Genomic DNA, 72,089 nt, shown 5'->3' on the forward strand with positions numbered 1-72,089 from the left:
TGCACCTTGTCTTCCAGATGTTCCTACATGTGATACAAATCCAGCTGAAAAAGGTCCCTGTGTGTATTGTCCATCCCCTCATCCAGAATCCATGATTGAGACATATTCTACTTTGAAGTCTAACCCGATGCCCCGTAGGAGCGACCACACCTCCCGGGCTCATAGCGGTCCACGAGGAGGTGCTGTGAAGTCTCGTCCTCCTCACAGTTCATCGTGGGGCCTGTTCTAGTTCTCTCACAGCAGCTCCACGAGGAGGTGCTGTGAAGTCTCGTCCTCCTCACAGTTCATCGTGGGGCATGTTCTAGTTCTCTCACAGCAGCTCCATGAAACCACAGCTCTGACCGCAAGTCTGATGTCAGCCACCTCACGTCTCTCGTGCTCTCCGATAACCGTTTACTTTTGACTCAGTTCAAGACTTCGCTACCTTCGTCAGGTGTGTTGCTATAACACCTCCATATTTGAAATCGTTTATCATTTTAAAAGTTACTCCATTCGGTAGTCCGATCCAATCGATCTCTAAATGCTGAACTTCAGTTGTGAAGTCACCGTAAAGTAACTTGTGGTCCATTTCTAGCTCCGCCTCTTCCTCCATCCCAGTCCTCCATCCTCAACCCGAGTGCTTTCCTATCGATTGCAGCCGAGATGTTTTTACAAAGGTAATGTTTAGTTTAATGCCCAGGTCTATGGCTCCCAGCCTCCATATTCCCTACTCTTAAATAACAAATAGCAACCTCCCTTGTTGTACCCCAGATGTTTGATCTTGCTGAGGATGAATGATTTTATGTTTATTCTTGATTTATAATTTGTATTTTTATTCTCCCAGTGTTTAACTTGTTCTTTGACTTCCCTTAGTCTGTTCTCTCAATTGAGTTCAGCACAGTTGTCGTTACAAATAGTTATTCCAAGTATTTTAATTTCTTTTTTCACTTGATGAAATGTCACATTTGGCATCGTCGGTGCCGATCCAAACACCTTCAGGTTTGCTGTGGTTTAATTTAGCTCTGATGCCAATTCATATAGGTTTGTTGGAACATCCATTTCCTGTTGGTCTTTTATTATAACAGTGACATCGTCTGCATCGGCGATGGCAGTTATTTTGGGCGGGGTGTGTGTGTGTGTGTGTGTGTGTGTGTGTGTGTGTGTGTGTGTGTGTGTGTGTGTGTGTGTGTGTGTGTGTGTGTGTGTGTGTGTGTGTGTGTGTGTGTGTGTGTGTGTGTGTGTGTGTGTGTGTGTGTGTGTGTGTGTGTGTGTGTGTGTGTGTGTGTGTGTGTGTGTGTGTGTGCACCTCTCTGGTCATACCTGGTGGATATATGCATGTCAGTAGGGCCCTATCTATTATGTTTTTGTGGTGTGTAGCTTGGATGAGTTTAAAGTAGTCTTTACTGCTATGTCTGGTTGCTGGGTCTGGTGGGTGAAAGAGAAGACGTTGTGGTGTGCTGGTGGGGGGTGTGCGTACTGCTAAAAGTGGTTGGGGAGTCTGTCTGCTTCTGTCTGCATCAGTGAAGGGAAGGTGTGTCTGTGCTCCTCTTCCGCTCCACCGCACAGTCTGATTCCGGTTACAGGACATGTTTAGTCACCGATGAAGGCCCTTACCTGTCCGCAGGGTGGTGTGACTGTCTGGCTCCGATGGTTTAGGTCCTGGTGTTGGAGCTGTAGGGTACTGTGAGGACTATCAAGCAGCTCCTCCAACCAGGAGACCCTACGGCCAACTGGGCATATGGTGTGTGCTTGTCCAGTTAGCTGTGGGCCAGTTGGAACAGAGCCACCAGAAGGGCAGAACCCCCACAAGTGAAGAAAATAGTCCTTCAATGTTTACAATCACGAATCTAAAAACATAGATAAAAGATAAATAGTTTAAAATGGTTTCGATAAATACCAGGGTAGGCCTGTACAGCGGAGGGACATACAATCCTGACGTTTCGCAAACAGTGCTGCTTCTTCAGAGGATTAAAGTAGGATGGTTGTGGGCGTCTCCTTGTTAGAGTTCCAGGCGGTGGTTTCGGGAAGGTGCAAGGTCCCAACACTTTAAAGGACAGAGTGCTTCCATATGGGGCAGAGCCCAGCACAACAGATACAAGTTCAACACTTTAATTAACACAAATTGAAAGAGGTTTAAAAAGGCTTGCATTTAAAGGGTTGGATGTATGTAGGAAGGGAGGGAGGTGTGACGAAGGGAGGAAAGGATCGCATTTCAAAAGGATGTAGGGAAGGAGGGATGAGTGGTCGAAGGGATGAAAAAAGGGAAGGATGAAGGGATCTAGGGAGGAGGATGAAATATACAAAGGTAAGTTGGGAGGGACGAACGGAGATACAGATGTCGGGAGGAGGAATAAATCGGACAAAGAGATGAAATGGACAAAGTTATGTAGGAAGGTATCAAGGGATTGAAGTTATGAAGGGATGAAGTAAGGGGATAATGAAGGGGTATAGGGAGTGAGTGACACGAAGGACTCACAAAGACTCAGATGCACGATTCTTTCTTGATTTAAAAAAAATACCTTTTAATATACAAAAAGGTATTGGGATCAACAAGGACACTCAAAAGTTCGCTAGGTTCAACTAATAGTACGAAAAGACTTTACAAAGAAAAAGGTTTCTAGGATCCTCAATAGTTCACTCGGTTCGACTAGTATGCTCAATGTTTACACGACGGAGTACAGACATGGACTTGGTGTAGAGACGGACCGACAAAAGACAACAGGAGAACAGGGCGACATATACACAACAGTTAATGAGGCACAGGTGCAAACAATCCAGAACAGGAGATCACAATGAAGCGGGCAGGCGACGCACCACGACAGGAAGTGAAGACACCTGAAACGAGAGGACAGAGCCAACATCAAAATAAACTGCAAGGCCACCAGAATAAACGCAAAACAATAAGCTCACAGACTCTAACGCTGAAACCTTCCAGTGAGGGACGAAGAGAAGAAAGGATCACATTTCAAAGGGATGAGTGGTGGAAGGGATGAAAAAAGGCGGGATGAAATATACCAAGGTATGTCCATTAATCGTATTTTAATCGTATTTTAATCGCGATTATGGCTTGCAACGATTACGAAAACAACGTAATTGAAATAAAACTATTATTGTCTTATTTATTTTGTGTGGTTTTTCAGTTGAATTATACTTGAAGTTCGGGGTAATCAACTGTTAAAAACATACTGTTCAAAAAAAAAATCTCCAATAAATGGACGTTTTCAAAGTCAATGAATATTCGCATTTAATAATTATTGACCCAAATAATCGAGATTATGATTTTTGCCATAATCGAGCAGCCCTAATATGGAGGTAGGGATGGAAGGTTTAAAGGATAAATGGATGGGAGGGGGTGTAGGGAGGGAAGGATCTAATATATTGAAGGGAATGAGGGATGAAGGGAAGTGGGTAAAGAAGCGGTTGGTTGGTTGAGATCGACTACCTTTTACTAAAAGTAGTCGATCTCAACCTTAATTCAAAGTGAGGTTTCTGTAAGTCCCTCTCTATCTTGGCCTGACACCAGACGCCTCTCAATCGTTCTTCCTCTCATCGCAGCCGCCATCATCCATTTATCTCTCTGCCGGCTCTCCTTTACAAGGCCAGGTCGATTTAATATGATGGACAGCGGAGACGGAGAGAGCGTTCCTCTGACAGCCGTAACACCCTGCCTCCAATTGACCTGGGCCTCTGCAACCACAGTTAGCTGCTTTATATACAGCTGAGCTCGTAAATCTGCTGCACCAGGGAGCGGACAAACACGGGGAGGGGATGCAGGACATATCGTTTTCTCACACTTGGACGAGCTCCATGTCGGTGCAAATGAATAGATGTAGATGCACAGTGTATACGAAAGGCTCTCCAAGGCAATGAGGATACAGTGAGGAAAAGTGCAAGAGGAATATTATGGCGGGTTCATTATATGTTGTCAAAGTTGATGTATAGTAGGGCTGTCTGTCGATTAAAATATTTATCTGTTCTAAATGTTCCTTAGAGGAATATTTATCAAGTTTTTTAATACTCTTATCAACGTGTGTGTGTGTGTGTGTGTGTGTGTGTGTGTGTGTGTGTGTGTGTGTGTGTGTGTGTGTGTGTGTGTGTGTGTGTGTGTGTGTGTGTGTGTGTGTGTGTGTGTGTGTGTGTGTGTGTGTGTGTGTGTGTGTGTGTGTGTGTGTGTGTGTGTGTGTGTGTGTGTGTGTGTGTGTGTGTGTGTGTGTGTGTGTGTGCTCGGGAGCTGCCTGCACGCTGCAATCATGTTGCGCGCACTATCCGAGCTGAGTGTGCTGACTTTTCGTAAATGTCGAGGACGCTTGCTTGGTAGCACATGTCTTCCGAGTCAGGTCCTTCAGAAGCGAGGCAAGAATCCTTCCTAGCCTCTGAAAACAAAGAATGGTGGAACAGGCTAACGGGCCCTGCCTTAGATGGAGCGCGATTTCCGCCAAAGATTTGCAAATCGGTCCGTGCGCAAAGCATTGTGGGGATTTTAAGACCGCGGAGTCTACACATGTGCAGCCTCGAAATGTCCCGCTATGAAGTACGCCGGCCTCGGTAGAATTCCAAGTATGCTGGACATTGGAGCAGTCCTTCGGCGGGACTCGTAGTATGCTTGAAATAGTAGCTCTGGAGCATCCTTCCTCGACATGGAGAAACACCCACAGTTTAGTGAGAGCGTATTAAATCTGGAACTTGGTCATTACTGGGAGTTGTAATTGAATTAAGACTCAACTATTCCCATTTAACTGAATCAACTAAAGTGATTGTAATCGGCTAAATTTAAAAACAGGACCTCACAAAAAGATACATTACGGAAATACGTTTTATATTAAATGGGTATAATACAATATCAAAAATACATGTTTGTACAGTTCCACACATGAGTAGCATATTGAGGGTCAGTACACCTGGAGGCTGTGATATAGTTTCAGTCAGAAATGCTCTGACGCTATCGATACGATACGATACGATAATACTTTATTCGTCAGATCAAGTCTGAAATCTGACTTGCGTCACAGCAGTCTAATCTGCCTAGAAGAAATACAGCAACTATGAGGAGAGAAAGTGCGATATGTAGCAGAATTGTTGATATCGGGGGCTGGTGGAGACCAAAACAAAGCTAAAAGAAGTATTATGAACGTACTTCGACAGAATCAGAAGACGTAACAACATGTCTGCCAGATGTGTAAGCAGGGATAACAGAGATCTTAGCAGTCAGAAAATAATTAGTTAAAATGTTGATGTTACGGCTGCTGTTTGTCTGCTCCTTAATCTGTCTGGGATTGCAGCTGTGTGCGTGTGATTATGCAAATGAGCTGTGTGGTAGCCCCAACATCATTGGCTGCCCATCCCCTGGTCCGCCTCTGAAGATGGTGATTGGATCGACATCGTCCAATCGCAGCGCACAGCCGGCGCACACCTGCTGGGGAGGAGTACAAAGGCTGCGGATTATCCTTACTCTGGAGGCTCTGACATGTGGACAGACGCCTCTCGCTACTATAGAATTCTGTTAACTGGTTAAACCGGATTAAATCAATCAGCTTGTGTGATTAGTAGTGTCGAGAGTAGCTTAGTTAGTGTTTAGAGTAGTTTAGGATTTTGTGACGGTTGCCTTTTAGTCTAGCTGCGTGTGTTGTATATATTGCCTGTGTTAGTCTGCAACACTCGTTCTTTATTTAGTATATTAGTATTTATTTTCCCTGTATGCCTTTAGTCTCCTTTTGAGTCCTCCCTTAGTTTGGTTATCTGTCAACCTGTGCCCTTTTGTTTGTTTCAGGCTGCACGCCTTCCACTTTGTTTACCGCTGCTATTTAAAATAAATCACCTATAAGTATACCAATCTGGTCGTGTCGTTTCCCTTTTGTTCCCCCTAGCCAATTGGGAACGTAACAGTTGAGATGATAACTATGATCTGCAGTTCCAGATTCAGGCTGAAAGCACCACGGCAACTGGCTTTGGTTTTTCTAAATGCACATTTCATGCTTTTAAAACAACACGTTTTCGTTGGGTTGAAGACTCAAATGACCCGTTGGGCCACAAACTAAAGAAAATGAAAAGTCTAACCGCTGCCGTTTGTAATGGGTTTATCAAAAGGAGTAAGATGCAACCGAACCGTTATACCTTTTCTAATTATGTATTTTTTTAAATTGTACAGCTACGGCTAAAAATGGCAAGATAAACAACGATGTTTGCCAAGTTCCCATATCTGCGACATCAAATGAACGGCCAGCTGTCTCCCTGTAAGTCGGGGGTTCTCAAAGTGTTGATGAGTGAGGGTGAATGTAGGTCCCCAATATGGGATTGAGGGCCGCCCGAGAAAAACGGAACACAAAATAATTCCAAAACAAATCCTTTCTTTATTGTACGAACCAATTACCGCAACTCGCGAGATGCCTAGTTGCCATGCAACCAGTAGTCTAGCAAACTTTCCACAAGCTGTCATTCATAATTTAGGAATGACAACCCAGGGGGCGCAGTTTTACCATTCTTACATTCCATTCTAATTCTTACCAGATACGACCATGGAGGATTAAAATACAACGCATGCATTTCACGTTAACTATCGCGGGCCGCCAGAAACATTTCCGAGGGCCGCCATTGGCCCGCGGGCCGCACTTTGAGAACCCCTGCTGTAAGTGATTGTTGTTGGTGCAATATTACAGACACACAGTCTATCAATGCGCCGATGGTCGTGCGAATCACCCTCTAATGTTCCGTACAGCATGTCCAACACTAGTGCAACACATGTTCCTTGCTCACACACTGCTCCTCGCCTTCCTCTCCCCTTTGAGACGTGTGAATGTGAAAAGCTTTGCGTCTGTAACCACTGCAGGGGGATTGATTTTCGAGCTGTCGCCTCGCATTCAGCCCTCGTGTTATTCACTCCAAATGCGGGGCTCAGTATTCTGGTGGCGATGGAGGGATGCGTCGGGGCCACCCAGTCATTCCTTCACACTCTCAAACACTCTCCATCCACTTCACAAGGTCGCCCGCAGCCGCGTATTTGTATTCATCACATCTCAGTCCGCAGCAAACAAGCTAAGCCCGGGGGCGTCTGGAGGAGTGTCGCGTTCGGTGTGCGAGCGTGTCACTGTGAGATTTGTATTCCTGCCCTGGACCGTCTGGCCTGTGCGAGGCTCTGCCTGCAGACGTGTGTGTGTGGCGTGCTTTTGAATTTACCGGTTTGTACTTCAATCATTCTGACTCTGCTCGTGTTCTTATGGAACTCGGTGCGAGTCAAGACCTACCTACGTTATTAATTGTCTCTCTCATTTCCCAAGCTGCATTCAAAAGGCGGGCGTGACTCTTTAGGTTACTACGACATCTTCGACAGCCAATCACCAATCGTGCTGCCGTCAGACTTTTAAACTGTTCTCCTTGTTTTGTCTGTCTCAGTTTACTCTCGTTATATTCAGGTAGTAATCAAAGAGCGAGATCAGTCCGGTTTAATTATCCTCAAAGCTCACCTTTAGCCTTCAGCTTTCGTTTCCCCGTCAGGTGGTCAAACCCGTCGTTTCTGTTTCTCATTAGAAATACAATTCATTTGATGAACCTGACCTTCATTAATTTTGTTCTTATGAAGTTATAGTTCGGTTCAGACCTTGCAGTCCATTTCTATTTTACATATGAACAACTACGGGTCCATTTCACATCATCATGGCTTTTTTCGAAAAATCTCGGAATTCTGACTTTTGTTTTATTATTTTGACGTCTGATTTTATGGATCTATTTGACGTCATCTGATCAAGTTGTCCTTGTTGGAATAGTGGGGATCAGGTTTTAATGGTTGATCTTCTTTGTGCTTTCAGTAGTTGTTGTTTTTAATCGAGGTTAAAAATGAGTGGAAGTTCATTTCACTTTCAGCAGTGGCTTTGAAGGAGACAGCAGCCAATATGGACATGACTGAGTAAACGGAGAGACACACACACACACACACACACACACACACCTGGCCTAAGTCACATCTCTTGTAATTAAGTTGTTATCTCCCTGAGGTTTCTCCATGTCCCCTTTAAACTGTGGGTTTTCTCCGGAAGTTTTTCCTTGTCCGATGTGAGGGTCTAAGGACAGAGGGTCTGAGGACAGAGGGTCTGAGGACAGAGGGTCTGAGGACAGAGGGTCTGAGGACAGAGGGTCTAAGGACAGAGGGTCTGAGGACAGAGGGTCTGAGGACAGAGGGTCTGAGGACAGAGGGTCTGAGGACAGAGGGTCTAAGGACAGAGGGTCTGAGGACAGAGGGTCTGAGGACAGAGGGTCTGAGGACAGAGGGTGTCGTATTGTCATACTGATATTCTGTACACACTGTGAAGTCCACTGAGATAAATAAACATTGATGGATTGATCCTGATAGAAAATGCCTATGACAGCTAGTAGCTTAGCTGCACTGAATGTAAATATACACCTGTAATATAGAAATGTGAGTACTTTTTTAAAAATATGTACATTTTTGTAAACAAAACAAAACGGGATGGAGTTCCAGAACAAATCCGAAGTGCTGCTTTGTCTCAAGTGCTTCTCTTAATCACAGATCAAATGTTCCAGACAAACAGACACAAATAATCGCCATAAACCTGCGTGTTTGAAACTCACAGATGATATTATCAAGATCCTTTCTTGCAAGTCCACAAGTGTCCATCTGATCTTTTCTAAGCATGTCCAGAGAAACCAGATGTTCCGTCCGAAGAGTCTTGAATTCTGGTTTCTGCTTTTAAAATTGTTCCATCAAATCAAATCCTTCAGACCAATCCCAGTTAAAGTGCTTCACTCAGCTGGATGAGCGATGGTTTCCCCTGTGTGAAGTTGGAGTTCTCTCAAGGACACCAGCTGGTGAAAGGATACAGCTTGCAATGGACGGTCTTAAACCTGCAGAGGACAGAAGGGATTACAAATAACTCAGAGGGATCTTTAAAAGCTTTCTTTAAATATCCCTGACACGTCCATTTTGTTTTAAACGGCTGGTTGGTTAGACGGATGTAAATGTCATTGTGCAATAGTCACTGAACTGTCCGAAAGAGAGAGAGGTTTTTGAGGGGTTTCGAATTCTTTTTTTGGTACGGGAAGAGAAGTAACAAACGAACCTGATCAGTCTTGAATCAATGAAATTGTGTTTATGTTTTTTAAGTAGTAAGTATTCTTTTTGTACACAACAGTATGTGTTAAATGGATATATGTATATAGTGTTTCCCCGTCTTTGCACATATGATTTGTACCACATGTACCTACTTTGGACTTCCACGCAGACATGTATTTTCATATCCAAAATTACTTATTTATGTAAACTATTGTTGATATGTAATTGCATGAACTCTTGGCTGTGCGATCCAGTGTTTCAATCGTATTCCTGTTTCTGCTTAAAGCCCCCGTCACACTGTCCCGAAATTGACACCCGATGGACACGCGATAAAGGTAATGTTCAAATTCGGCTGTGATCGTAGCAACATCGGGCCTTTCGTGAGGGCATCGAAGCCATCGTGTGACCGCCGGTGGAGTTTCTCAGGCTCCGGCAGCAACTTCGTGAGCGGCAACTTCGTAAGCACTCGTGAGGGCATCTTGTCAAGTCGTGTCATCTTCGTGTTATCTTCGGTGCATTCGCCCTCACTCTGATCGGGGCGAATGCCCGATGGCACCGAGGATAACACGATGCCCTCACGATGGCCTTACGAAGGGCACCATGGACACACGAATTCAACACGAAAATGAACCTTCTCAAGGTCCTTCGGCAATTTGTTGGCATGCCAAAGATTTTTCCACCGCTCACGAAGTTGCTGCCGGAGCCTGAGAAACTCAACCGGCGGTCATACAAAGGCTTACGATGCCCTCACGAATGGCCCGATGTTGCTACGAATTTGAACATTTCCTTTATCGTGTGTCCATCGGGTATCAATTTCGGGACAGTGTGACGGGGGCTTTAAGCAGAATCTCATGTAAATAACCCAATTTGTGTTCTGTGAAACTAAAAAGGATATAATATATTATTTTGAAGGAGAGTTGACAGGAAGTTGTTGTTGCTATGGAAACAACATTACGGAGAACACGTAATATTTTCTACATATAAAGACGGATAAAGTAAAGAACAAAGTCTGAAAATATCAGTACAGTATCATAGTACTGTAACATAATTGTTTTTGGTACTTTCGTTGCAGTTGTATTTCTTAAATGTAATTTAAATGTTGCCTTCGTGTGGTTCGGGGCCATCTTCGTGCGAAATTCACAATTCCATATTCGTGTGTCCATCGGGTGTCAACTTCAGGACAGTGTGAGAGGGGCTTAAACGCCTGCATTTCCTTACGGGGATCAATAAAGATTTATTTCATCGTATCTTTGTGACTCCTCAAAGCACTTTTACACATACACACATTCAGAGGCTGCCGTACATTCAAGGTGCCATTTCGTCTCAGGTGAGACATTCACACACCGTTGTGAAATGCCATCGGGAGCGATTTGGGGTTTAGTATTTTGCCAAGGACACGTTGACATTAGTCAGGGGACTGAGTGGAACACGACCGCCAGTATAACTCTATTTTAAGTCAGTCTGCATTGACCCTAAAAAGGTGGTTTTCCGTTCCAATGTAGAACACGTTTTGGAGATAAGAAAAAGCTAATAACGGCTTGTTCCCAACTGCAGAAGAATACGGCTCAATAAGGGCGATAAACTATAATGACTGGATGGAAATATGATGTTGAGTAGCATGCCTTTTATCTGACGTTATTTTCCGTCTCTTCAACAAAGCAGAAGTTACAGTGGATGGAAGTCACACGCTTTTTCTACGTCAAATAAACACCAACTTTTCCACCTGAGCCAAAAAAAAAAAAACTGCTTTTCTACTCGAGTTTTCTTATAAGCATTTTGAAAATTGGTAGTAATAGTTGAATCAGATCCGAGCAGTGTTGGGACGCGTTACAAAGTAAAGTACTTAAGTAAATGTACTTAGATACTTCCTGTGTCACATGCGGAGACGGGCTGTGGGCGTGTTTGTGTTGTTTTCTAACAAGACTGTCATGGCGGCGGCGGAGCTCAAGTCAAGTTTCTCCACCTGGAGATATTCTCACTATTTCACTTTTGTCGAGCACAAAGAAAAGAACGTTTTAGTTAAATGTAAGTTGTGTCCTGGCGGGTCAAAGAGCCTATCTACTGCCCAAACCAGTCATTCACATCTCTTAAAACATCTGCAGAAACAACATGCTGGGACGAAGCTAGTAGCTAAGACCACAGAGACTCAGCGACGCCACTCCACTCCACCTCCATCTGCACCTCAGCAACAGCGGCTGCATTTTAACCGAGGGACTGCTAGCCAGGGAAACGTCGATAAAGCCATTGCACGGTATGTTGTAGAACACATGCAGGCTGTTGCTACAGTGGAGTCACCCGCTTCCAGGGAGCTAGTTAGCATGATAGCATGTCCGGGCGGCATATGGGACGGAAAACTTTTTCCAACTACCTGGAGAAAGAATATACAAAAATGTAAAGCCAGCTAATATCGATGCTATCCAGATTGCATATAATGCATGTGAAGTTGATCAACAGATTGTATTATTCTCCAATGCAATAACAGTACTGAAATGAAGGCTATCAGGGCATTAATATAATGGGAGCCCTTTTTTAAAGTAACTAAAACGTTACTTTTCACAGTAACGCATTACTTTCTGGTGTAAGTAATCAGTAAAGTAACTGAGTTACTTTTGGAATGAAGTAACTAGTTACTGGTTTTCAGTAACTAGCACAACACTGGATCCGAGTAGCCTTTTAAATGAATGCTGATGTTCAGGTGTATATCAGTATGTAGTGTCTCTACTTTAAAGAGTCCTCTCCTGCTGATGTTCAGGTGTATATCAGCATGTCGTGTCTCTACTTTAAAGAGTCCTCTCCTGCTGATGTCCAGGTGTATATCAGCATGTCGTGTCTCTACTTTAAAGAGTCCTCTCATGCTGATGTTCAGGTGTATATCAGTATGTAGTGTCTCTACTTTAAAGAGTCCTCTCCTGCTGATGTTCAGGTGTATATCAGTATGTAGTGTCTCTACTTTAAAGAGTCCTCTCCTGCTGATGTTCAGGTGTATATCAGTATGTAGTGTCTCTACTTTAAAGAGTCCTCTCCTGCTGATGTTCAGGTGTATATCAGCATGTCGTGTCTCTACTTTAAAGAGTCCTCTCCTGCTGATGTTCAGGTGTATATCAGTATGTAGTGTTTCTACTTTAAAGAGTCCTCTCCTGCTGATGTTCAGGTGTATATCAGCATGTCGTGTCTCTACTTTAAAGAGTCCTCTCCTGCTGATGTCCAGGTGTATATCAGCATGTCGTGTCTCTACTTTAAAGAGTCCTCTCCTGCTGATGTCCAGGTGTATATCAGCATGTCGTGTCTCTACTTTAAAGAGTCCTCTCATGCTGATGTTCAGGTGTATATCAGTATGTAGTGTCTCTACTTTAAAGAGTCCTCTCCTGCTGATGTTCAGGTGTATATCAGCATGTCGTGTCTCTACTTTAAAGAGTCCTCTCCTGCTGATGTCCAGGTGTATATCAGCATGTCGTGTCTCTACTTTAAAGAGTCCTCTCATGCTGATGTTCAGGTGTATATCAGTATGTAGTGTCTCTACTTTAAAGAGTCCTCTCCTGCTGATGTTCAGGTGTATATCAGTATGTAGTGTCTCTACTTTAAAGAGTCCTCTCCTGCTGATGTTCAGGTGTATATCAGTATGTAGTGTCTCTACTTTAAAGAGTCCTCTCCTGCTGATGTTCAGGTGTATATCAGCATGTCGTGTCTCTACTTTAAAGAGTCCTCTCCTGCTGATGTTCAGGTGTATATCAGTATGTAGTGTTTCTACTTTAAAGAGTCCTCTCCTGCTGATGTCCAGGTGTATATCAGCATGTCGTGTCTCTACTTTAAAGAGTCCTCTCATGCTGATGTTCAGGTGTATATCAGTATGTAGTGTCTCTACTTTAAAGAGTCCTCTCCTGCTGATGTTCAGGTGTATATCAGTATATAGTGTCTCTACTTTAAAGAGTCCTCTCCTGCTGATGTTCAGGTGTATATCAGTATGTAGTGTCTCTACTTTAAAGAGTCCTCTCCTGCTGATGTTCAGGTGTATATCAGTATGTAGTGTCTCTACTTTAAAGAGTCCTCTCCTGCTGATGTTCAGGTGTATATCAGTATGTAGAGTCTCTACTTTAAAGAGTGCTCTCCTGCTGATGTTCAGGTGTATATCAGTATGTAGTGTCTCTACTTTAAAGAGTCCTCTTCTGCTGATGTTCAGGTGTATATCAGTATGTAGTGTCTCTACTTTAAAGAGTCCTCTCCTGCTGATGTTCAGGTGTATATCAGTGTGTAGTGTCTCTACTTTAAAGAGTCCTCTCCTGCTGATGTTCAGGTGTATATCAGTATGTAGTGTCTCTACTTTAAAGAGTCCTCTCCTGCTGATGTTCAGGTGTATATCAGTATGTAGTGTCTCTACTTTAAAGAGTCCTCTCCTGCTGATGTTCAGGTGTATATCAGTATGTAGTGTCTCTACTTTAAAGAGTCCTCTCCTGCTGATGTTCAGGTGTATATCAGTATGTAGTGTCTCTACTTTAAAGAGTCCTCTCCTGCTGATGTTCAGGTGTATATCAGTATGTAGTGTCTCTACTTTAAAGAGTCCTCTCCTGCTGATGTTCAGGTGTATATAAGTATGTAGTGTCTCTACTTTAAAGAGTCCTCTCCTGCTGATGTTCAGGTGTATATCAGTATGTAGAGTCTCTACTTGTCTCCATGCTCTAATGTTCAAAAAGCTCTTTATTCTTCTCATACTGCCTGTGCTGCAGCACCTCTTTTCACCCTCTGTCTGAAACCAGAGCCCAGTCTGTTGTGATTGGTCAACCGCTTAGAGATGTCCCGCCCCTTTGCCTATCACATACAATGTCTTGGAACTCTAGCCAATAGAAGTGCGAGTGTTCCACAGTGATGGCACTATAATCCTGAGTAAACAGAGGAGTCCAATGGAGGCGAACACGGGGGTGTTAGGCTTAATAGGGCCTTTTGTAACGTTATAGGAAATAGCTCTGTAGTTAATTCCCAATCCAGATATAATGTATCGTCCACAGTGTGGGATCTGGGGACAATAAGTTACTGTGACTTTGTGTCGTCCTCTCAGCAGCCGGTGATACAGATGATCCACCAAAGGAGAGAAAGCTCAAGCAGCTAAAAATAGCCCGGCAGAGCGTCTAATGAATATGTCAGACAGTAATATCATCACACTGGAATATTTAGGCTTCTTTATGGTTTTTACCCCCGGCAAGGAGACCATTGTTCTGTTATTAGTTTCTCTAATCTTAAAAAAAGTGTTTTGATTAGAATTGGTGGAGAGTAATTTGTGGACGGAAGAATAAATGATTAGCTTGTTGTTTGGATCCTGGAACATTTTAAAGGTCCCGTGTCACGGCCATTTCTACTGATCATAGTTCCATTGTTGAGGTCGACTAGAATAGATTTACATTGTTCAATGTTCAAAACTCTCATTGGTTTCTCACAGCATCTCTGTATAGCATGTGTAATCTCTCTCTGTCCGACACGGCTTGTTGGAACTCCTGCCCCCCCCCTCCCTCTGATTGGTCAGCTCGCCCACTCTGTTCTGATGAGTCCACCACCATTACAGCTGAACACCAGTGATTCTGATTGGAAAAGAGATCAATGATCTCAATGGGATTTTATCTGTATAAATAAAGGTTTGAAATTAAATGAAATGATGTGTTACCATGGCGTTAAGAAAAGGACACCAGTAAAGACAAACGGATGAGAATGCTGCGTGGGGTCTGGGTGCCGTGTTGGCGGGACGGGCGCGGCTCGCTGCTGTGAGGAGGGGACAGTGTGAGCTGGGTTCATTTCCTGGTTGCTGCGTGGGGTCTGTGAGACATCGCGAATGGACGTGGGAAGGGGGGGGTGCTGAGGGGGCTGCAGCACCCCCATCTGTGAGGCTCCACAACACACAAAGGGACGGGTAACAACCGGAGAGCATGACATGGACCTTTAAAGACTAGAATATATGCTGCATTTCTGACCTAGTCTTTTACATCTGCTTTTATTATCATTACTTAGTTAAGGAAATAGTTTCAGCCCAGTTCTGCTTTGGTTTGAAATGATTTCTTAACATTTGGAGATGTCTACTTTTCTGATATTATTCTATATTTCATATTGAACGGGAACATGTGAAAAACCTGCCATCTTTGGGTATCCCTATCCTTATGTAAAAAAAATTGTTATCATTTATTTGACCCTCCTCAACAGTGACAGACAATCAGACTGTGACAACTTAGATTTTCTTATTTTCTTACAATATTCTTATCTTATCGTCATGACCGAAAGAACGAGATCGCGGATACAAGCGGCCGAGATGGGTTTTCTCCGCAGGGTGGCTGGCGTCTCCCTTAGAGATAAGGTGAGAAGTTCGGTCATCGGGGAGGGACTCGGAGTTGAGCCGCTCCTCCTTCGCGTCGAAAGGAGCCAGTTGAGGTGGTTCGGGCACCTAGTTAGGATGCCACCTGGGCGCCTCCCTAGGGAGGTGTTCCAGGCACGTCCAGCTGGGAGGAGACCGAGGGGTAGACCTAGGACCAGGTGGAGGGATTATATCTCTTCGCTGGCCTGGGAGCGCCTTGGGACCCCCCAGTCAGAGCTGGTTGATGAGGGGAAAGGAACGTTTGGGGCTCTCTGCTGGAACTGCTACCCCCGAGACCCGACCACGGAGAAGCGGGAGAAGATGGATGGATTCTTATCTGAATGGGTTTAGTAATGCTATTTTCAAATCATAGTTTATATTCTGTAACATTCTTGACCTGATTTCTGGAAAGATCTAAATGAATTTCAATAGATATCCCCGGGGTAACGGGATGAGATGTCAAGAAGAAAAATGCTCCGTTTAGAAACCAACTGTTTGTGTTTCGGTGTGTGGCGTTAAATCACCACGTGTTGCTTTGACAGCGCTTTAAAAGTGTGTTTGCATGATATGTTAGGAGCTGACGAGAGAAGAAACTGTTCTCCACGGTTTCCAAACTCGTATATAAAGAATAGAGATATTCAGGGGAAAGGGAAACGGGACTCCTCGGGTTGATTGTATTGAAGTCTGAGAAAATGAGACGTACTTCTCACTTAGCTTATTAGTTCAGGAAGTAGTAGTCCCTAATGACTTTATAGTGTCAATCTCTACGTTCGAGACTTCTTCGATACAGAATGAAGTTTATTTAGTAAACGATCATCCCGTTTTTAAATTAAACGATAAGTTCATGGAGAGTCAGACGAACCTGGAGGGGTCTTTGTCTTTAGAGAAACTTCCTTTCACCTCAATGCTGATCATCTTGTTCTCAAACATCCCATAGCTCAGAGTCACCTGCGGAGGAACACACACACACACACACACACACACGGTAAGATTCTTATGTGCTAGTCCTGGGTAAGTCAAGGGAAAAGTCAAGTCCTTTAAATATGTTTGGGAAGTCTTGAAATGTTGTGTTTCATAAAATAGTCTTCCGTGCATTACCTCCGTTGTTAGGTAAAACAAACTCGCCACATGCAATCTCTGTAGCCGATTCAAACGTGTATTGCTGCAGCTAGCCATTGGAGTGTGTCCCCGATGTGTTTGAATAATGCCGGACTGGATTACCTTTCCAATGACCGATACAAATTGTATTCGAAGAGTATTTGATGACCAACGATTGCTGTTTTCTAGTAATATACATTTGTATTAAATTATACTGTGTGTGTGTGCGTGTGCGTGTGCGTGTGCGTGTGTGTGTGTGTGTGTGTGTGTGTGTGTGTGTGTGTGTACCTGGTGCTGTATGCTCCTGTGGCTGATGAGCAGCAGGTTCTCCAGGTGAGAGTGGAACAGCGGACAGTGGACCATGGAGACGCCGAGCATCTTCTCCACGATGAAGCCCACCGTGCAGTCGTCGGGGAGACGGATCCTCGCCGACGTCTGCTCGAACCGCGAGCCGCTGAAACACACACGGGGAAATGTCGGGGAAATTAGCCCAAATGAGTGCTGACTGCTGTGTGTGTTGTATTTTTGTATCTCTGGCACAACAATTTCCTTCGGGATGAATACAGTCTTATCTTATTGCCATGCTGCCGTGCAACTATTAGCATATTAGCATAGCAACTATTGGCATATTAGCATAGCAACTATTAGCATATTAGCATAGCAACTATTAGCATACTGGAGTGGCTGGCTTGAATTCTCCGGTCTTAAAAACATGTATTTTGATTATTCATTCGATAGAAACGTGACATGTGATTGCTTCATGTGCTTTCGTGAGTCAGGTTGAATCTGATCTGGGACGCCATGTTGCAATTGATTGCAGAATGATAGATGTAATGCTATCTTTAGAACTCGTCAGACCATATACCATCGTGGGGGTGCGCTCACGTGATTGGTTGAACATAAAGGAGACATCTGATTGGTTGAAGTTAGTTCCTTGTTGAAAGAAATGCATTTTTGACTATGGCGACGTCAAGGGCGTCTCAAAACAAAGGAATCAGGTGTAACGGTTTGTATCGTAACAACATCCAAATATATTTTATCTACTTTAAAGAGTCCTCTCCTGCTGATGTTCAGGTGTATATCAGTATGTAGTGTCTCTACTTTAAAGAGTCCTCTCCTGCTGATGTTCAGGTGTATATCAGTATGTAGTGTCTCTACTTTAAAGAGTCCTCTCCTGCTGATGTTCAGCTGTATATCAGTATGTAGTGTCTCTACTTTAAAGAGTCCTCTCCTGCTGATGTTCAGGTGTATATCAGTATGTAGTGTCTCTACTTTAAAGAGTCCTCTCCTGCTGATGTTCAGGTGTATATCAGTATGTAGTGTCTCTACTTTAAAGAGTCCTCTCCTGCTGATGTTCAGGTGTATATCAGTATGTAGTGTCTCTACTTTAAAGAGTCCTCTCCTGCTGATGTTCAGGTGTATATCAGTATGTAGTGTCTCTACTTTAAAGAGTCCTCTCCTGCTGATGTCCAGGTGTATATCAGTATGTAGTGTCTCTACTTTAAAGAGTCCTCTCCTGCTGATGTTCAGGTGTATATCAGTATGTTGTGTCTCTACTTTAAAGAGTCCTCTCCTGCTGATGTTCAGGTGTATATCAGTATGTAGTGTCTCTACTTTAAAGAGTCCTCTCCTGCTGATGTTCAGGTGTATATCAGTATGTAGTGTCTCTACTTTAAAGAGTCCTCTCCTGCTGATGTTCAGGTGTATATCAGTATGTAGTGTCTCTACATGTCTTCATGCTTTAATGTTCAAAAAGCTCTTTATTGCTGCAGCACCTCTTTTCACCCTCTGTCTGAAACCAGAGCCCAGTCTGCTCTGATTGGTTAGCTGGTCGACTCTGTTGTCACGTACAATGTGTTGGAGCGCTAGCCAATGGAAGTGCGAGTGTTACTTAGTGATGGAGGTAAACAGATGTGAAATTCCTTCTGGAGGAACACAGGGATTTTAGCCTTTGCAGACCATTGACATGCATCCAACCTACACACTACAGGGAAGGGAAACCCCCGAATGCATAGTTAAACCTCTTTATATTATTGCATGTACTTTAATACTTTGTTATAGCGTGTCTGACTGCCTCGTCTGGACATGGTGTCCTTCATAAAGACATTGTATGGAGCTTCAGTTATTACCCGGCCCACGGAGCCATCTTCTCCGCCAGCCTGCGACTCAGACAGAACCCGGCTCCTCCTGTAGCGAACCAGAACCTCACCTCTCTCTGAGGGACCACACACACACACACACACACACACACACACACACACACACACACACACACACACACACACACACACACACACACAAATAATTAAAGATGTGTAATTAATATGCATATTGAGGTTAACCAAAAGTACATATTGGTGTTTTTAAACAAAACCCCACTCCTTGTTGCTAAGAGCGATGAAAGGGAAGATGGGTCAAACGTATCTAATGGGTGTTAATTTGAGGCATTAAACCTGCAATGAAGCTGGAGACCAGGGGACACTAAAAAGTGACGCACACAGCTGGAGACCAGGGGACACTAAAGAGTGACGCACACAGCTGGGAGACCAGGGGACACTAAAGAGTGACGCACACAGCTGGAGACCAGGCGACACTAAAGAGTGATGCACACAGCTGGGAGACCAGGGGACACTAAAAAGGGGCGCACACAGCTGGAGACCAGGGGACACTAAAGAGTGACGCACACAGCTGGGAGACCAGGGGACACTAAAGAGTGACGCACACAGCTGGAGACCAGGCGACACTAAAGAGTGATGCACACAGCTGGGAGACCAGGGGACACTAAAAAGGGGCGCACACAGCTGGAGACCAGGGGACACTAAAGAGTGACGCACACAGCTGGGAGACCAGGGGACACTAAAGAGTGACGCACACAGCTGGAGACCAGGCGACACTAAAGAGTGATGCACACAGCTGGGAGACCAGGGGACACTAAAGAGTGACGCACACAGCTGGAGACCAGGCGACACTAAAAAGTGAAGCACACAGCTGGGAGACCAGGGGACACTAAAAGGTGACGCACACAGCTGGAGACCAGGGGACACTAAAAAGTGACACACACAGCTGGGAGACCAGGGGACACTAAAAGGTGACACACACAGCTGGGAGACCAGGGGACACTAAAAAGGGACGCACACAGCTGGGAGACCAGGGGACACTAAAAAGGGGCGCACACAGCTGGAGACCAGGGGACACTAAAAAGGGGCGCACACAGCTGGAGACCAGGGGACACTAAAAAGGGGCGCACACAGCTGGAGACCAGGGGACACTAAAAAGGGGCGCACACAGCTGGGAGACCAGGGGACACTAAAAAGGGGCGCACACAGCTGGGAGACCAGGGGACACTAAAAAGGGGCGCACACAGCTGGAGACCAGGGGACACTAAAGAGTGACGCACACAGCTGGAGACCAGGGGACACTAAAAAGGGGCGCACACAGCTGGGAGACCAGGGGACACTAAAAAGGGGCGCACACAGCTGGAGACCAGGGGACACTAAAAAGGGACGCACACAGCTGGAGACCAGGGGACACTAAAAAGGGGCGCACACAGCTGGGAGACCAGGGGACACTAAAAAGGGGCGCACACAGCTGGGAGACCAGGGGACACTAAAAAGGGGCGCACACAGCTGGGAGACCAGGGGACACTAAAAAGGGGCGCACACAGCTGGGAGACCAGGGGACACTAAAAAGGGGCGCACACAGCTGGGAGACAGTTGTCGAGCTTTATAATCCTGAACGTCACCAAGTATTTTTCCTTTCTCTTGAAAAGGGGCTGTGTGTGTCTGTTTATCTTCTCGTAAGTCTTGATACTTCTCACGTCAATCCAGAAACAAGTCATTATTCACGCGGGAATAGAAACAAATCCCCAGAATGCAATATGTTACACAGATCAGGGAATGGGAATATGTCCCTGACGAACACAATGTCTGTCCCAGATCACACACAGTCGGATGTTCTGCTCTCTCACATCTCTTCCCCTTCAGACGGTATTGATTGTGGTTCTTTTCCAAACCCCCTGATATGAGTTCATCAGTGACTCAGCCCTTCCTCCAGCAGCTGTTTGTGTGTCCTTTAAAGCAGTAGACTCTGCGTACCCAGCAGTCAGATGGAGTGTGTGGGGCAGGCAGTAAATACACAACTAATTAGTGACAATGGGTTTCCTTTCCTTTCTCCTTACTCCCTTAATTCTCCCCTTATTCTGTTCCCTTTAATTGTACACCCTTTTTCCTTTTCTCTCAATTTCCTTTCTTACTTTCCCATTTCCTGTGCTTTTGTTGCACCCGTGTCCTTCCCATTCATCCTCCACTATTCCTTATCATTTATTTTATTAGAGGACAATCCTTTCCTTCCTTTCCTTCCTTTCCCAACATGCAGTTCCTTCGCTTTGAATTCTTACTTTCTTGTTAAGTTATTTTCTCATCATTCCTTATCCTCCTTCCCGCTCTCATCCGAGGCGGCCGACAGGTGCTAAAGCGCTACAACAAAACACTTCCATTATCACAAACGATGCAGATATAAAACCCCAGTGTGCCAACGCCGTGAAGAAAGACCGTCACCAACTTGAGGACACATGCGGAAGAAGCTCAAAACACAACGCAGACCAGGGGACACTAAAGAGTGACGCACACAGCTGGGAGACCACGGGACACTAAAGAGTGACGCACACAGCTGGAAGACCAGGGGACACTAAAGAGTGACGCACACAGCTGGAGACCAGGGGACACTAAAGAGTGACACACACAGCTGGAAGACCAGGGGACACTAAAGAGTGACGCACACAGCTGGAGACCAGGGGACACTAAAGAGTGACACACACAGCTGGAAGACCAGGGGACACTAAAGAGTGACGCACACAGCTGGAGACCAGGGGACACTAAAGAGTGACACACACAGCTGGGAGACCAGGGGACACTAAAGAGAGACGCACACAGCTGGGAGACCAGGGGACACTAAAGAGAGACGCACACAGCTGGGAGACCAGGGGACACTAAAGAGTGACGCACACAGCTGGAGACCAGGGGACACTAAAAAGTGACGCACACAGCTGGGAGACCAGGGGACACTAAAGAGTGACGCACACAGCTGGGAGACCAGGGGACACTAAAGAGTGACGCACACAGCTGGGAGACCAGGGGACACTAAAGAGTGACTCACACAGCTGGGAGACCAGGGGACACTAAAGAGTGACGCACACAGCTGGGAGACCAGGGGACACTAAAGAGAGACGCACACAGCTGGAGACCAGGGGACACTAAAGAGTGACGCACACAGCTGGGAGACCAGGGGACACTAAAGAGTGGGCCGGAGCTCTTGGTGACGTTCAGGATTATAAAGCTTGACAACTGTCTCCCAGCGGTGTGCGTCACTCTTTCGTGTCCCCTGGTTTCCCAGCTGTGTGCGTCACACTTTAGTGTCGCCTGGTCTCCAGCTGTGTGCGTCACTCTTTCGTGTCCCCTGGTCTCCGTCAGGGCTGCACGATTTTGGGAAAAAATGTAATTGCGGTTTTTCTGACAAATATTGCGATTCCAATTGCGATATTTATTTTTAAGCGACCCAACGGAAGTTTATTGTAAAATGCGGCCAGAACTCCGGCTAGTAAGGTCGTATCAACGTGCTCCCGTCTCTAGCAGCCCGAGCTACGAGTGAAAGAACTAAACTTACATGAAGCTTCCGTTGGGTTGCTTTAAAGTCGAGCTTCAGTTTCAGAGTCACCCTGTGATAGAAACATGTGATGGAGCATTGCTAACCTGACTCAGATGGTTCACCAAACCATCTACAGCTCCATTGGAAGCCATTTGGAAAGGGCAGGCACTTTCAGAAGCACTTGGCAGGTGATTGGATCAATCTGTCTATCACCTTCTATCATGGGCCACTTCTGATTGGTTAACAATTGCTGGTACATGTGGAGCACAGCACATCTGATTGGTGTGGATGACTGACACACAAGAAAAAAAAAAATATAAAAAAAAAAATTGCAGGCTCTGCGATTAAAATCGATTAATTGTTCAGCCCTAGTCTCCGTTGTGTGGGTCACTTTTTAGTGTCCCTGGTTTCCGCTGTGTGTCACTTTTTGGTGTCCCCTGGTTTCCGCTGTGTGTCACTTTTTGGCGTCCCCTGGTTTCCGCTGTGTGTCACTTTTTGGCGTCCCCTGGTTTCCGCTGTGTGTCACTTTTTGGTGTCCCCTGGTTTCCGCTGTGTGTCACTTTTTGGCGTCCCCTGGTTTCCGCTTTGTGTCACTTTTTGGCGTCCCCTGGTTTCCGCTGTGTGTCACTTTTTGGCGTCCCCTGGTTTCCGCTGTGTATCACTTTTTGGCGTGCCCTGGTTTCCGCTGTGTGTCACTTTTTGGCGTCCCCTGGTTTCCGCTGTGTGTCACTTTTTGGCGTCCCCTGGTTTCCGCTGTGTGTCACTTTTTGGCGTCCCCTGGTTTCCGCTGTGTGTCACCTTTTAGCGTCCCCTGGTTTCCGCTGTGTGTCACTTTTTGGCGTCCCCTGGTTTCCGCTGTGTGTCACTTTTTGGTGTCCCCTGGTTTCCGCTGTGTGTCACTTTTTGGAGTCCCCTGGTTTCCGCTGTGTGTCACTTTTTGGCGTCCCCTGGTTTCCGCTGTGTGTCACTTTTTGGCGTCCCCTGGTTTCCGCTGTGTCACTTTTTGGCGTCCCCTAGTTTCCGCTGTGTGTCACTTTTTGGCGTCCCCTGGTTTCCGCTGTGTGTCACTTTTTGGCGTCCCCTGGTTTCCGCTTTGTGTCACTTTTTGGCGTCCCCTGGTTTCCGCTGTGTGTCACTTTTTGGCGTCCCCTGGTTTCCGCTGTGTGTCACTTTTTGGCGTCCCCTGGTTTCCGCTGTGTGTCACTTTTTGGCGTCCCCTGGTTTCCGCTGTGTATCACTTTTTGGTGTGCCCTGGTTTCCGCTGTGTGTCACTTTTTGGTGTCCCCTGGTTTCCGCTGTGTGTCACTTTTTGGTGTCCCCTGGTTTCCGCTGTGTGTCACCTTTTGGCGTCCCCTGGTTTCCGTTGGATTGTAGCTTCTTGCAGCGATTTACATTTGCAGCACGTTTCTCCTTATAGAAATGTTTTGGACCGTACCACCGTATTCATCGACCTCTCAGCCGAACAATAGTGACAGGAAATCAAAAAAAGATAGCCAGCGAGATGTAGGAAAACAAGAGGAGCATACTGAGAGTGAGTCTGACATTCGTTTTGTTTTCTTCATCACAAATCCAACCCTGGCGAAGCCTGAAGATTAGGAGGAGCAGAGCAAAGTGGATGAGAGTGATGGGAACAGAGGAAAAAGGAGTAAGGGAGGAGAGAGGGAGAGAGTTAAATTAAAGATGTATTTTTCGGTGCAAGCAGAGTGGATAATGTGACAGACAGTAAGGGAGGTGGAGAGAGTCATTCTGAGATATGGGGGAAGAGGGAGAAGGGCGGAGGGAAAACCAAAGAGAGAAAGCGACATGTTATTCGGAGAGACCTCTCAGCCCCGTATTTCTACTCAGAAGCATGTGAACTCAGTGACACACACACACACACACACACACACACACACCTGGGAATAGCTGCATGTGTAAAACTACCGACCGCCTGCAGTTTGACAACCTTCTTATCCACAGAGAGCCTTCGTTGTGTGTGTGTGTGTGTGTGTGTGTGTGTGTGTGTGTGTGTGTGTGTGTGTGTGTGTGTGTGTGTGTGTGTGTGTGTGTGTGTGTGTGTGTGTGTGTGTGTGTGTGTGTGTGTGTGTGTGTGTGTGTGTGTGTGTGTGTGTGTGTGTGTGTGTGTGTGTGTGTGTGTGTGTGTGTGTGTGTGCGCGCGCGCGCGCGCATGCGTATATGCGATCAATATCTCCAACGAGACACTAATCACTCATGGATCCACTTGGGTCCTGAAATCTTTCCCATGTGGACGAAGAAGACACCGAGCTAAACGTTCCCTATTCCTCATTCATGCATACATTCGGAGAGAGGAGATAGTGGGAGTATGGATTTGGATAGTATGGATTTGGTTTCACAGATCAAGAGTCCTGGGAGAGTATCAAAAGGGGAAGACATTTAAAAAAGGAAGACAGGAAAACAAATGTCCCTTTTTGTAGTTTTGTCCAGCGTTAGAGGTGGGGTGGGTAAGTTTGAGAAACCGGCTCGAGATACACTTTGTTATATTTCATGGAATGCTCTGAACATCCGATAGCAATGAATATCTGAAGTGCTTTGACAAAAAATATATAAAACATGTCATCAGTGGAAGCCGTGGCGCTGTAGAAAGCACGACCAATCATCTGAGCCGGCTAAAGTAACTGGACGGCCCACCTGCCTGTCAGCCTTCCATCGGGGCACAAACTGATCTCGTGCCCTCATTGGCACTCGAGCTGGTTTCTCCAAAATTACCTTTAATGTTAGTTATTGTAACGGCTAACTACAAAAATAAAATAGAGAACTTAACCTAAACTAAACTGCCGCTGGGGCACCGAAAAGTGAATCTTAGTCAGGAAAATAATGTCCAGGCAAGAACATCGTGTTTGTTCGTTTATTTTGTGGTATTCCAATAATACAACAATGAACAAAGTGTTACCGTTGGCCTCTCCTGCTGTGTTTCAAAAACATATGCTCATCTGGTGCAAATCCCACCTGTGTCCAATATATACAATTACACCAGGTGCCCAAAACATGCCTTCAAAATAAAAGGCATATATCTACTTTAATTAACTTAAATAATAACACTAAATAATAATACATTTACTATCAAATAATATTAATCAAGATATAGCTATGGCCCTATTTTGCTTTTTGGGGTTCCCCATTTCCTGTCTTTACACCTATACAGGTTTTAGTGCATGTAAATGGTCTGCAAAGGCTACAACCCCTGTTTCTCTCCACTCATCAGTCAGCTGGGTGTAGTCACATGGCCTGCTATCACCCTGAAGTGAAACGAGTCTTTGATTACGGGCAGTTTTTCATTTATTCGTATCTGAAAATACGATAAATACCGAGGTCCAAAACAAGCTAGGGGAGCTCGGGGGCAGGCCCCCCCAAAAAAATGTTGTGCACACAAACGTATTTTACTCTGGGCTCAGCTGGTGAGACACTAAAGAGGGGCTTCCACATGACCAGGTGTTGGTGCTGCCCCACTATAACTTTGTCCAGGGTGGTCGTCCACCAAAATGACTTAGCTGTTCACCTTCCAGCATTTCACTCTGGGCTCAGCATATATGCATTTTTTTTTTTTTTAATGACTCTTTGCCTTTCAAAAGCATTACATCATTATTTACACAACACGAAAATAACTTAATGTAAAGTATTTGTTTCACCTTCCCTTATTATACATCCATGGGTACAAGTCCGGACTGCGGCTGTTTTGTAGCGCCCCCACCGCCAGTAAATGGAAGTACTACAAAGAACCCTGTTAATTATGTGCAGTTATTTCAGCAGTTTTATTATATACACCTCAAGATAATTACCCTCAATGGTGGGCACGGCCATGCTTCCTTATGGCAGTTTCAAAAGGCCTTATTGTGCTTTTTCTGGTGTTTCTCTTTCCTGTATTGTGTTATATACATGCCTGAAACGCCTCCATTTGATTCCTTTGTTTACTCCTGGGACATAGTGACATCACTAAGTAACACATGGGACTAGTGGAAGGTGTTTAAGTCTGATATTAGTTGGTAGTGATGCTGCTTTGACCACAAACTTTATTCCTAGTTCTCCTTTACCACCACCTTCCTTGCTCAAATTGACAAGTGGAAGTCCTTTAAAGGATTTAATATGTATCTTGAACTGGTTTGATTGAGTTATGTTTCCATTTTGAATATCTGTAGGCTAACTCTGAGAAGATAAATATTAACGTCTAGTTTCTGAATGAAGTGATGACCACAGGCTGTATTCAGCATAGCACTGGCCTCCTGAATGCTACATTAAATAAACACTTTGGTGTCGTACCGTTGCGTTTCCCTCCAGCAATTCGTGAGCAGTGATGGGCTTGTCGAGGCTCGGTTTGCCCACGTAGATGTCTCCGTCCTGGGGGAAGACTGAGAGCAGAGAGAGGAGAGCCTCCGGGTTCACGTAGTTATCATCGTCCACGTGACAAAACCACCTGAGGAAGAGCAGAGGAACGTTTTGTTCTAAGAGTGTGGGTTTCTGTATTCTTCTGTATTCCTGCTGTCGATGTCAGAGCAGATGATTCCAATGCACATTTAAATCCCCGGTAGTTTCATTTTTGCACAGAAGAAATCCAATTACAACTCCGTACGACTTGCAGATTTGCTACAGGAGATCATCAAGCAGAAAGAAAAGAAAGTGTAATATCAAATTCTGCTTTATCTTTGCCGGAGTTGGGTTTTTTAATATGACTGCATGCATTATACTAAACTGAATCTCCTTGTGTAGGTAGAACATCTGAGTCTACCACGAGAAATATTTCCTCAAATCTATCTAATAAATGTTGCTTAGATTTGTGATCTAATGTGAAACTCCAAGATGACTTGCTACTAGAGCTGTGCAATAAGTCCAAAAGATAACATGTGTTTCATTTCCAGTGTGGACCATATACCAAAATGCAACTAGAATATTGAACTATATTGGCACTTAGTAGTTTTTCTAAATGCGGTGTGTTCACCAGCCTTAAAGCACCTTCAGAAACACTTGTTATATTCCATGGAATGCTCTTAACGTCCCGATAGCAATGAATACTGGCACACGCAAATACGAGCACATTTCCCCCATTTTATCTTCACTCCACTGGCTGCCCGTTCATTTGAGGATTCATTTTAAAACTCTTTTATTTACTTTGAAAGCCCTCAATTTTATTCTGGTTTGTTTTGTTTTTGTATCTTGTATTTGAAATGTATTTATATTATGTTGTGTGAGCTTATCTCTCTGTACAGCACTTTGGTCTGAAGGTTTTTAAAGTGCTATATAAATAAAGTTGGATTGGATTGGAATACATGAAATGCTTTGACAATAAATATATACAAATATTTCATATGTGGAAGCCGTGGCGCTGTAAAAAGCTCGACCAATCCTCTGAGCCGGCTAAAGTAACTGGATGGCCTACCTGCCTGTCAGCCTTCCATCTGGGCACAAACTTATCTCGTGCCCTCATTGGTCATGTGCGCGTGCGTTGGAGGAGGGGCTCTGTGACGAAGTCTGAAGGAAGTGGCAGATTTGTTCCGGCTGTGTATTTTCAAATTCTAGCGCACTCGAGCTGGTTTCTCCATTCTTAGCTACCCCACCTTTAAGTCACATAATAAAAGATGGTTGTATGTCGGGCGATTGTTACCCTTTGGTAGGTTTAAGAATGGTCAGATGTGAATGAAATCCATGCAGAGCAAAAAGACATCTGAAAAAGAACAGGAATGAGTCCTAAAACACCCAAAATGTGTCAGCACTGCCTGTTCCCTCGTCTGGAAGTCAATGGTTTACTGATAGTGTTTTTGGTTATTAGCCTGAAATAAAGCATAAACGTTTTGTTCCACAACATAAAATACGTCAGTAAATACCCTGGCGGATTAAAAATGGTGGTTGCTAACAAGTGTCTAAATGAGACGACTAAACGTCACCTCGCCCAACATTAGCCGCCTTTAGCTTAGCGGTGGTGACGTGAAGTCAGGTGACCGTGCTGTAGTTCCTTTATAGCCCAACATTAGCCGCCTTTAGCTTAGCGGTGGAGACGTGAAGTCATGTGACCGTGCTGTAGTTCCTTTATAGCCCAACATTAGCCTCCTTTAGCTTAGCGGCGGTCACGTGAAGTCATGTGACCGTGCTGTAGTTCCTTTATAGCCCAACATTAGCCTCCTTTAGCTTAGCGGTGGTGACGTGGAGTAATGTGACCGTGCTGTAGTTCCTTTGTAGCCCAACATTAGCCACCTTTAGCTTAGCGGTGGAGACGTGAAGTCATGTGACCGTGCTGTAGTTCCTTTGTAGCCCAACATTAGCCACCTTTAGCTTAGCGGTGGAGACGTGAAGTCATGTGACCGTGCTGTAGTTCCTTTATAGCCCAACATTAGCCGCCTTTAGCTTAGCGGTGGTGACGTGAAGTCATGTGACCGTGCTGTAGTTCCTTTATAGCCCAACATTAGCCTCCTTTAGCTTAGCGGTGGTGAAGTGAAGTCATGTGACGTCTGCAGATTGCCTCATAGATGTGTGCTATAAATCCTATACAAGCTCAAATAAAGTTTGAAGAATTCCTTTCAAGAGGAGTTAAAATCAAAGGAAAACAACACAAATACACTGCAATGGGTTTCCTGGTGTCCTCGAAGCTGTTTGATGTATTATTCCCCCTTAATGAAGTGGACATTGTGTAAAGGCCTTATTCCAAACCAAACACACTTTTACTGCATCATGAGCTTCTGCTATCAAACTGTCCTGTTTCCTCTGCCATCCCAATGGCTGCTCGACAACAACACAAGGCTTCCTTCCAAACCAAACAGCCTCACTTCATATTTCGTCCAAAAAACAAAGAGGGCCATGGAAACACACTTCAATATCTGTGCCATCTTAATGACAAGACATCAGTCCAAGCCTTAGTCACACACCAAGCTGTTGAGCCTCATTGCATTTTCCACAAATCAAATATATGACAAGCTCAACAACACATTGTCCTTTATAGTTGTATATCTGCCTCAAGCAAGTTCATGAAATACATTAAACTTAAAATAATTCCTTATAATGATATTGACATCTCAAAAATACTGCTTCTCTCATGATTGCTATAGAAAGAAGTACAATTAAATCTGCACCAAGCAAGCAGCGACTTCTAGGACTAAAAAGAAAGCCTATTAAGAAGTGTCGTAAAAATGCATTCTCTTAAATATCCAGCAGGGGGCAACAACAAGAAGTTTGGTTGTATAGAAGTCAGAGGCGAACCGTGTCTATCACAACTGGAACTTCTGTAGACACACACACCCCCCACCACCATCGCCGCCCCCCCTCCCTCCTCGGCATTATAATGTCTGTCTTTTCACTGAATTGTCGTCTTGAAAAGGCTACTCACAACAATTCCGCAAAAACTTCACCTTCACCTGTTGCTCTTGTCATTTCAACGTCAAAAACAATAAAACGGCATGAATTGCTTCGTCGCATTCATCTAGATCCTCTGTCTCGAGCCGGTTAACTAGCGGGCCTTCTAGAACACCTGGAACCGAGGGGAACTCTGAAAGAATACTTGTAACTTCTTCTTTAAGAGCCTCCTCTGTCCTCACACACTACGCCGCCAGCAGGGTCGGCTCTAGAACAAATCGAATGGCGGGGGCAATCATTTACAAAGGGGGGGCACACACTGCCGTCAACAACCAAAACACAAACACCAACGCAACTTCAAAAAACATGCTGTAAAGTCTATTGTCTTTCACACACACTGCAGGGTGTAGTGCTATTGTATCGCGCACCTATGACCTGTGCATACATGCACGGTTGTGGCACGACCACCAAAACAGAAACATATGGACATAGGCCACCATATAAAAAGGGTGCAAATGTATTTAGTATCCTATCCATGTGAACATGTTGTAGGTGGGGGTGGACCTAACCTCCTCTAGGGGGTCCGGGGGCATGCTCCCCTGGGAAGATTATTTTTAAAATATTGAAGTTAAAAGCATCAATCTGGTGCACTTTGAGAGCAACATGAAGAGATCTATGGATACATCTCTCAGCATCCATATGAAACAGAACTGTAAGCAGATTTACTTTTTCTTTATGGATATTTTACTAATCACTCCCCTTTTAAACTGTTTTCTTGTGTTACTGTCCTTTAGTATTTCATACCCGTTTTTCATTTATTCTCTTATCTTTTTAATAACTATAATGATCATATAAATGTGTTCCTCGCAAATACTTGTTTACATAAATGGTCACCAAACCGTTTGAGACCCACTGAGATAACTTACACTAAAGTGAACTATCTAAACACTGAGAGTCCTTACCTCACTGAGCTGAGGTTATACGATCCTCTCAGTCTGACAGGAGAGGACTGTCCTCCACCTTGGTGTAGAAACAGCTCTTTATATCCGTTAGCATAGCTAGCTAACCAGATGCTAACATCAACATTCCACGTTACCGCTTGCGCACTCACAAAATGTGCCACACACACACAGAGCCGAGCTTGAATGAAACACAGAGACCCAGAAGTAGGCTACTTGTACTGTATATCATATTATTTTCGATGGCTTTACTGTGTAATCAGTGTAACAGATGAACAGATCGCCACCGGGCTTTCATCTAAACACACAGCCACGTAACAAAACAAAGGTCGGGGGTCATTGGTCAAGCAACACACCAATCAGAGAGCAGCAGTGAGCACAGCTCAGGCTGTGTTTTATATTTGTATTCTTTATTTCTGACGTATTTCACACAAAAAAACCTTTAGTGGAAACGTTTTCACTGATATGATTTTTTTTTTTAAATGGCAAAGTGGCAAGGCTTGCCCACCCTGCGTTGGGGGGGCACAGTGACTCATTTGGGGGGGCATGGCCCGCGAATGACCCCCCATGACGCCGACCCTGGCCGCCAGGGACTCAAATCCTGCAGTGCCAGACGTGTCCCCCTGCTTAAGCCAGTACATGTCCAGGCCCGTCTGAAGGTTGCTAGAGAGCATTTAGATGATCCAGAAGAGGATTGGGAGAATGTCATATGGTCAGATGAAACCAAAATAGAACTTTTTGGTAAAAACTCAACTAGACGTGTTTGGAGGAGAAAGAATGCTGCATCCAAAGAACACCATACCTACTGTGAAACATGGGGGTGGGAACATCATGCTGTGGGGCTGTTTTTCTGCAAAGGGACCAGGACGACTGATCCGTGTAAAGGAAAGAATGAATGGGGCCTTGTATCGTGAGATTTTGAGTGACAACCTCCTTCCATCAGCAAGGCCATTGAAGATGAAACGTGGCTGGGTCTTTCAGCATGACAATGATCCCAAACACACCGCCCGGGCAACGAAGGAGTGGCTTCGTAGGAAGCATTTCAAGGTCCTGGAATGGCCTAGCCAGTCTCCAGATCTCAACCCCATAGAAAATCTTTGGAAGGAGTTGAAAGTCCTGCCCAGCGACAGCCCCAAAGCATCACTGCTCTAGAGGAGATCTGCATGGAGGAATGGGCCAAAGTACCAGCAACAGTGAAAACCTTGTGAAGACTTACAGAAAACGTTTGACCTCTGTCATTGCCAACAAAGGGTATATAACAAAGTATTGAGATGAACTTTTGTTATTGACCAAATACTTATTTTCCACCATCATTTGCAAATAAATTCTTTCAAAATCAGACAATGTGATTTCCTGGATTTTTTTTTGTCATTCTGTCTCTCATAGTTGAAGTGTACCTAGGATGAACATTACAGGCCTCTCTTATCTTTTTAAGTGGGAGAACTTGCACAATTGGTGGCTGACTAAATACTTTTTTGCCCCTCTGGACATTTTATTACATTTTATTTATATAATCAAATCGATGTTTTGTTTGTTTTATCTGAGTGTTCCAGGGTATTCTCTGAACACCTTGAAGGCCCTGACGGTTCGCCACTGATAGAAGTCTATGAAAAACGGACCCTAAATCTCACCTGATGTATTATCTCAGTCAGTACACATGTTCCCAATGGGCTTATGTTCTCAATTGCTAGTTTTAAGTGTTATACAATACAGCATAATGTTGATTTCGCAAATTATAGTTCTATCAAGAGTAGAATACACAATAAAGCAGCATATTCTTTAGGGGCGTGGCTGTGATTGACAGGTCTGTGTTTTAGTCTTTCAACTCTTTTACAATGTTTTTTCTAATAAAAAAGCAAAAAGGCAGATTATATAAAAGTCTATGAGAAAATGATACCAGATGTATTACCTCAGAAAACACTTTCCAATTGAGTTTATGGTGTCAATCGCTTGGTGAAATTCTTGTTTAGGGTTCAGTTGTACATAATCTTTTAACTTGATTTAGGCAAATGTGTTAATGAACATCACAGATTTACGACACATCCAGCACATACAGAAAGCAATAGCATTCATTTGCAGATGTGTTTTTGTCTATCTTGCAAACCAAGAGTCCAATCCACTCTCCTTAAAGCTCTGTTTTTTGTCTCCATTAACTATTTAAAATAAATCTCAATCTCGAGCTGCTCAATGCTCAGCTTTCTGGCCTTGGTTGCAAGTAATCTGGTTAGAAGGAATGTAAATATAGGCCTGAATATAAAATCTATTTCAAAATATGTCTGTGTTGCCAAAGCTGTTTGAATGGCAAGTGACCTCAAGGATAAACCTAGCATGCAAAAAGATGTTGACAGAATAAAAACAAAGCATTTCAAAGATTCTCCCTCCAATAAGCCATCATTAAAGTAATCCTCACCTGTGTGTGTATACGCTTTAGCAGCCTACCTCTTTAATTCCTCCTCCTCTCCCCACCTGCTGCTGTAACAGCCTGATTTCCCCACGGTGATCATTAACATTTGTTATCTTAATCCGATCTTTAAATCCTGTGTGGGCCAGGTGATAGACGTGATGTCTCACCTCTTTTCTGAGGCCATGAAGCCGTCGTACTCGGCGGACATCTTGCAGGACAGAGCCTGCTGGCTGTGGTCCGACTGGCAGGCTGTGACCACCATGTTGTAACCTGGGAGAGAGAGACAGAAGGTAAGGTGTGTTAATACCAGAGATGGCAAAAGTACACACGTCCTTTACTCAAGTAGAAGTACAGATACTTGGGTTTAAAATACTCTGGTGAAAGTAGAAGTACTGACTACACTTCTTTACTCAAGTCAAAGTAAAGAGGCTTTGAAGTGTACTTCAGTAAAAAGTACCCATAGCTAGCAGCTGCTTTAAAGAGTACCTGACCTCCCTTTATGTTAATAGAACAATAATGTCATTGTTAGCTAATGAATGTTTCCATGCTGAACAACGGCAACATGACAACGTTTCCATTGGTCCCTCTTCTTTAGAGAAGACCAGGAAGTGATGGATACACGGATCGTGTTCCAACCAATAGGCACGCAGTGACTCTAAAGAATAATGACCACGCCACGAGACACACATTCAGACTAAAGGAACCAGCTGTTTGGGAAATGAGAGAAGTAGAAAGTACAGGTATTTGAGTTCAACATGTGAGAAGTAGAAAGTACAGGTATTTGAGTTCAACATGAGAGAAGTAGAAAGTACAGGTATTTGAGTTCAACATGTGAGAAGTAGAAAGTACAGGTATTTGAGTTCAACATGAGAGAAGTAGAAAGTACAGGTATTTGAGTTCAACATGTCAGAAGTAGAAAGTACAGGTATTTGGGTTCAACATGTAAGAAGTAGAAAGTACAGGTATTTGAGTTCAACATGAGAGAAGTAGAAAGTACAGGTATTTTAGTTCAACATGTCAGAAGTAGAAAGTACAGGTATTTGAGTTCAACATGTGAGAAGTAGAAAGTACAGGTATTTGAGTTCAACATGTAAGAAGTAGAAATTACAGGTATTTGGGTTCAACATGTAAGAAGTAGAAAGTACAGGTATTTGAGTTCAACATGAGAGAAGTAGAAAGTACATGTATTTGAGTTCAACATGTGAGAAGTAGAAAGTACAGGTATTTGTGTTCAATATGTGAGAAGTATAAAGTACAGGTATTTGAGTTCAACATGTGAGAAGTATAAAGTACAGGTATTTGAGTTCAACATGTGAGAAGTATAAAGTACAGGTATTTGAGTTGAACATGTAAGAAGTAGAAAGTACAGGTATTTGAGTTCAACATGTAAGAAGTAGAAAGTACAGGTATTTGAGTTCAACATGAGAGAAGTAGAAAGTACAGGTATTTGAGTTCAACATGTGAGAAGTAGAAAGTACAGGTATTTGTGTTCAATATGTGAGAAGTATAAAGTACAGGTATTTGAGTTCAACATGTGAGAAGTATAAAGTACAGGTATTTGAGTTCAACATGTGAGAAGTAGAAAGTACAGGTATTTGAGTTCAACATGTGAGAAGTAGAAATTACAGGTATTTGTGTTCTACATGTGAGAAGTAGAAAGTACAGGTATTTGTGTTCAATATGTGAGAAGTATAAAGTACAGGTATTTGAGTTCAACATGTGAGAAGTATAAAGTACAGGTATTTGAGTTCAACATGTGAGAAGTATAAAGTACAGGTATTTGAGTTCAACATGTGAGAAGTATAAAGTACAGGTATTTGAGTTCAACATGTAAGAAGTAGAAAGTACAGGTATTTGAGTTCAACATGTAAGAAGTAGAAAGTACAGGTATTTGAGTTCAACATGTAAGAAGTAGAAAGTACAGGTATTTGAGTTCAACATGAGAGAAGTAGAAAGTACAGGTATTTGAGTTCAACATGTGAGAAGTAGAAAGTACAGGTATTTGTGTTCAATATGTGAGAAGTATAAAGTACAGGTATTTGAGTTCAACATGTGAGAAGTAGAAAGTACAGGTATTTGAGTTCAACATGTAAGAAGTAGAAAGTACAGGTATTTGAGTTCAACATGTAAGAAGTAGAAAGTACAGGTATTTGAGTTCAACATGTAAGAAGTAGAAAGTACAGGTATTTGAGTTCAACATGTAAGAAGTAGAAAGTACAGGTATTTGAGTTCAACATGAGAGAAGTAGAAAGTACAGGTATCTGAGTTCAACATGTGAGAAGTAGAAAGTACAGGTATTTGTGTTCAATATGTGAGAAGTAGAAAGTACAGGTATTTGAGTTCAACATGTGAGAAGTATAAAGTACAGGTATTTGAGTTCAACATGTGAGAAGTAGAAAGTACAGGTATTTGAGTTCAACATGTGAGAAGTATAAAGTACAGGTATTTGAGTTCAACATGTGAGAAGTATAAAGTACAGGTATTTGAGTTCAACATGTGAGAAGTAGAAAGTACAGGTATTTGAGTTCAACATGTGAGAAGTAGAAAGTACAGGTATTTGAGTTCAACATGTAAGAAGTAGAAAGTACAGGTATTTGAGTTCAACATGTGAGAAGTAGAAAGTACAGGTATTTGAGTTCAACATGTAAGAAGTAGAAAGTACAGGTATTTGAGTTCAACATGTAAGAAGTAGAAAGTACAGGTATTTGGGTTCAACATGTAAGAAGTAGAAAGTACAGGTATTTGGGTTCAACATGTAAGAAGTAGAAAGTACAGGTATTTGAGTTCAACATGTAAGAAGTAGAAAGTACAGGTATTTGAGTTCAACATGTAAGAAGTAGAAAGTACAGGTATTTGAGTTCAACATGTGAGAAGTAGAAAGTACAGGTATTTGAGTTCAACATGTAAGAAGTAGAAAGTACAGGTATTTGAGTTCAACATGTGAGAAGTAGAAAGTACAGGTATTTGAGTTCAACATGTAAGAAGTAGAAAGTACAGGTATTTGTGTTCAACATGTAAGAAGTAGAAAGTACAGGTATTTGTGTTCAACATGTGAGAAGTAGAAAGTACAGGTATTTGTGTTCAACATGTGAGAAGTAGAAAGTACAGGTATTTGTGTTCAACATGTGAGAAGTAGAAAGTACAGGTATTTGTGTTCAACATGTAAGAAGTAGAAAGTACAGGTATTTGGGTTCAACATGTAAGAAGTAGAAAGTACAGGTATTTGAGTTCAACATGTGAGAAGTAGAAAGTACAGGTATTTGAGTTCAACATGTAAGAAGTAGAAAGTACAGGTATTTGTGTTCAACATGTAAGAAGTAGAAAGTACAGGTATTTGTGTTCAACGTGTGAGAAGTAGAAAGTACAGGTATTTGAGTTCAACATGAGAGAAGTAGAAAGTACAGGTATTTCAGTTCAACATGTAAGAAGTAGAAAGTACAGGTATTTGGGTTCAACATGTGAGAAGTAGAAAGTACAGGTATTTGTGTTCAACATGTAAGAAGTAGAAAGTACAGGTATTTGGGTTCAACATGTGAGAAGTAGAAAGTACAGGTATTTGTGTTCAACATGTAAGAAGTAGAAAGTACAGGTATTTGTGTTCAACATGTAAGAAGTAGAAAGTACAGGTATTTGAGTTCAACATGTAAGAAGTAGAAAGTACAGGTATTTGGGTTCAACATGTAAGAAGTAGAAAGTACAGGTATTTGTGTTCAACATGTAAGAAGTAGAAAGTACAGGTATTTGTGTTCAACATGTAAGAAGTAGAAAGTACAGGTATTTGGGTTCAACATGTGAGAAGTAGAAAGTACAGGTATTTGTGTTCAACATGTAAGAAGTAGAAAGTACAGGTATTTGTGTTCAACATGTAAGAAGTAGAAAGTACAGGTATTTGAGTTCAACATGTAAGAAGTAGAAAGTACAGGTATTTGGGTTCAACATGTAAGAAGTAGAAAGTACAGGTATTTGTGTTCAACATGTAAGAAGTAGAAAGTACAGGTATTTGGGTTCAACATGTAAGAAGTAGAAAGTACAGGTATTTGGGTTCAACATGTAAGAAGTAGAAAGTACAGGTATTTGGGTTCAACATGTAAGAAGTAGAAAGTACAGGTATTTGGGTTCAACATGTAAGAAGTAGAAAGTACAGGTATTTGGGTTCAACATGTAAGAAGTAGAAAGTACAGGTATTTGTGTTCAACATGTAAGAAGTAGAAAGTACAGGTATTTGGGTTCAACATGTAAGAAGTATAAAGTACAGGTATTTGGGTTCAAAATGTAAGAAGTAGAAAGTACAGGTATTTGTGTTCAACATGTAAGAAGTAGAAAGTACAGGTATTTGGGTTCAACATGTAAGAAGTATAAAGTACAGGTATTTGGGTTCAAAATGTAAGAAGTAGAAAGTACAGGTATTTGTGTTCAACATGTGAGAAGTAGAAAGTACAGGTATTTGTGTTCAACATGTAAGAAGTAGAAAGTACAGGTATTTGGGTTCAACATGTAAGAAGTAGAAAGTACAGGTATTTGTGTTCAACATGTAAGAAGTAGAAAGTACAGGTATTTGGGTTCAACATGTAAGAAGTATAAAGTACAGGTATTTGGGTTCAAAATGTAAGAAGTAGAAAGTACAGGTATTTGTGTTCAACATGTAAGAAGTAGAAAGTACAGGTATTTGTGTTCAACATGTAAGAAGTAGAAAGTACAGGTATTTGGGTTCAACATGTGAGAAGTAGAAAGTACAGGTATTTGTGTTCAACATGTAAGAAGTAGAAAGTACAGGTATTTGGGTTCAAAATGTACAGTAGAAAGTACAGGTATTTGTGTTCAACATGTGAGAAGTAGAAAGTACAGGTATTTGGGTTCAAAATGTAAGAAGTAGAAAGTACAGGTATTTGGGTTCAACATGTTAGAAGTAGAAAGTACAGGTATTTGTGTTCAACATGTTAGAAGTAGAAAGTACAGGTATTTGAGTTCAACATGTAAGAAGTAGAAAGTACAGGTATTTGTGTTCAACATGTAAGAAGTAGAAAGTACAGGTATTTGAGTTCAACATGTGAGAAGTAGAAAGTACAGGTATTTGAGTTCAACATGTAAGAAGTAGAAAGTACAGGTATTTGAGTTCAACATGAGAGAAGTAGAAAGTACAGGTATTCGTGTTCAACATGTAAGAAGTAGAAAGTACAGGTATTTGTGTTCAACATGTGAGAAGTAGAAAGTACAGGTATTTGGGTTCAACATGTGAGAAGTAGAAAGTACAGGTATTTGAGTTCAACATGTAACAAGTAGAAAGTACAGGTATTTGTGTTCAACATGTAAGAAGTAGAAAGTACAGGTATTTGGGTTCAACATGTAAGAAGTAGAAAGTACAGGTATTTGTGTTCAACATGTAAGAAGTAGAAAGTACAGGTATTTGTGTTCAACATGTAAGAAGTAGAAAGTACAGGTATTTGGGTTCAACATGTAAGAAGTAGAAAGTACAGGTATCCTGTTGGACCTGTCTGCTGCATTCGACACGGTGAACCATCAGATCCTCCTTCACTCTCCAAGAACTTGGAGTTTCAGGCTCTGCACTTTCCCTCCTCACCTCATTCCTCAAAGACCGCACCTACAGGGTAACTTGGAGAGGGTCCGAGTCCGACCCTTGTCTATTAACTACAGGGGTCCCTCAGGGCTCTGTTCTCGGTCCCCTCCTCTTCTCCCTGTACACAAACTTGCTCGGATCTGTCATTAGCCCGCATGGTTTTTCATACCACTGCTACGCTGACGACACCCAATTCATTCTGTCCTCTCCCCGCTCAGAGACCCAGGTCGTCGCACGCATCTCTGCTTGTCTAGCTGACATCACTCAGTGGATGTCTGCTCATCATCTCAAGCTCAACCTTGACAAAACTGAACTGCTTTTCCTTCCGGGAAAAGATTGTCCCACTCTTGACCTGACAATCAACATCGGCCCCTCTGTTGTTTCCCCGACTCAGACTGCAAGGACTCTGGGAGTGACCCTAGATAACAACCTGTCCTTCACTGCAAACATCGCTGCTACAACCCGCTGCTGCAGATACACGCTTTACAGCATCAGGAAGATACGCCCCCAGCTGACCCAGAAAGCCACGCAGGTTCTGGCCCAGGCTCTCGTCATCTCACGCCTAGACTACTGCAACTCCCTCCTGGCTGGTCTACCTGCCTGTGCCATCCGACCTCTGCAGCTCATCCAGAATGCAGCGGCTCGTCTGGTCTTCAACCTTCCTAAATTCTCCCACACCACGCCGCTCCTCCGCTCCCTCCACTGGCTTCCAGTAACTGCTAGAATCCACTTCAAGACACTGGTACTTGCGTACCATGCTGTGAATGGATCTGGCCCTTCCTACATCCAGGACATGGTTAAACTGTACAGGCCCTGTCACACTGTCCCGAAATTGACACCCGATGGACACACGATAAAGGAAATGTTCAAATTCGGCTCTGATCGTAGCAACATCGGGCCATTCGTGAGGGCATCTAAGCCATCGTATGACCGCCGGTGGAGTTTCTCAGGCTCCGGCAGCAACTTCGTGAGCGGCAACTTCGTAAGGCACTCGTGAGGGCATCTTGTCAAGTCGTGTCATCTTCGTGTTATCATCGGTGCATTCGCCCTCACTCTGATCGGGGCGAATGCCCGATGGCACCGAGGATAACAAGATGCCCTCACGATGGCCTTACGAAGGGCAAAATTGACACGAATTCAACACGAAAATGAGCCTTCTCAAGGTCCTTCGGCAATTTTTTGGCATGCCAAAGATTTTGCCTCCGCTCACGAAGTTGCTGCCGGAGCCTGAGAAACTCCGCCAGCGGTCATACGAAGGCTTAAGATGCCCTCACGAATGGCCCGATGTTGCTACGATCACAGCCGAATTTGAACGTTTCCTTTATCGTGTGTCCATCGGGTTGTTTTATTGCACAACAAAATTATGTAAATAACCCAATTTGTGTTCTGTGAAACTAAAAAGGATATAATATATTATTTTGAAGGAGAGTTGACAGGAAGTTGTTGTTGCTATGGAAACAACATTACGGAGAAAACGTAATATTTTCTACATATAAAGACGGATAAAGTAAAAAACAAAGTCTGAAGATATCAGTACAGTATCATAGTACTGTAACATAATTGTTTTTGGTACTTTCATTGCAGTTGTATGTCTTAAATGTAATGAAATGTTGCCTTCGTGTGTGGTTCGGGGCCATCTTCGTGCAAAATTCACAATTCCATATTCGTGTGTCCATCGGGTGTCAATTTCGGGACAGTGTGACAGGGCCTTACACCCCAGCGTGTGCTCTACGCTCTGCATCAGCCAAACGGCTCGCTGCACCCGCACTGCGAGGGGGACCCAAGTTCCCATCAGCAGAAACACGTGGGTTTGCTATCCTGGCTCTAAAATGGTGGAATGAGCTCCCCATTGACATCAGGACAGCAGAAAGCTTACACACCTTCCGGCGCAGACTGAAAACTCGAATGACTAACAAAGAACTGCTAACAGAGCACTTATATACTAATAAATAACTGGCTTATCTAAAGCCAGTTGAGCAGCACTTGAAATGCTTGGCTCTATGAAACCTGATGTACTTTATGATTCTGTTTTCTTCAAGATTGTGTCTTCCTGGTCGAATGTACTTATTGTAAGTCGCTTTGGATAAAAGCGTCAGCTAAATGCAATGTAATGTAATGTAATATTTGGATTCAACATGTGAGAAGTAGAAAGTTCAGGTATTTGGATTCAACATGTGAGAAGTAGAAAGTTCAGGTATTTGGGTTCAACATGTAAGAAGTAGAAAGTACAGGTATTTGAGTTCAACATGTAAGAAGTAGAAAGTACAGGTATTAGTGTCAAAGACCTAAATAATAAAGAGTAAAGTACTGATACCAGAAAAATTTACTTAAGTACAGTACAGCTCATCTCTTTCCAAAGGACTGAAGGTATTATGTTGCAGAGTACCTTTTCTAACTCAGTAATTAATAAGCTCATTATAATCTGAATGTGATCTCATACAAAGATAATGATGGCAGTAGAGTTCATGCAGTCTGCTGACAAAGAGGAGGGCACGAGAGAATACATGGGAACATTGGATTAAGGGAGAAGGGGGGGGAATAGGAAAGGAGAGGAGAATAAAGAAAGGGAAGAGAGTGGACAGGCGGAACAAAATAAGAAATGCGAGCAGCTCTGCAAAGCTTTGCATTTCAACTAAGATAAATAGCCCAAGGCTTAGAGTACACACAGGATGTGTATATTAGATTTTGATCTAAATCTAAACCTAAAAATGAGAATGTGTTTTAAATTGGATTCAAGACGAGGCTTACCTTCTGACTGCAAATCCTCATCCTCCGTGTCGGTGAAAAGGAACGTCTAGACCGAAACACACAGAGAGAGAATTAGATCTCTAAATTACTCTTTGATTGTTTCTCTTCTTTTGCACTTCGTTCTGGAGTAAAGACAAACACACACACGCACACCAACACACACACACACACACACACACACAGACACAGACACACACACAGACACAGACACACAGACACACACACACACACACCAAATCCATACTATCCAAATCCATACTCCCACTATCTCCTCTCTCCGAATGTATGCATGAATGAGGAATAGGGAACGTTTAGCTCGGTGTCTTCTTCGTCCACATGGGAAAGATTTCAGGACCCAAGTGGATCCATGAGTGATTAGTGTCTCGTTGGAGATATTGATCGCATATACGCATGCGCGCGCGCGCACACACACACACACACACACACACACACACACACACACACACACACACACACACACACACACACACACACACACACACACACACACACACACACACACACACACACACACACACATGCATGCATTTCCTGGAGACTTAACCATAACCAACACATGCCTAACCCTAAACCTAACCAAGTCTTCACCCTAAAATTAATGATTCCCCTCCATTTTGTCCCCATAAGGGAGGCGAGTCCCCACACGTGACTATGTAAACAGATGTAGGTCCCCACAAGGATAGTAATGCTAGTCCACACACACACACACACACACATTCATGATCCAAAGTGGTCCTGGGAGCACCAAATGGCAGAGTAATTTCGGTCTTTGGGAGATATACGAGTTAAATAAGTCTCTATTCACACACACACACACACCCACACACACACACCTAAATACATATCTAGTACAACACTGCCCTCTTGTGGTCTAAACTTGTTTTAAAAAACATCTCAACCACTGCTCCCAAGCGGCAGATAACTGTATGGTATGGTATGCATTATAATAATCATATTGTAATAATGTATATTGTTATATGTAATGTATAACTGCTTTTATTAATATTATAAACAGAAGCAAAGATAAATACACACAAAAATCAATGCACACAAAAAAAAAATCTAATCCAAAACACTTGAAGTAAAACGTGATTACACAATGGAAGTTATTTTGAAAAAGCTCAAATTTGCTGATTTTCTACTTAAAATAAAAAATAATTAGTCATTCCTTAAGAATTCTCCAACATTTCACAAGTCGACAACCAGTTAGAATATTCTTCTTGTTGTGTTGTTGTACCCACCACTGATAGCAAAGCAAATCCCTCGTATGTGTGAACCTACTTGGTAGTAAAACCGATTCTGATTCTGAACACATCTTTATGGTGCATGAAGGAAACCAGGCCACTTGTGAACAATGCATCTCTGCTGCTCCTCAGGCTGACCTGTGTTACACTTCCTCTACCAGACAGGCACTACATGACCTCAGAGCAGCTCAACTTTCTGACTTCTGGATACCATGAAAGAAAACTGAAAATGTTTCTGAGATGTATGAATGATCGCAGAGAAACAAACGCTCCTAGTGGCGGGAAGTGAGGCTGCGGGCAGGGAGGTGAGGAAGTTAGATAATATCAAGAGATGTGACTGTGTGTGTGTGTGTGTGTGTGTGTGCGTGCATGCGTGCGTGCGTGCGTGCGTGCGTGCGTATGACACATGCAGTGAGAGAGAAGCTTTCCAGACTGCTTGTCAGGCAGCTCCTGCTGTTGAATGTAATCCCTGGATTACAAGGTCAGGTTAGAAACATCTACCAGGAATACCTCTAAAGAATAATCGGTCGGTCTGTTATTTGTATGACTTTTACAAGAGTTCAGAAAGTTGACAGGGACAGAGTGGATAAATTCAATTGTTGCTGGAAATTGTTCTTCAGCCATCCAGTAGGGGGCGACAGAGCTTCTGTTTCATACAGATGTGTATATGTTTTACTATCTTTGTAAGGCTATGACTTTAAGACCTAGGCAGTGAGGACATATTTGGACATATGTCTCTGTGTAAGAGTTGGAGTAGGCCTGTTATCTGTTCACACACATTGTGAGGACCTCTTTACAATATGGGGACAAAGTAACTTAAGCTTTATCGAGAATTAAGGATACATTATTCATTACCATAAATATATGATGTTTGCTTTATAGCAGCTCCATTTGCAATATCATCAAGGACAAATATGTAAGACAAGAAACTAGGAAAAAAACAATCACTGAAGACAAGATGTTCAAGACCCTTCACTTGACCTGGTATTCATCTTGTATTTAGTTTTAGGACAGACTGGTGCACAAAAGAGTGCTTCAGTCTATCATGGACCCTGTACCTATAAATGAAATGGTAACAATTCATATTCGATGTTCAGGACATTGCTCAGACACAAGGCTGATATGTTTTTGATGGATTTTTTTTACAAGATATACAGACTTTTATAGAGGCTGAATTAATGGTTGAACGTACGTATTCAAACGGACAAAATCTGACCTGGAAACACAATGTGAAAGAGTTTTTTGTTGTTGTCCTTTTACAGATATGCTCAGTCTTTCCAGACATTGGAGAGTCACCACAACACTTTAGTAAAGTCCATCTAATCCTCTCTGTCCCGTGCAACAGCTTTATCTGGGATGGCAGGAGTCTGCAAAGATGTGAGCGCAGCAGTTTCTTATCTCTTGCTGGTTTAGCCTCGGCTTTTTCATCCCTGTTGTATTTTCCTTCCTCCTCCAGATGCAGGCTCTGAAGTGGAATAGCCTCAGATGCTAGCTGGGTTAGCTTAGCCCCCCACCTGGCGTTTGATCCGGCTGAACTGACGGTGTGTTTGGAAAATGCTTTTCACAGTGATCATCTTTAGGTCAGCAACACAAACTATACAATCCCCAAGCGTCATTCGCCAATGTTGATCGGTGAAGGAAGAGTGCTGGGCTTGAACCTGTTTAGCCCTGAGCCCATGTTTCAGGTCTCAGGCTCGAAAATGACATTCCCAGAACAAATGACCTTATCTTCCCTTCTAAAAGGGTTACGTTAATAATCTTTTTTCTCAAAGCAATGATAAACCTGTGAGTTGGATGTAGAAAAGTCAGAATCAATATAGATGTTTTTTATTTAAAAGAAAATTCAGATTGAACAAAGTAAAAAACTGTAAATTATAGTGTCCGTCCAACAATTCTTTTCTACTTATAGTGAAAACTACCCTTGGATGATGGTAAGGGAGACTAACAGCTTTAGGAATCCAAAGTACAACATATAATAAGTACCCTGTATCAAGATTGATGCAAAACAAGTGACATTTGACCTCTCTGGAACCCATTGGTCGATTTTGGTGATTGACATCTCTTTCTGACCGGTAGAGCCAATAGAATCGAAGGGGAATCTCCCCGCTCACACACATGCTAAAACTAAAAGGTGGGGGCTTCGCGTACACAGTTTTGCACCAGAGTGAAGCTGTCTCTAGCTCTGACATCTAGAAATGGAAAAGGAGGTTTATTGCTTATGGATTATCAGAAATCATTTCAAAGGGACAGGGACACATTGGATTAACCTATGGATTAACTTCAGCAGCGTTTTTATCGTTTTAAAAGACACAGGTGAGCCATGTTAGTGTTTTTAGCTACCTAGCGCCACATGTTTTGATGTCTGTTCTTGTCATTATCTCCGCGAGTTCGTATCATTGAGTGATAATGAGGATAACCATCGATTCTGTGTCATCTCACGATGTGAAACGATGGGTTGGATGTGCAGCAAAGATGAATAATAAGGTTTTGTGAGTGAATTTCGGTGCAGTCATCTGTTAGCATTTTTCGCTCGTTGCTAATTCAGAGGCTCAGCGTTAGATGAGTTTCTTCCCGTTACGTGGATATAAAACATTCGTAGTTTATTAAATGAACATGCCCTCAGACACTGTTTCCTGCAAGATGTTGCGGGAGGGCCCCGGTACCGGGGTCTCTCGGGCTTGACAGGTTAAAGCCAATTATGGAATTACCGCTGTTTAAGTCACGTGATGCCGATAGGCCCAACAACACTGTTTCTGATAGACTTACGGTGGGGAAGAGAAGTCTGTAACTTACATATACAAAAACATGACACTTTTGTCACATGTGATTTTTTTTGGGTGTTTCGCAGTGAGAAAGCAGTGAGCGAATCGAATCAGCTAACTGACGATACGAACAATTTTACCGTCAAAACACAAATCTCACAAGAAGTGTCTAAATGAGTCCTGAGCGAAAAAATGCTAACACACAGAACTCTAGGTATAAATACCCTTATTACATATCGGATCTGTACAAACCAGATATCGATTAGCAAGCTGAGATTCCACGGATTCTAGGGGTATAAGTATCACCACTGAGCGATCAGAACTCGCGACATGGGAAACCAACACAGACATCACAACACGGCGCAAAAACGGGACATTGTCTTACCTTAGCTGTGTTCTGATCAAAAGTTGTGTTCAATGGCATTAAAACGATAAAAACGCTGCTGAAGGTTAATCCAATGTGTCTGAAATGATTACTGATAATCCATCTTCATATTTATGTCAATAACGGAGTTTTCATATATAGTTACTTACCCAGAACAAACACCTAAATAGCCCCTATTTAAATCATTAGGTCGTCACATAGTAAAACGGCTAATAGCGGATTTAGTAATAGCTAATTTAGGTTGTTTACGGCTGTTCCGTGTTTTTTTGTATGACTCAGATGTGGAGCGATTTAAGGTATGAACGACTTTAACACTGTGTAAAGTTATCTTTATACATATATGGTCATATGCCCTACAGGCTCCAGTAATATAGAGAACATGAAGCAAAGTTAATGGGAGCTGCCGTCTGATAAAAAGTCACAATCCTCTTTCTGTTATTCCAGGGATTTCAACCACCATGACGTTCATCCGTGAAAGGATGAATTTTTGCTCGGTTGTAATTGAAAATGATGACACAACTTTACAAATGACTGAAAAGGAAAATGTGAAAAGCAGTTTGTGTGCTTAAACAACTATACTGCCTCGTAGGTAATCTCCTTTCTCTTTACTGCACTATAAAAGAAAGCATCGTCTATTCAAGCACACTTTTAATGTACCGACTGAAGTTCATCCATCCATACATAATACGCTTTCTTTTTACCTTTGTCCATCCCAAGAGGAGGAGTATAAATACCTCCACTATCTCCAGCAAAATACACCTACAATAAAAAATACAGACATTTATCCATCGTTTGAATATCCTACTTCTGGGAATTGAAAAGAAAAGTGGTTTAAAGGTCAAAGACGGGTAACAGTAAAACAGGGAAAACGTGATGTCTGGGGATGCGACATGGATGAGAGAGAAGGATGAAAGGAATATAAAAAGGTTAGAAAAGCGCCAAAGGAACTATCATTTCACGGGAGGAGTAGGGGTAGAGGAATGTGAGAATTTGGTGAGGGGTATTTTCAAATATCTGGAACAAACTCCCAGAAACCTGCAGGTCCGCTGCAACTCTGACTACTTTTAAATCCAGGCTGAAGATAAGAAATTATAAGATAGAGTTTTATTGTCTCCCTTAGGAGAGATGTGTCTTGGGCGTCGAGATAATACACGTAAAACATTCAGGTCAATCAATCGGATACAGAACAGAGATCACATATCACATGGCAAAGAAACAAACAAGAAACATACAGGTACAGAACTTTCCCTATTGCACATACATAATCAAATATTGCACCTTCCCTATTGCACCTATGCATAGTGTCCGTCAAATTGCACATATCCCTATTGTTTCCATACCTATTTACACATAATGCACTTCCCCTATTTAACAAACTACACTGAAGACTTTTCTTTTTGCAGCTGATTTTAATTGATATCGTTATGCCAGACTGGGACCTTCTCAATATAACTATGTTACTGAATTACAGTTTCCAGATTTAGAGAGGCTTATCGTCTCTTCCGCAATTATTACAAGATGTAAGTAAATAGGCCAAGGTCAGAGGAAGTCCAAGGGTGGTCTTCCTCAGATATAATACAGTTAAAGTCTTGTTAGTTAGTGGTTCATATTGTAAGAAATTAAAATCAATGTTGATATGGCGTAATTTAAATTAAATACACTGTATTTAATTTAAATATGTTTTATTCAAAAAACCGAATGTTCACACATGACTTCCGGTTTCCGCTAGTAAATCTCGTCATTTCCGGTTAGCATTAGCATGTGGCGAATGCTACGTTTTGAAACCGTGAATTGAAAGTGAAATGACATGTGGTGTAGTACACTAAACACACTCATTTATTGACGCTGAAATATTGTTATTAGGGAATGTTTAAATAACCACAGACATTAGAATGCTGTAATTTAACACCAGAAAACACGACGAGAATTGCCTCGGACCCGCCCCCGTCGACGCCGGCCAATAGGAGAAGACTACAGTTGATAACCTGTGATGGACAGGGAGAATCGATCTCTTCTCCAACCTGCGCTGACCCAACACCATACTTGCCAACCCTCCCGCGGGAGACTCCCGATTTCACGGCCCTCTCCCGGTTTCCTCCCGGGGTCATATTTCTCCCGCATTTCTCCCGATTTCTGACAAAATTGGATTTACTCACGACTGCTTCCACTCTGACTTTAATACAGCTACACCATTGTTTGGTTTCCATGGTAGCGCGTCTCTTTAGTAGCGCGTCTCTTTAGTAGCGCTTCTCTTTAGTAGCGCCTCTCTTTAGTAGAGCGTCTCTTTAGTAGCGCGTCTCTTTAGTAGCGCCTCTCTTTAGTAGCGCGTCTCTTTAGTAGCGCGTCTCTTTAGTAGCGCTTCTCTTTAGTAGCGCCTCTCTTTAGTAGCGCTTCTCTTTAGTAGAGCGTCTCTTTAGTAGCGCGTCTCTTTAGTAGCGCCTCTCTTTAGTAGCGCGTCTCTTTAGTAGCGCGTCTCTTTAGTAGCGCGTCTCTTTAGTAGCGCGTCTCTTTAGTAGCGCCTCTCTTTAGTAGCGCGTCTCTTTAGTAGCGCGTCTATTTAGTAGCGCCTCTCTTTAGTAGCGCGTCTCTTTAGTAGCGCGTGCAACTGAAAGTCTGAGAGGGTGAGGAAGATAAGTCACAGAAAACAGAACAAGAATCGACAAAACTCCCCCCTGCTCACTCCTCTCCTGTATAACACAGGTCCAGCCCACACATACGCTCCATCAAGACAGTGCACTTACAACTACAATAAGCATGTTAAGCTAATACAGCTCCGACGATCTACTAGCACCCCCCCCCCCCTCCCCGCGGTGGTTTTGAAATGCTCCCGATTTCTGAGGTCTCAAGGTTTGTGCCCAACACACACGCGACTGGATGGGGAGAGCGCCTCCACTCGCAAATCTCATCTGTATATCATCGCACTATTTTGTTTAATTAAATGTTGGTAACTTTTATAAGCTTCCTTGGACTCTTTTCAGCTAATCCTGCTCTCAGGTTTTACTACCGTTAACAATACCCAGCATGCATTAGCTAAGAAACGATAAGGATGTTGGTGTGTTAGTTAATGTAAGGACAATTATGTTCATGTGCAAACGTATATATAGTTTGTTAATTGGATCATTCATATCCTGCAAGACTCCTAAAGACGTCATGAGATAATGACCTTTCGACCTCTGGAACATACGTTGCTCTGATGTTCGTGTGCTCGTTAAACATGGGGGAAATGAGTGTGTGGCCATTACAGCTGCTATATGGGCTGTGTGAAACTTCTACTTTGTCGGGGGCATTTCCGCGATCGGCTGCTGTGTCAGAAGGTGATGTTGTACTCCAATATTATTATTGTTGTTGCGCAACTGAAGAATAATTCATCTCAACCGTATTCGTGTTCACATTTAAGGTTGGTGAGCCATACATGGCACTAACAATATTGTTAGAGCCATTTTCTGTGTTGACAATGAGTGTATTATTGTCTTATTAATTTAGATCTTAATATATTCTTTCCAGTTATGTATTAGTACCGAATTAAATATTCGGAGAAAACACTTTGATTTACTGCGAGCCACGCCCGTGATATAAGGAAGGGGCGGGACTGAGCGTGGGGAGGAAATTGTCTCCAGCAATGAACGGGGAATCGGAACAGTCTTTGACCTCACTGATCATTTTGTTTATTTAAATATATGGAAGTAAATAAATCGGCCGAGGAAGGCAAAGAAATCAGCGCCTACAGAGCTTCATTTGGATGGTTTTTAACGTGTGAAGAAGAAGCGGATCCCTGTTGACGTGGCACCGCTTCAGATATCCCACAAGAATGGGCCACGACAAATATATTTATATCTTTCACTGCACTGTAACTTTTATTCATGAACCTGAGTTGTTCATGTTTCATTATCTTTGCTTTTCAAAGTTTCTAATGTCTTTCATTTTTCTAAAGCACTTTGAATTGCCTTGTGTTGAACCAGCCTGATCTCTTCAGTCTGCGTACAAATGACACCACTTTGCAAAGTCGTGCACTCGATACGCAGAAGTCCGTTTTTGCGTGCATATGATACGCCCATGTTACGTTTGTTATGAACGTATGTCAAATACATTTTTTTTTCTACAATTTTCTCCGACGTTACATTGGCTGTGAATGTATCTTAAATGCGTTTATTTTATACATATCTTTGCCATTTATTTAACCCTAACCCAATAAGCTGCTGTATCGTTTATTGCACCGCTGCTGGTTTATAAAGCTTTGAATGGTTTAGGCCCAAAATACATTTCTGACCTCCTGCTAAATGATGAACCATCCAGATCTCTCAGGTCTTCAGGGACTGGTCAGCTTTCTGTCCCCAGAGACAGATCTCTCAGGTCTTCAGGGACTGGTCAGCTTCCTGTCCCCAGAGACAGATCTCTCAGGTCTTCAGGGACTGGTCAGCTTTCTGTCCCCAGAGACAGATCTCTCAGGTCTTCAGGGACTGGTCAGCTTCCTGTCCCCAGAGACAGATCTCTCAGGTCTTCAGGGACTGGTCAGCTTTCTGTCCCCAGAGTCAGAACTAAACATGGAGAAGCAGCGTTCAGTTATTATGCTCCAAACATCTGGAACAAACTCCCAGAAACCTGCAGGTCCGCTGCAACTCTGACTACTTTCAAATCCAGCAAGAAGACTTTTCTTTTTGTCGCTGCTTTTAATTGAACTATTCACATCTTAGACTGCACTGTAACTTTTCTCCATGTACTTTTTCTTGTAATGTTTATTTTATTCGCTTTTCTTTTTAATGACTGATTTTAAATGCCATTTTCTTAATGTCTTTCATTTTTTGTAAAGCACTTTGAATTGCCTTGTGTTGAAAACATTAAAACTGTCATTGGAACGGCGATCAAGCCTGAAGCCACAGAGCTCTTTGTTTTAATGTTTGAGGTGCAATATCAGCGTATCATATGCACGCAAAATCGGACTTCTGCGTATCTATTGCACAACTTTGCAAAGTATAAATAAACTTGCCTAAAACCCTGAGAAAGGGAAACCATCACAGTTTCCTCTCTGAGCAAAACTAAACTAGCTAAACTGAAATCAGTCATCCAAGGACGAGGAACAAAAATGTCCGACTGTCAGCATGGCGCGTCTCGTAAACAGAGTTTCAGAGCACATTTCCTGAGGTCAGGCAGAACTGCATAAGCCGGTTGTGTCGCTGTGAAAGGCCATTACGTTAGATGTGTACAGCCTCATGGCACAGAATGACTGCCGTATGTCTCGATAAGGTTTTTGATCAATACTTCAGAGATGCTTTGGCGGTGTGATGAGAATCTGGCTTTATCATCTGGCATCACGTCTTTCCACTGAGGCCCTTTTTTTGGGACGCCTCAGCAAACTTTGATGAAAGTAATTGAGCAAAGAGAGGAAAATCATTTCCTGTAGATTTATCGGGTTGCTTGTGGATTAAAGCCAATAACCCAAGATTTTATTTGCACAGGTTTAATGTCTGTTCATTTTAATGTTTAATATATTGGAGTGTCTGGATGGGAAATGCCTACTCACTTGTGCTCCAATATATAACTGATATATCGTTTCTGTATGTTTAATGTGGAGCTGGAGCCAAAGACAACTAGCCTCGCTTAGCATCAAAAGACAAAACAGCAACAGCATGGAACTTCCTCTAAAACCACAACGTGCCGGATATAAGTTTTTGTTTGTTCACGGATGAATAATTGAGATGCATTGTGTTGATTAGTAGGCGATCTTTCCACTCAGGTTTCTAACATGTGCATGATGTGGTCGACTGGAGACATCGAGACAATATCATGTTGTTCTTCGATGCAGCTGATATTGAACTAGACATTAGAGATGTCCCGATCCGATCACGTGATTTTCAAAAGATCGGAATCGGGAGAAAAAAATCAGGGATCGGGAATTTTTTTTTTATAATTTTTTTATTATTATTTAATGTTACAAAACAAAAATGACCTTGTTCACATCTTAAAGTCATCCTGAGGACTTAGTTTTGGTTTAAAATTACACAACATCATGTATGTGTTGCTTCTGTTGGGCTTGTTTTCAGACCTGGTTGCTTATTCCTCTCAAAGCAACAGAGTGGGCGCAGTGTCTGATAGTAGCAGCAAGCTAACGAGAGGCTACGTTCAGCTGATGACTCGGGAGTCGGGACGGAGAAAATGTCAGGAGTTTGGAAGTACTATAAAATTGAAAGCGAAGGCAGTGGAACAGCCAGATGCAATGTTTGGAAGGCGGAGGTTCCGCGTGGTGGAAAGAACAGAGCTACGTTCAACACGACCAATCTAACACGCCGCCTGAGAAACAAACACCAACAACAACACGACGAGTACACAGCGGCCACTCAGGTAACGGCACTGAAGCAACCGACACTTTCAGAGACTTTCAAAAGGAAAGAGAAACTGCCCCAGAACAGAGAAAAGGCCAAACAATAACAGCCAAGATAGCTGAATTCATCGCGTTGGATGACCAGCCGTTATCTGTTACCTTTTTCTTTCTTAATGCATTGCATAAAGATCGGATCGGGAAAAATCGGTATCGGCAGATTGTCAGAATCAAATGATCGGAATCGGATCGGGAGCAAAAACAGGTGATCGGGACATCCCTACTAGACATCTTTTTAAAAAAATGTATCGAGTCAGTCTTTCACTTTCTTCCAGAATTAAATGTCTTCACTATGTTGCGATAAGAGTGTGCACAGATATGCATGGTGCCCAGACGATTCACCCTCGTGGCTTTGGTGATTCCCTAACTTCACCTCCAGCGCCATCAGAAGTTTGACATTTTTGGCTTTTAATCAAATATATCTTGGCAAATATGTTATAGATTGCCGTGACTTTTGGCACAGATATTCATGGTCCCCAGAGGATGACTTATTTTGTTCCAACAACCTCAACTTTTGACTTATTTGAAATATCTAACATCTGCTAGATGGATTGGCACAAAATGTGGTTTCCAGATGAAGAACAATCATGACTTTGGTGACGTTCTTCTCTGGTACTACCAGCAGGTTTACATTGTCTAATTCTAATAAAATATCTTGGCCAATATGGATGCCAAATTATTGGACATTCATGGTGCTAAAGCAGGGATCTAACTACATTTGTCCAAGAGCCAAAATGTATCCAATAGACACTTTCGCGGGCCAGAGAATTTTATATATAGCCCAGAATTTTGAAGTTGTTGACCGGGTGCCAGTGGAGCACGCTCAGGTACTGCGGAGCACATAAGGAAGGCTACGCAGTACGCAGCTGCTGCCTCTCTGTTGGACTTCGGTACTGCACATTACTCACGAGACGTTGTAAAAAAAAAATGAGTGGGGGGCGAACGCACTAACCAGTCTGCCAACGCCACAGTCACCCCCGCACCCTTCGCATTCCCGTGCCAAAGCTTTCACCTAGCAATATCTACAGGATCGATTGGCATGCCAAGACATTTATGGTCCCCAGATGATGAACCCTCATGACCTTGCTGATCTCTTTCCGTAGCGCCACTGGTTGACATTGTCTGTCTTTTAAATAGATATCTAAACAAATATGGATTCTTCAACATTTCCTCTAGCAAACCTTTGCCAAAGTGTTCACTTATTCTGTGGAATATCTCAACAGATGGATTGGCATACGATCCACTTTATCACCACCACTATGGCAATTTTCCAATTTGTGCTTTTTACGAGTTCCCGACTAAACCGCCAAATGTATTAAAATCCCATCATCTAGATATTCTACATGGTAAACATAATTATTAGCGCTTTAATAAACATTATACAAGGACTGAGAACTGGCCAGGGGCTCCGGACCATGTTGAGAACCATGGTTGTTAGGGGAAGATGGATGTCGCAACACTCCTGCTTCCGGCTCTCGGCAGATAAGCTGAAGGCAGCTGTGGAGCCGGTTAGAAAACACATGTCACCCTGTTCCAGTCCACAAAGACTTGTGATGTGTGTGTGTGTGTGGGTGAGTGTGAATACATGTGTGTACGTGTGGTTGGAGGTAAGATGAGATCCTTTCTGTTCTGCAATCTGCCTCCACTTCCTGTTCTGTGACTTGCTTCCGTTCCAGTATTGTTAACAGAATCTACACAGCGGCTGCTTCCCTTCAGTCCAGACAACCTGCATGCACGGCTTCCTGAGTGTGTGTGTGTGTGTGTGTGTGTGCGTGCGTGCGTGCGTGCGTGCGGTTGTTTGTTCTCTAAAAGTGAAGATGAAGTAACTGCGCCTTTGCCTTTCCAAGAGGAACACACTAACAGTATCTTCCTCTTTCACCGATAACATAATACCTCTTATTTCAAATCAACCCCTATGTGAAAAAGAAAACGAGATCACTGTTTGAAATGTTCTCACACTTCAAATTCGTTCCATTCACCCAACATGCATGTTAAGGAAATGAAGTCAAGTATTGAAAGACGTGTTTGTTGCAAGACGGTCATTCATGTAGCATGTGATGGACCAGTGTATTTATACATTGCTCTCTGTTCTTTATGCGTGCATCCTGTGCTGGGTCTGTGTGTCAGTGCTTTCAATATATAGATTACTTCTGAAACAACAAGATACTGGAGTTCCCCTCGTGTCTTGTTCCTGACGTGGAACTCAGCTCTGAGCTCAGCAGCCAGGTTGGAATAATGAAGCCTCTGCGGATCAGAGACGACCTTCAAGATACCCTTCGTGGAAAAGCAGTGTGTGTTTTGTTTTAACAAGCCGCTCGAGTATCAAAGCTTCCCTGAGAGGTCAAGTAAAATGTGGGTTTGTTGAAAGTGTTTAATGTTTAATAAAATATTAACTTTTGTGTTCCTTCTATTCTTTATTTTCTTCTACTCCTCATTAAAATTACCTTTCACATGTATCATTGTGTGTTACTAGTTAACAATGTGACACCAGCAAGCCTCGAAGATGAGGAGAACAATTGGCCTGAAATTCTGCATTTAAGCCCCTGTCACACTGTCCCGAAGTGGACACCCGATGGACACACGAATATGGAATTGTGAATTTCGCACGAAGATGGCCCCGAACCACACGAAGGCAACATTTACATTACATTTAAGACATACAACTGCAACGAAAGCACCAAAAAGAATTATGTTACAGTACTATGATACTGCACTGATATCTTCAGACTTTGTTCTTTACTTTATCCGTCTTTATATGTAGAAGATATTACGTTTTCTCCGTAATGTTGTTTCCATAGCAACAACAACTTCCTGTCAACTCGCCTTCAAAATAATATATTATATCCTTTTTAGTTTCACAGAACACAAATTGGGTTATTTACATAATATGTTTACATGATTTTGTTGTGCAATAAAACAACCCGATGGACACACGATAAAGGAAATGTTCAAATTCGGCTGTGATCGTAGCAACATCGGGCCGTTCGTGAGGGCGTCTAAGCCATCGTATGACCGCCGGTGGAGTTTCTCAGGCTCCGGCAGCAACTTCTTGAGCGGTGGCAAAATCTTTGGCATGCCAACAAATAGCCGAAGGACCTTGAGAAGGTTCATTTTCGTGTTGAATTCGTGTGTCCATGTTGCCCTTCGTAAGGCCATCGTGAGGGCATCGTGTTATCCTCGGTGCCATCGGGCATTCGCCCCAATCAGAGTGAGGGCGAATGCACCGATGATAACACGAAGATGACACGACTTGACAAGATGCCCTCACGAGTGCCGTACGAAGTTGCCGCTCACGAAGTTGCTGCCGGAGCCTGAGAAACTCCACCGGCGGTCACACGATGGCTTAGATGCCCTCACGAACGTCCCGATCACAGCCGAATTTGAAAATGTCCTTTATCGTGTGTCCATCGGGTGTCAATTTCGGGACAGTGTGACAGGGGCTTAAATAATACCACATCTCGTGTATTTCAAAATGTTGCGATGATCTGTAAAGAAATATTTTAAACTAGAGACGGCAAAACAACAGATATCTCAAAGACTTCCCTACTGAGCATCGTCAGCTCACTTTTGTCAATTGCTATCTTCAAAATGACCTTGAATGGAGTCTTTAAGCCAAAGTTAACCGTTAAAAAGTGATGACAATTTTATTTTTGAACATTAAATATGATCTACGTCCCTTGGTATTGCAGGCGAAGTAAGAACACCTATTGACATATTTCTTTGTGTATGTTTGAATTCAAAAAGTGTATGGTTTTGACACTCTTTGAAGCGGCATAACATCGAAACTTATTTTCATTATCGTTTCATTCGTTTGAAACCCAAAGAGATGTCATCGTCCAAAAAAGAAAATAAAGTTAAAAAAATAAGAATTTAGTCCAATACGATTTAAAATTGGAAAAACTGATTTGAAAACTGAATTGCGAGGTATTTTAATCATCGTTTCAATCCTCGATTAGTCGACTAATTCTAATTGACCGACCAAACCACTCCGGAAGTGAACTTCTCTGTTAACAGCCATCATGCAACTGCGACTTCAAAACAGGAAGGAAGTGAGATTAATGTCATCATATGGCCTACAGCAAATTATGGCTCAAATATATTATATTTCATATATTGATATATATCTAAACAAACAGTCTCTTCTAGTAAATCTAGACATATTTCAATATACACAGATCAATGTTGCTTCGACTAGGACATATGGACAGGTGGTTTTGGCTGACAGCGGCAGCCTTTTTCAGAGCAGCACACACACACACACACACACACACACACACACACACACACACACACACACACACGCACACACACACACACACACACACACACACACACACACACACACACACACACACACACACACACACACACAGCATCAGGTCTAAAACCACCAGACTAAGGGACAGTTTCATCCGACAGGCCATAAGATTATTAAACACTTGAACTTTTGAAAGAACAACCATAACATTCATCTGTTTGCAACTCAAATACATCAATATTCTAATTACATGTAAGACTATTCTGCACTGTTTCTATTACAGTAGCCTGTATTGTATTTTATTTACCTGAACTATTGTATCTGTTTTGTTGTGTGTGTTGGTGAGCCTGTGACCCAAGAATTTCATTTTCATAATTCCACTGTGCACACATGACAATAAAAGCCTTTAAACTTGAAACTTGAAACACACGCACTCACACACTCACGTGCGCTTTGGTTCTGGAGATCCACGTCTCCAACAGGAGCGCGAGCCGCGTCTCGTGGAACCTCCCGGTGGTCTTCACCGCGATGAAGATGTCCTCCAGCTTTAATTCCGGTAGAGTGACATGTGCGTCTTCAGAGTCTGAGTGTCCTTCGTCCCCCGCCGTGCTGTCGCTGCTGTTTCCACCCGGGATCTGTGCGTGCCTGGCCGGGGAAGGAGCCTCCTGGATGGACCGCTGGAGGGGACCGGGAACCAGAGGGTGAGCCACGCTGAGTTTGGGGAGGCTGCTGCTGCGTAATTGGAAATCCACATAGAGGATGATGAAGAAGGTGCAAATACAGGTAGGCAACTTCCGACGTATCCATTTCTTCTTCTGCATGGTGGAAATATGATTTTATATTCCGTAAGTCATGGAAAGATTGTCGTTGTCCTCTCATATAAAATCCTCATTTTTGGTTTGGTTTTGTCGCGGACTTTTATCAATAGTCTTCCTCATTAATCAACTGCTAATTTACTGAATAATTATTATTTACAAAAATATGTAATAATTCCTTCAAAACAAAACAGCCGGTTTTAAAGAGGCTCCATGAGGACACGAGGCGTTTCCTCTAATTGTCTGAAGTCACTCGCATCTGTTTGACCTGACAGTTTCAGCTCTGCCCACAGTGTCACCGTGTCGAGTCTCACACAATCTCAATAGCGGGACTTCCTTGTTTGGATTTCAAAATAAACCACAACAGTGATCATACTTTTCTACTTCCGGTTTGAATATGGGCTTTTGTTTGAGAGTGTTAAATCAAAATTGTATTTTAAATTAAAAATAAATAGTTAATTTGTAGAAGAATGTGTTTTTCTGACTCGCAATTTACAAACTACTCAAATTTGAACCCTTAGACTTTCCATATAATGTAATCACTTGCAAGCCAAGTCCCACGTCACAAGACAAGTCCAAGTACAGTCCAAAAACGAGTCCCAATTCAAGTCACAAGTCAAGAATGAATGAATGAATAATAAGCCATGCACCAAACGACCTATTATCACCCGTTATTGAGCCTGGTGTCATGTGTTTCACTCAGCCAGAAACAGCAAACCACAGAAAGCTCCGCCTCTTCCTTCCTCTTCCTTCCTCTTCTGCTCTCACAGTCACTGTCACGGCTCTCGGAGAGGAACAGATGGATCCAAAAACACTGTGAAACTACGTGAACTTGTAAATCGCAAACATGGGGTTTTTATCGCAGTACATTTTTACTTGGCTGATAATCAGAGATGGCAAAAGTACACACATCCTTTACTCAAGTAGAAGTGCAGATACTCGTGTTTAAAATTACTCTGGTAGAAGTAGAAGTACTGACTAAACTTCTTTCCTCAAGTCAAAGTAAAGAGGCTTTGAAGTAAATAATTGGACAGCCTTCTGGGGAAAACCTGGTCTGATTAAGAGAGACGGCATTCACCCTACTTTGAAAGGTGCAGATCTCATTTCGGCAAACATTTCAGGGCTTTGTGGACGTAATCCATGACAAACTGGAGTTGAGACCAGGAGGCAGAGTCGCAGTCTTACACGCTTCTCTGCGCTCTCTCCTAGGCAGTCACCCATAGGAATCCCGAACCCAATAAAATACCCAATATTAGCGGTGTGTGTGTCTGCCCAAGGACAATTTAATGTAAAACCTAATAGAGGTGTCATACATAATAACCTAATAAAAGTAAATGTAACAACTACTACAGTGCAACAAAACAGGAAGATTAAATGTGGTCTCTTAAACATAAGATCTCTAGCATCTAAAGCAATATTGGTAAATGATTTAATATCAGATTATAATATTGATATATGCTGTCTCACTGAAACTTGGTTGAGACATGAAGAATATGTCAGCATAAATGAGGCCACTCCATCCAGCCATGTCAACACTCATATTGCTCGAGGCACGGGCCGAGGAGGTGGAGTTGCAGCAATCTTTGACTCAAGTTTACTTATCAATACTAAACCAAAATGTAATTATACCTCTTTTGAAAGCCTCGTTTTTAGTCTTACGCATCCGACCTGGAAAACTTTGCAGCCAATCTTATTTGTTACAGTGTATCGTGCACCAGGTCCTTATTCAGAATTCTTATCAGAATTCTCTGAGTTTTTATCAACTTTGGTTCTTAAAACAGACAAAGTAATTATCGTAGGTGACTTTAATATTCATGTTGACGATGATAAAAATAACCTTACTGTTGCATTTAACTCTATATTAGATTCTGTTGGTTTCTGTCAGAGTGTAAATAAACCAACCCACTGTTATAATCACACTCTCGACCTTGTTCTGATTTATGGTATTGAAATTGAGCAACTATTAGTCGAACCGCATAATCCTGCTTTATCCGACCATTTCTTAGTAACTTTTGAAGTACTGTTACTAGACTACAAAGCATTAGTCAAAAGCTCTTGCAGCAGAAACCTATCTGTTAGTGCTATAGCCACATTTAAGGAAGAGATTCAACCAATACTTAACTCGATAGCATGTCTGCATGTAGGGGAGGAAACTTATACAAAATGTACACCACCCCAAATTGATCATGTTGTTGATAGTGCTATAGATGCGCTGCGAATAAAATTAGATTATGTTGCTCCTTTGAAAAAGAAGAAAATAAAACAACATAGATTAGCTCCATGGCATAATGCCGAAACCCGCAAAATAAAGCAAAAGTCTAGACAACTTGAAAGGATATGGCGTTCCACTAAACTTGAAGAATCTCGTTTAATTTGGCATATTACTCTCAATGAATATAAGAAAGCACTGCGTAAAGCGAGAGCAGCCTACTACTCTTCATTAATAGATGAGAATAAGAATAATGCAAGATTTCTTTTCAGCACTGTAGCCAGGCTGACAGAGAGCCACAGCTCGATTGAGCCTTCTATTCCCTTAGCACTCAGTAGTAATGATTTTATGTGCTTTTTTAACGATAAAATTGTTACTCTTAGAAACAAAATTAATGACCTCTTGCCTTCGACCAGTATAGTGTTATCAACAGCTCCCGAAATCGTAAGTTCTAATATTACACTAGATAGTAAACTAGAATGCTTTTCAGCCATTAACCTTGAACAATTACATTCAATGATTCTCTCTTCTAAACCATCAACGTGTATGTTAGACCCAATTCCAACTAAGCTGTTGAAGGAAGTTTTTCCATTAATTAGCACTTCTTTATTAAATATTATGAATATGTCTTTATTATCAGGCTATGTTCCACAATCATTCAAAGTAGCAGTGATAAAACCGCTTCTTAAAAAGCACAACCTCGATCCAGAGGTTTTAGCCAACTATAGACCTATTTCTAATCTTCCGTTCCTCTCAAAAATTCTTGAGAAAGCGGTCGCAAAACAGTTGTGTGATTACTTAAAAAACAATGATTTATTTGAAGATTTTCAGTCTGGCTTTAGAACACATCATAGCACAGAGACAGCTCTGGTTAAAGTCACAAATGATATTCTAATAGCCTCAGACAAGGGACTTGTCTCTATTCTTGTTTTGCTCGATCTTAGTGCTGCATTTGATACTATCGACCATGATATCCTATTGCAAAGACTAGAGCACTTAGTTGGCATACAGGGAACTGCTTTAGGCTGGTTTAGGTCCTATCTATCTGAACGCTCTCAGTTTGTACGTGTTAACGATGAATCTTCCACGCAAACCAAAGTTAGCCATGGAGTGCCACAGGGCTCAGTGCTCGGACCTATTTTGTTCACATTATATATGCTTCCGTTAGGCAATATTATAAGGAATCATTCTGTAAACTTTCATTGTTATGCGGATGATACTCAACTATATTTATCAATCAAGCCTGATGAAATTAATCATCTAAATAAAATTCAAGACTGCCTTAAGGACTTAAAAACGTGGATGACCTTAAACTTTTTGATGTTAAACACGACCAAAACTGAAGTTATTGTACTTGGCCCGAAGAATCTACGAAACAAATTATCTAAAGACATACTAACTATGGATGGCATTAATTTGGCCTCCAGTGAGACTGTAAGGAATCTTGGTGTTATATTTGATCAGGATTTATCCTTTAACGCCCACATAAAATCAATTTCAAGGACCGCCTACTTCCATCTACGTAACATTGCAAAAATCAGGCATATCTTGCCTCAAAACGATGCAGAGAAACTAGTCCATGCATTTGTTACTTCTAGGCTGGATTATTGTAACTCTTTATTATCAGGGAGTACCAAGAAGTCAATCAAGTCGCTTCAGCTGATTCAAAATGCTGCGGCTCGTGTACTAACCAGAGTTAGGAAAAGGGACCACATTACTCCTGTTCTGGCTGCCTTACACTGGCTCCCTATAGAACACAGGATAGAATTTAAAATTCTTCTTCTCGCCTACAAAGCCCTTAATGGGCAGGCGCCATCTTACCTTAAAGAACTCATTATACCCTACTGTCCTACTAGGGCATTGCGTTCCAAGAATGCAGGGTTGTTGGTTGTTCCTAGAATCTTTAAAAGTACAATGGGAGCCAGAGCCTTTTCTTATCAAGCTCCACATTTGTGGAATCAGCTTCCAGTTTGTGTTCGGGCGGCAGACACCCTATCCGTTTTTAAGAGTGCGCTTAAGACCTTCCTTTTTGATAAAGCTTATAGTTAGGGCTGATTAGATTCAGCCCCTAGTTTTGCTGATATAGGCTTAGTTTGTCGGGGGACATCTTACTTCTTCCTTCTCTCTGTCTATACCCGTGTACACTCATGTTCCGATTAACCCAGCTTCCCCAAATGTCTTTCTTTTTGGTGTCTATATACGCTGGGATCCGGAGTCATGGATGATCCTGCGGTCCTGTGTCCTGGATCGCGAGCGCTGGATCTTGAGTCGTGGCTGTGGTCCTGGATCATAGGTCCTGGATGGATATCCTCGTGGATTCATCTTCCTATTATACACACATGCATTTCCAAACATTTGGACTACCTATGTTGCAAATGTATTATCTTTTCAATTTACACACGGCATCTATTGCACGTCTGTCCGTCCTGGGAGAGGAATCCCTCCTCTGTTGCTCTCCCTGAGGTTTCTCCCATTTTTCCCTTTAAACTGGGTTTTCTTTGGAAGTTTTTCCTTGTACGATGTGAGGGTCTAAGGACAGAGGGTGTCGTATTGTCATACTGATATTCTGTACACACTGTGAAGACCACTGAGACAAATGTAACATTTGTGATATTGGGCTATATAAATAAACATTGATTGATTGATTGATTGATTGATTGAAGTGTACTTCAGTAAAAAGTACCCATAGCTAGCAGCTGCTTTAAAGAGTACCTGACCTCCCTTTATATCAATAGAACAATAATGTCATTGTTAGCTAATGAATGTTTCCATGCCGACCAACGGCAACATGACAACGTTTCCATTGGTCCCTCTTCTTTAGAGAAGACCAGGAAGTGATGGATACACGGATCGTGTTCCAACCAATAGGCACGCAGTGACTCTGAAGAATAATGATCACGCACCAACACACATTCAGACTAAAGGAACCAGCTGCTTGGGAAATGAGAGAAGTAGAAAGTACAGGTATTTGAGTTCAACATGTAAGAAGTAGAAAGTACAAGTATTTGTGTTCAACATGTAAGAAGTAGAAAGTACAGGTATTTGAGTTCAACATGTAAGAAGTAGAAAGTACAGGTATTTGGGTTCAACATGTGAGAAGTAGAAAGTACAGGTATTTGTGTTCAACATGTAAGAAGTAGAAAGTACAGGTATTTGAGTTCAACATGTAAGAAGTAGAAAGTACAGGTATTTGAGTTCAACATGTAAGAAGTAGAAAGTACAGGTATTTGGGTTCAACATGTAAGAAGTAGAAAGTACAGGTATTTGAGTTCAACATGTAAGAAGTAGAAAGTACAGGTATTTGGGTTCAACATGTAAGAAGTAGAAAGTACAGGTATTTGGGTTCAACATGTAAGAAGTAGAAAGTACAGGTATTTGGGTTCAACATGTAAGAAGTAGAAAGTACAGGTATTTGAGTTAACATGTAAGAAGTAGAAAGTACAGGTATTTGTGTTCAACATGTAAGAAGTAGAAAGTACAGGTATTTGTGTTCAACATGTAAGAAGTCAAAAGTGGTCAGAAGAATAAGTAGTGGAGTAAAGTACTGATACCAGAAACGTGTACCTGAGTACAGTAACAAAGTATTTGTGCTCCACTCTCACCTTCCTGCACGGATCTACACGTGTAGGGAGGACTTGTGAATTGCACTGATTGCCTCTAAGAGATCTGTGGCTCTCTCGAAGCTCTGTAGAAGTCCAATACTGTTTCCATTGTCTGCGGTTTTCTGTCTCTGGAGACCGTCACCAATGCGAGAAAGAGCTCGATACAATTAATTCACCTCAGACCCTCATCGCCACCTTTGTTTATTTGTCCTTTCTCAGCGTTCTCCCCTTACATCCATCCCTCCCCTCCTTTCTCCAGGTCTCTCTCTCTCTCTCTCCTGTACTGACCAGCTGCTTTCCTCTTCCCCACCATCTCCACTTCTACCCAGAGGTGGGAAGTAGTGGAGCACAAATACTTAGTTTCTGTACTTAAGTACATTTTTCTGGTATCAGTACTTTACTCCACTACTTATTTTTGTGACCACTTTTTACTTTGACTTCTTACATGTTGAACACAAATACCTATACTTTCTACTTCTTACATGTTGAACACAAATACCTGTACTTTCTACTTCTCTCATGTTGAACACAAATACCTGTACTTTCTACTTCTTACATGTTGAACCCAAATACCTGTACTTTCTACTTCTCACATGTTGAACACAAATACCTGTACTTTCTACTTCTCACATGTTGAACTCAAATACCTGTACTTTCTACGTCTTACATGTTGAACTCAAATACCTGTACTTTCTACTTCTTACATGTTGAACCCAAATACCTGTACTTTCTACTTCTTACATGTTGAACTCAAATACCTGTACTTTCTACTTCTTACATGTTGAACTCAAATACCTGTACTTTCTACTTCTTACATGTTGAACCCAAATACCTGTACTTTCTACTTCTTACATGTTGAACTCAAATACCTGTACTTTCTACTTCTTACATGTTGAACTCAAATACCTGTACTTTCTACTTCTTACATGTTGAACTCAAATACCTGTACTTTATACTTCTTACATGTTGAACACAAATACCTGTACTTTCTACTTCTTACATGTTGAACTCAAATACCTGTACTTTCTACTTCTTACATGTTGAACACAAATACCTGTACTTTCTACTTCTCACATGGGTACTTTTTACTGAAGTACATTTCAAAGCCTCTTTACTTTGACTTGAGTAAAGAAGTTTAGTCAGTACTTCTACTTTTACCGGAATATTTTAAAACACGAGTATCTGTACTTCTACTTGAGTAAAGGATGTGTGTACTTTGTACATCTCTGTGGGACTAATAAAGGTGTTCTGATTCCTCTCCACTTCGACCCCTCCCCTCGTGGTCCCGCAGGTAAACCAGAGGCGCCCGGGGCACGCCCTGGCAGGAAAGGCCCAGGATCGCCTTACGGCCTAGCTGAAAAGGGCTCTTTTCTAAAAACATGGAGTACATCACAGCCCCACTTTGAACAAAGGGCCGGGGGAGTCGAGGGACCGGACCCCCTTTCAGGGCTTTGTCTGTCCGATGCACCGAGCTCAGAGTCACACACAGACCTGGACTGCACTCAAGAACTGGCTTTGGAGAAATCATGCCAAGTGAGGAAGTCGTAAGATCAAGGACACTTTTTAGAGAATCCATTCCACACATTTAGCAGGAGATTGTTTGGTCAGACGCATATTCATTTACTGGAGATATTGCGTTTGGCTTAGACGTTTGAGTAAAGCGTAAACGACAGACATTCTGAGTTTCTTTGTCCCTTAACTGAACATGTTTGATGGCGTCTTTCAATACTTTTCTTGCAGACTTAGACATATCTATCTCTTTCTCTCTCTCACACACTCACTCACACACACACTCACTCACACACACACACACACACACACACGGCTGTGGAGTTAAGGGGTTACATTTATGGAGAATCCTCCTAACAATGATGTATGTTGTAATTTTGTAAGTAATTTTAGGCTGTCTGACACTTCCCTCTTGATGAAAATCCTCTCAATAGTATGATTTCATTGGGTGAAGACTTGGGCTGCAGTCGGATAGTTTAAAGATCAGCTCCTAAGTTCTAACCCTATCGTCTATTCCTTGACCTCTGAGGTAAACGTCACGGGGTTAAGGGATAGTCCATCCATCCATCCATCCATCCATCCATCTTCTCCCGCTTATCCGTGGTCGGGTCGCGGGGGTATCAGTTCCAGCAGAGAGCCCCAAACTTTCTTTTCCCTGGCGACATCAACCAGCTCTGACTGGGGGATCCCAAGGCGCTCCCAGGCCAGCGAAGAGATATAATCCCTCCACCTGGTCCTAGGTCTACCCCTTGGTCTCTTCCCAGCTGGACGTGCCTGGAACACCTCCCTAGGGAGGCACCCAGGTGGCATCCTAACTAGGTGCCCGAACCACCTCAACTGGCTTCTTTCGACGCGAAGGAGGAGCGGCTCAACTCCGAGTCCCTCCCTGATGACCGAACTTCTCACCTTATCCCTAAGGGAGACACCAGCCACCCGGCGGAGGAAACCCATCTCGGCCGCTTGCATCCGCGATCTCGTTCTTTGGGTCATGACCCATCCTTCATGACCATAGGTGAGGGTAGGAACGAAAATGGCCCGGTAGACAGAGAGCTTTGCCTTCCGGCTCAGCTCCCTTTTCGTCACAACGGTGCGGTAAAGCGACTGCAGTACCGCTCCCGCTGCTCCGATTCTCCGGCCCATCTCACGCTCCATTGTTCCCTCACTCGAGAACAAGACCCCGAGATACTTGAACTCCTTCACTTGGGGTAAGGACTCATTCCCTACTTGGAGTGGACAGTCCATCGGTTTCCTGCTGAGAACCATGGCCTCAGATTTGGAGGTGCTGATCCTCATCCCAGCCGCTTCACACTCGGTTGCGAACCGATCCAGTGAGTGCTGAAGGTCGCAGACCGATGAAGCCATCAGAACCACATCATCTGCAAAAAGCAGTGGTGCAATCCTTAGTCCACCGAACTGCAGACCCCCCCCCCCCCACGACTACGCCTCGAAATCCGATCCATGTATATTACAAACAGGATTGGTGACAAAGCGCAGCCCTGGCGGAGGCCAACCCTCACCGGAAATGGGTCCGACTTCCTGCCGAGGACCCGGACACAGCTCTCGCTTTGGGAGTACAGAGATTGGATGGCCCTGAGTAGAGACCCCCTCACCCCATACTCCCGCAGCACCTCCCACAGTAACTCCCTGGGAACTCGGTCATACGCCTTCTCCAAGTCTACAAAACACATGTAGACCGGATAAGCGTACTCCCAGGCCCCCTCCAGGATCCTTGCGAGAGTAAAAAGCTGATCCGTCGTTCCACGACCAGGACGGAATCCGCATTGTTCCTCCTCAATCTGAGGTTCGACAATCGGCCTGACCCTCCTTTCGAGTACCTTGGAGTAAACTTTCCCGGGGAGGCTGAGTAGTGTGATGCCTCTGTAATTGGCACACACCCTCTGATCCCCCTTTTTGAAAAGGGGGACCACCACCCCGGTCTGCCACTCCTTCGGTACTGTTTCCGACTTCCACGCAACGTTGATGAGACGTGTCAACCATGACAGTCCCTCAACACCCAGAGCCTTCAGCATTTCCGGGCGGATCTCATCCACCCCCGGGGCTTTGCCACTGTGGAGTTGTTTGACGACCTCAGTGACCTCCCCCCGGGAGATTGCCGTTGATCCCCCGTCATACTCCAGCTCTGCCTCTAACATAGAGGGCGGAGTTGTCGGGTTCAGGAGTTCCTCAAAGTGTTCCTTCCAACGCCCCAACACTCCATCAGTTGAGGTCAACAACGTCCCATCCTTACTGTACACAGCTTGGATGGTTCCCTGCTTCCCCCTCCTGAGGTGTCGGACAGTTTTCCAGAACAACTTTGGTGCCGCCCGAAAGTCCTTCTCCATGTCTTCTCCAAACTTCTCCCACACCCGCTGCTTTGCCTCGGCCACGGATGAGGCTGCTGCCCTTCGGGCCTGTCGGTACCTTGCAACTGCCTCGGGAGTCCCCCGGGATAACAAATCCCTGAAGGCCTCCTTCTTCAGTCGGACGGCTTCCCTGACCACCGGTGTCCACCAGGAGGTTCGAGGGTTACCGCCCCTTGAGGCACCTAGGACCTTGAGACCACAGCTCCCCGCCGCGGCTTCGGCAATAGAGGCTTTGAACACCGACCACTCTGGTTCAATGTCCCCAACCTCCACAGGAATGCCCGAAAAGCTCCGCCGGAGGTGTGAGTTGAAGGCCTCCTGAACTTGGGCCTCCTCCAGACGTTCCAGTTCACCCGAACTACACGTTTGGGCTTACCAGGTCTATCCAGAGGCTTCCCCCGCCACTCGACCCAACTCACCACCAGATGGTGATCAGTTGACAACTCCGCCCCTCTCTTTACCCGAGTGTCCAAAACATACGGCCTCAGGTCCGATGATACGATAACGAAATCGATCATGGACCTTCTGCCTAGGGTGCTCTGGTACCACGTACACTTATGAGCATCCTTATGTTCGAACATGGTGTTTGTTATGGCCAATCCATGACTAGCACAGAGGTCCAGTAACAAACCACCACTCCGGTTCAGATCAGGGGGGCCGTTCCTCCCAATCACGCCCCTCCAAGTGTCTCCATCATTGCCCACATGTGCGTTGAAGTCTCCCAGCACGACTAAGGAGTCCCCTTCAGGAGCCCCATACAGGACTCTTTCCAGGGTCTCCAAGAAGGCCGAATACTCTGAACTGCTGTTGGGTGCATAAGCACACACAACAGTCAGAGTTTTCCCCCCCATAACCCGCAGGCGTAGGGAGGCGACCCTCTCGTCCACTGGGGTAAACTCCAACAACGAAGCACCTAACCGGGGACTTGTGAGTATCCCCACACCCGCCCGGCGCCTCACACCTTGAGCAACTCCGGAGAAGAATAGAGTCCAACCCCTATCCAGAAGTAAGGTTCCAGAGCCGACGCTGTGCGTAGAGGTGAGCCCAACCAGATCCAACTGGTAACGCTCCACCTCCCGCACAAGCTCCGGGTCCTTCCCCCCAGAGAGGTGACGTTCCACGTCCCCAAAGCCAGCTTCTGCCGCCCGGTCTGGTCCGTCGAGACCCTCCGCTTTCACTGCCACCCTTCTGGCAGCGCACCCGACCCCATCGATGTTCCCGTAGGTGGTGGGCCCGCGGGACGGAGAAGCGGAGGTGTTGCCCACGTTGCCTTTTCGGGCTGGGCCCGGCCGGGCTCCGTGGCAAGCCCGGCCACCAGACGCTCGCCGACGAGTCCTCCTTCTGGGCCTGGCTCCAGAAGGGGACCCCGGGCTTCCTCCGGGCCGGGTATCCTCACTTCCTGTGTCGTCTTTCATGAGGTCTTTGAACCAATCTTAGTCTGGCCCCTTGCCTGAGACCAAGTTGCCATGGGAGACCCTCCCAGGAACACAAGGTTCCAGACAACACAAGCCCCCAGGTTCATCAGGGCACACAAACCTCTCTACCACGGTAAGGTGCTGGTTCTTCAGAGAGGGATAGTGGATAGGAGAATTCAAAAGGACTTAGGAGAAGAGACTGCGGTACTTTAGAGAATCCGAATGCACTTTCACTATCCGACGTGTTTATGATGCGCCAGCGGACGTCATTGTGTGCGTCTGCTGCTGTGGGGTAACTATGGAAACCACAGTTTTCTATACAGCGGACTACAACATGGATGTTTAATAAGAACGAGGGACTCATCCGGAGACTCTGCACCGTGCTCTGATGCTGCTGCTTTGCTTTATGAACGTGGACAACAGAGAAACAGATTCTTCATGACCAAAGTTGGAATTGAAATAAAAAAGGAAAGTGAAACTTATGCTCGTCACCCTCTCCCTCCGGTCCACATTAATACCAATGATCCCAATACGTATGATTGTATGAACTAAAGATCTTAAAATCAATACAGATGTATTTATTATAAACGTTAGTCCTTAACATCTATCACTGTGTATATCACCATTCAAACATCTTTTAAAAGTTGAACAAACCCCACACAGCTCAGTAAAGACTGACATGTTGACTTTATTTGATCATTTCAGTGAAAACTAACGTTCATATTTCTCTTTTTGATTATAATACTGATGAACGTTCAAAACAAAGCACTTTGGTAACTTACCACATACGTTTTAAAATGCTTAATAAGCACCGTAACTTTCATGATATCATTTCTCCGTCATAATCGGTTGTTTCCGTGAACGGCCGACTGTTGAGTGACGGCAAATGCTGCGGCTGCAATGCATTGTGGGGCAGCATTTTCGCTTCTCCTGTCGGTTAGGGAGGTCCAGTGGTTCCTAAGCTAAAGGAGGTGATAAAGGAAGTTTGAAACCTCCTTTCCTATCATTCTCATCATTCTAGAGAATTCGAACGGCACTTATCATGGCTGCCACTGAGGGACTTCCGGGTCATTTCACTCCTTTAGGAAGGTTCCTAAGCTAAATGGACTATTCGACTTCAGCCCTGCATTAGGAGTCCACAGTCACTGAATACGAGATCACAGCATTTCCGTTGTAGGTGTCATCTCTTCTCTTCGTCAGCAGAGGGCAGTGTAGCCTCTTGGATTTATCAGACTGCATTCAACTTGTGACTCATCACACCTAGGCTCTCCACTTCTATAAACAGCTGTCTTAAACATGCTGCTTTATATAACATATAATACAGCTTGTAAAATGTTGAAGACATGCATATTAGAAGTCCCTTAGAAGTCCCTTATCCCTGTTGCTGAAACTGTAGGTCTTCATTAAGGGTTACACAACAGTAACTTTAGGCTAATTAAATCTGATTACATGCTAAAAAATATGTAATTAGATCATATGTACGTTGGTTTAATATATGGTTTCAAGGATGAGGACAAACAGATGAGAATGCTGCGTGGGGTCTGGGCGCCGTGTTGGCGGGACGCTGCGGGGCTCGCTGCTCCGCCCTTTGAGGCTCGAGGAGCGGACAGTGTGAGCTGGGTTACTGGTGGTGTTTCCTGGTTGCTGGTGGGGGTCTGTGAGACAACGAGACATCGCGGTACTCAGCTTGAGCACACACACACACCACACACACACACACACACACACACACACACACACACATACACTCACAGCCAGGCTGTTCGCCACACACTCACAGCCTGAGAAAAGATAAGGCTCCGTGTCCGCGATCCCAACTCGTCTATTGCCAACGTTCAGGGAGCTCTATGCAAGTCAATGGGACTCCCTGATAGTTGAAAATCGACGCTAAAGGTCCCCCACTGCGTTTGATAGTGACGCCAAGGGATCCTGGTGTGTGCAGGGGCGCCCCTTGCGAACAGGCAAGGCAGGCAACTGCTTGGGGCCCCCAAAGGAGGTAGATTAAGAAAGTAGATTAAGAAGGTAGATTAAGAAGGTCCACAGCAACGACAACACGAAGCACCCTTTAATTTACTGCAACGACATGTCGGGAAACCCCCTCAAGGCGGCCCCATGCATAGCGCGCCGTGAAATGCTGCTTCTCTTCTTAAGTTTCGTTGCCTTGCTCCGCTCTGGGGGGGGGGGAATGATGAAAAGCTGGTTCGAGGGGCCCCCAGTGAATGTTGGCCGAGGGCCCCCACCGACTCTAGGATCGCCACTGGGTGTGTGAGGAGCTCCACGGGTTGGTCCAATCGGTCCATCTGGTCGCCGTTACGTCACTTAGACCAGGAAGTAAAACAATGGAAAAAGAGAAATGTCCAACGAAGCATTCTGGGGCCAGCACAGAGGGGACGGGTAATAACCGGAAAAGCATGACATGGGACCTTTAAGATGATTTTGCATTGATAATGTTGTTCCCTTTTTACTTACATTTCAAAACACTGACTCGGATCTAAAAAGAAATGCACATCTGACCCTTATCCTCTTCCGTAGGTAAGCAGCAATATTCTCAATATCTGATTTTAAAGTAATGCAAACGTGATTTTTAAACATAGAATTGCCCTCACTTCCCCTGTAAAACAGTAGGAGTGTTATATTTACATGTGGACAAACTGTTCCTCCACTTGTCTGGCCATAATCCTCTTCCGTAGGTTTTAGTATGAGAAGCAATATTCTTAGTATTTGATTTTAAAGTAATCCAAAAAGAGATTTCCAAATTTACAAGTGTCAAGTTTCAAGATTCAAGGCTTTAATTGTCATGTGTGCATAGCTACAGTGTAGTTAAGCCAATGAAATGCTTAGGTTACAGGCTCCTCCAACAGTGCAACACAATAAAACTGATAAAATAGTACAGGTAAATAAAATAGAATATAATAGAAAGTAGGTGGGTTTCACCTGTTCCTCCACTTGCCTGTCAGAACAGCATGCAGGGCAGAGCTCCCACACTCTCATTGCGGATGCACTACTTCCTGCTCCGTGACCCCGCCCCTTCACAACACAAGGAGCAGCTGCTCCAGGAACAACACCGATTCAACAGGCGGAGGTTCAGGACTCTTTTCCCGGGTCCACGGAGCTCCCTCCCCCGCGGTAATCATGGCCCAGGCGAACATATCGGTAACGGAGAGCCAGTTCCGGTGCCCGGTGTGTCTGGACACCCTGAAGGAGCCGGTTTCCACCCCCTGCGGACACACCTACTGCAAAACCTGCATCAACAACTACTGGGACCAGGCGGAGGGACACTTCAGCTGCCCGCAGTTGCCGCGAGACCTTCAGCCCGCGCCCGTGCTGCGCAGGAACAACCGTGCTCGCGGAGGTAAGGGGACTGAGTCTTTCATTAGATTGAGAGTCGTCCTTCTGAAACTATATGTGCAATGTATGCCTGGCAGCTAAATCCTCAGAACTGTTACAGGATGTGTATTTTGTAAATTGTGTAACTTTTTTTCATTATAATTTGTGTATCTTTCATACTTTTGTATGCACGCTTCTCAGGTAACATTAAGCGGTCTGTGGCTCTTTTCTGATGTAACAAATGTTAAATGTCCCCTCTGTGGGACTAATAAAGGTTTTCTGATTCTGAATCAAAGACAACATGTCCGTTTCTTCTTCAGTGCACCTTTAATAATGCCTTTTATTAAAGGTCCCCTATTCTACAGTTTCTCATCAATATATCCCAGGTCTCAGATATATCCAGAGCCTGTCCCTGATTGGCTGAAACACCAAACAGATCATTGCCGCATTACCCATAGTTCCCTTACTCCCCTCTGTTTCAGCCCTGTTTCCAAAGAGCTGATTCTCTGTCTGTTACTCGTACCTTGGTTGCTGATTGGCTAATGGTTACACAAGACAACTCATCGTTATGACATATTTTCTAAAATCCTATGGAGAAATCTCATTGCTTTTGTGGAGGGAAGCCATGCGCAGCTTACTTCCTGGTTTAGACACGTCTTTCTCCTCCTCTTCACCTGCACTTTACACACCACACTTTTCGCGGCACACGTACTAACGG

The 72,089-nt window shown here is 43.4% G+C and overlaps 1 protein-coding gene and 1 pseudogene across 9 annotated transcripts; one reads left to right on the top strand and one right to left on the bottom strand.

Annotated features, from left to right (window-relative positions):
- Positions 1 to 2,453: 2,453 nt before the first annotated feature.
- mfng (MFNG O-fucosylpeptide 3-beta-N-acetylglucosaminyltransferase) lies at positions 2,454 to 58,111 on the bottom strand. Of its 9 annotated transcripts, XR_004552655.2 has the most exons (9): positions 56,578 to 58,111; positions 41,089 to 41,134; positions 32,933 to 33,035; positions 26,385 to 26,538; positions 18,596 to 18,681; positions 16,755 to 16,920; positions 16,231 to 16,316; positions 8,560 to 8,832; positions 2,726 to 2,814 (listed from the first exon to the last, which is right to left on the bottom strand). XR_004552655.2 is itself a non-coding variant. In XM_034089762.2 (8 exons), exons 1-8 carry the CDS (start codon positions 56,950 to 56,952, stop codon positions 2,643 to 2,645), a joined length of 1,188 nt encoding a protein of 395 aa, XP_033945653.1. In that variant the 5' UTR covers positions 56,953 to 58,111; the 3' UTR covers positions 2,454 to 2,642. The 9 variants fall into 9 exon arrangements, 6 of the variants coding, with proteins under 6 accessions (XP_033945653.1, XP_033945673.1, XP_033945659.1 ...); XM_034089762.2 differs by lacking the exon at positions 8,560 to 8,832 and having other exon boundaries at positions 2,454 to 2,814; XM_034089768.2 differs by lacking the exon at positions 2,726 to 2,814 and having other exon boundaries at positions 4,775 to 8,832.
- Positions 58,112 to 71,072: 12,961 nt separating this feature from the next.
- Positions 71,073 to 72,089, top strand: part of LOC117451487 (E3 ubiquitin/ISG15 ligase TRIM25-like) — a 22,110-nt pseudogene continuing 21,093 nt past the window's right edge.

The sequence above is a fragment of the Pseudochaenichthys georgianus genome, chromosome 1, assembly GCF_902827115.2.
Source record: "Pseudochaenichthys georgianus chromosome 1, fPseGeo1.2, whole genome shotgun sequence".
Taxonomy (NCBI): Eukaryota; Metazoa; Chordata; class Actinopteri; order Perciformes; family Channichthyidae; genus Pseudochaenichthys; species Pseudochaenichthys georgianus.

Bases quoted from the DNA above. Each gene is read 5' to 3' on its own strand.
- mfng (XM_034089762.2), bottom strand. From the start codon at position 56,952: ATGCAGAAGAAGAAATGGATACGTCGGAAGTTGCCTACCTGTATTTGC. The intron at 33,036-41,088 runs GTAAGCCTCGTC...TCTCTCTCCCAG, and splicing joins TGAGGATTTGCAGTCAGAAG to GTTACAACATGGTGGTCACA. The intron at 18,682-26,384 runs GTACGACACCAA...GTGGTCCCTCAG, and splicing joins TGCTGGAGGGAAACGCAACG to AGAGAGGTGAGGTTCTGGTT.